The following is a 71,261-nucleotide window of genomic DNA, read 5'->3' as shown; positions in this document are numbered from 1 at the left end:
CACCTCACTGCAATTGACTCAAATCCATTACTTTTTTATGGCTGAGTAATATTCCATTGTATAAATGTACCACGTATTCTTTATCCATTCATCTGTTGATGGACCTAGATAGGGTGCTTCCATGTCCTGGCTATTGTAAATATTGCTGCAGTGAACACTGGGATACAAGTGACTTTTACAATTGTGATCTTCTCAGGGTATTTGCCCAGTAGTGGGTTTGGTGGGTCATGTGGTAGATTTATTCCTTGTTTTCTAAGGAATATCCGTATTGTTTTCCATAGTGGCTGTATCAGTTTACATTCCCACCAAAGTACAGGAGGGTTCTATTTAATGGGAACAAAAAAATAAACACTAGGGACCTAAGAAGACATAAAAGCTTTTGCACAGCAAAGGAAACTATAAACAAGATGAGAAGATAACCCTCAGAATGGGATAAAATAATTGCCAATGAAGCACAGAAAAATGATTAATCTCCAAAATATATAAGCAGTTCATACATCTCAGTATCAGAAAAAACAAACAACCCCAATCAAAAATGGGCAGAATACCTACAGAGACATTTTTCCAAAGAAGACATACAGTTGGTCAATAAACACATGAAAAGATGCTTCGTATCACTCGTTATTAGAAAAATGCAAATAAAAACTACAATGAAATACCACCTCACACCAGTCAGAATGGCCATCATCAAAAAATCTACAAACAATAAATGCTGCAGAGAATGTGCACTGTCTAATTTGACCAGTGGTTGCCTAAAACACCTGAAAGGAGCTCACCTGGGCAAAAAAAAAAGGCATCTTCAAGTGTAGCGTTGTTTCAGGCAGCCTTCCTGTTGCTTAGGTTTTCTCTAGGGTGGACACTCAAGCAGTTATATCCCCCGCAGTTCTATCCCCCACCTTTCTTCAAAGCTAAACCACAGCACTTTTCTAGTAAATATTAAAAGCCATCTTTTCTCAAGTGTCCTACCAACGCCCCTTCCACTTCTTTTCCTGATAATAGAGTAATTTATAAATTTTTTTGTCTACAGGCTTTGGTCCTAGTGTCCATCTAAATTAATAATATGACAACCCTCTACCCTGTTTTACATTTTCTGGATGGCCTTTGTGGGGATCTCACTACTGGTTCTATGGGACAAATGTAATTGGATACAAGACTCAGAATGGGGAACAATGATTATGGGCTCTCCTCTTCTTGAATGATTCAGTTCAGTTCAGTTCAGTTCAGTCGCTCAGTCGTGTCCGACTCTCCGCGACCCCATGAATTACAGCACGCCAGGCCTCCCTGTCCATCACCAACTCCCGGAGTACACTCAAACTCATGTCCACAGAGTCGGTGATGCCATCCAGCCATCTCATTCTCCGTCGTCCCCTTCTCCTCCCGCCCCCAACCTTTCCCAGCATCAGAGTCTTTTCCAGTGAGTCAACTCTTCGCATGAGGTGGCCAAAGTATTGCAGTTTCAGCTTTAGCATCAGTCCTTCCAATGAACATCCAGGATTGATCTCCTTTAGAATGGACTGGTTGGATCTCCTTGCAGTATAAGGGACTCTCAAGAGTCTTCTCCAACACCACAGTTCAAAAGCATCGATTCTTCGGCGATCAGCTTTCTTCACAGTCCAACTCTCACATCCATACATGAGGTTGGCAAATTAACTCTACTGCTATTTTTGTGGGAGTATTTTCCAAAAATGGACTCCCCTTGTAGCTCAGTCGGTGAAGAATCCACCTGCAATGCAGGAGACCCCAGTTCGATTCCGGGGCCCAGAAGATCCCCTGGAGAAGGAAATGGCAACCCACTCCATTATTCTTGCCTGGTAAATCCCATGGACAGAGGAGTCTGGCGGGCTACAGTCCATGGGGCCGCAAGAGTTGGACATGACTTAGAGTCTAAATCACAATCATTTTCCAAAAGAGCTTACTACTTCCATCCTTTTATTCTTATATGTTTTTAATATAATTCTCTTATCGTAGAAAATTTATAATACTAAAGATTTTTTGTTTTTATGCTTTTATGAGTCAATATGTTTTGTACGTTGTTACTAGCTCATAGAAATAAGTTGTTCTTATATTGGTCTGGTATCCAGCAATATTAATTATAATAATCACTTCTCTGTGGATTTGCTTGCTTGACTGATAAAGATAACATCTCCAAATAATGAGAGTATTGTATCTTTTTCTTTTACTAAGCCTTTTACATCGAATTTTTCCTTAATCTTTTTTATTGGTTATTGAAGTAATAACCATTACTTCAAATCGAGGGTAACCAATATGGTTATCGGTCTATGGTGACTGCTAGGGTTATTCCTTTCTCTTCTTTTGAAATACAGTTAAATATAATTTTATATGATTTTATATTAGTTTCAGGTATACAAAAATAATTCAATACATTTATGGATTATATTCAGTTTAAAGTTATTACTAAATAATGAGCATGTTTTCTTATGTAATATGTCCTTGTTACTTATCTATATAGTGTAGTTTTATTTTATTTTTTTGTAATTAATTTATTTTTTATTGGAGGCAAATTATTTTACAATATTATATTGGTTGGTTTTGCCATACATTGACATGAATTCGCCCCGGGTTTACATAAGTTCCCCTTCCTGAACCCCCCTCCCACCTCCCTCCTCCCTTTATCCTCCCTCTGGGTCATCCCCACATGCCAGCCCCGAGCATCCTATAACATGCATTGACCCTGAACTAGTGATTCATTTCACATATGACAACATACGTGTTTCAATGACTTTCTCCCAAATCATCCCACCCTCACCCTCTCCCACAGAGTCCCAAAGACTGATCTATACATCTGTGTCTCTTTTGCTGTCTCGTATACAGGGTTATCATTTGCATCTTTCTAAATTCCATATATATGCGTTAGTATGCTGTATTGGTGTTTTTCTTTCTGGCTTACTTCACTCTGTATAATAGGCTCCAGTTTCATCCACCTCATTAGAACTGATTCAAATGTATTCTTTTTAATGGCTGAATAATACTCCATTGTGTATATGTACCAAAGCTTTCTTATCCATTCGTCTGCAGATGGACATCTAGGTTGCTTCCATGTCTTGGCTATTATAAACAGTGCTGCAATGAACATTGGAGTACATGTGTCTGTTTCAATTCTGGTTTCCTCGGTGTGTATGCCCAGGAGTGCGATTGCTGGATCATATGGCAGTTCTATTTCCAGTTTTTTGAGGAATCTCCACACTGTTCTCCATAGTGGCTCTACTAGTTTGCATTCCCACCAACAGTGTAAGAGGGTTCCTTTCTCTCCACATCCTCTCCAGCATTTATTGCATGTAGACTTTTGGATAGGAGCCATTCTGACAGGTGTGAAATGGTATCTCATTGTGGTTTTGATTTGCATCTCTCTGATTATGAGGGATGTTGAGCATTTTTTCGTGTGTTTGTTAGCCATCTGTATGTCTTCTTTGGAGAAATGTCTGTTTAGTTCTTTGGCCCATTTTTTGATTGGGTCATTTATTTTTCTGGAATTGAGCTGCAGGAGCTGCTTGTATATTTACCAGAAACTATAAAACTCCTAGAGGAGAACGTAGGCAAAACACTCTCCGACATAAATCACAGCAGGATCCTCCATGACCCACCTCCCAGAATATTGGAAATAAAAGCAAAAATAAACAAATGGGACCTAATTAAAATCAAAAGCTTCTGCACAGCAAAGGAAACTATAAGCAAGGTGAAAAGACAGCCTTCAGAATGGGAGAAAATAATAGCAAATGAAGCAACTGATAAAGGATTAATCTCCAAAATATATAGTGTAGTTTTAAATCTCTTAACCTTATACCCTGTCTTATCCCTTCCTTCTCCTCCCCACTGTTAGCCACTTCTTTGTTCTCATTATTTGTGAGTCTCTTTCTGTTTTATTATATGCATTTGTTTTATTTTTTAGTTTCCACATATGAATGATAACATAGAGAGTATATATTTTCTCTGACTAATTTCATTAAGGAGAATACCCTGTAGGTCCACGCACATTGTTGAAAATGGCAGAACTTCACTCTCTTTATGACTAATATTCCTCACACCTTTTTTTTTTCTTTTAAACCTGTACATTTATTGGTTTGTTTGCGTTGGGTCTTAGTTGCAGCATGTGAAACCTTCATTGTGTCGTGTGGGATCTTTCCCTGCAGCACATGCACTCTTCAGCTGTGGCGCCCAGGCTCAGTAATTGTGGTGGGCCGTCTCTGGAGCACATGGACTCAGTAGTTGTGGCTCAGGGGCTTAATTGCGCCACAACATGTGGGATCTTAGTTCCCTAATCAGAGAGCAAACCCATATCCCTTGTATTGCAAGGCAGATTCTTAACCACTAGACCACCAGGTAAGTCCCCTGTACTGTGTGTGTTTAGTCGCTCAGTCATGTCCAACTCTTTGTGATCCCATGGACTATAGCCCACCAGGTTGTCCCCTCATCTTCTGTATTCATTCATCTGTAATAGTGAAATCACAGATTTATTGAGCCCTGAAATATTAGATGGAGACAACTGGATAGATAGATATGGATAACTTGAACCCCCAGATCTTTTTTAATCCTCTTGGCCCACAGAAGTAGCCCACCACTCTATGAAAACCTGCACATCTATCTTGCTCCAAGATGGTGCAGAAAACTCTGCCTGGCAAGGCAAAGTGCACCAACTTCAAAGATTGACCCCCATCTTCTCTCTTTGCCACTAGACAATAAATGAAGTTAAGTATAATATAAAACAACAGAGGATCAAAAGGTTCAGAGTAATGGGGATGATACACTGGATATCGTACCTAAAGTTAAATAATGTGTCAGCTAGTTGGAGTGTGGAAGGGCCTAAAGGGACACTGTGTAACTAAGCAAAAGAAATGCATTGGGGAGGCATCAGCATCATTGAGTTCAGTGGGCCATGGTTGGCCAACAGGAGATGTTATTAAGCAGCTAGAGTCCTTAGTAGCCCTGGGGATCATAGGATCTGAGAGACTGAATATACAAGCTAACAATGACCAGACCACTCATGACAGCAGAATTCTGACCCACAAATTTTGCAGCAAGCAGCCCAGAAACAAAACTCTATGGTAACTGGCCCCAGTGATCAGAACTTGGCCAATAACTGACAGCTTCCCTAATTTTCATTCATCCTTCCAACTCAGGACCATTCTAAGAAAGTTAGATGTACTATGCTTAAGGCTACAGAGTTCACAAAATCAAATCAATTGCATAGATTCCCTCCTTCTAGTTAGCCTGCCTCTGGCTTTCCCCTGCCAACAACCTCTGTTCAGACATACCTGAAATTCTCCTTTTTTCCACCATAAACATTTCTCACTCCATTACCTGCCTGCTGCTGCTGCTGCTAAGTCACTTCAGTCGTGTCCGACTCTGTGTGACCCCGTAGACGGAAGCCCACCAGGTTCCCCTGTCCCTGAGATTCTCCAGGCAAGAACACTGGAGTGGGTTGCCATTTCCTTCTCCAATGCATGAAAGTGAAAAGTGAAAGTGAAGTCGCTCAGTCGTGTCCGACTCTCAGCGACCCCACAGACTGCAGCCTACCAGGCTCCTCCATCCATGGGATTTTCTAGGCAAGAGTACTGGAGTGGCTTGCCCTTGCCTTCTCTGCCTTACCTGCCTATCAGCTCTCAAATGCAAGTGATGGGGCTGACTCTTTTGCTATATAACAACCTCTGATTAAATAGCTTTTGCTTGTTTTCCTGAACTCTCTCATTGGTAAATACCCAGATAAATTCCTTGACACCATATCTGATCCTTTATGGGCTAGAAGTTTCACTGACATGGAAAAAATGGGAAAAAGGAAAAACAGGTAAAATAATGGAAGCAGAACACAGTAAAGAAGTTGCCTGCAATGCAGGAGACTCAGGTTTGATCCCTCAGTGAGGAAGATCCCCTGGAGAAGGGAATGGTGACCCACTCTGGTATACTTGCCTGGAGATTTCCTTAGATAGAAGAGCCTGGCTGGCTACAGTCCATGGGGTCACCAAGAGTCAGACAGGACTGAGAAACTAACACTTTCAACCTATTAAAATTTAGATACACTCTACCAAGTCATTACCAAATTTCCCTCAATATCCCTTGACACCAAAAGGAAGAGCTCAAACATAGAGTTGAATGCCTTATATAAAAGGTCTTCCCATACACTGCCTTTGTAACATTCTCATCCACCAAGAAGTGAAGGCAAACAGAAAAGGATTTTGATTTGTTCAATATCTTAAGGCCATCAGCAAAATATGTATACCTCATTAGCAGACAAAAATTAACCCAAATACTATCCTATTATCAATTCTACCTGAAGCCAGTTGCTTCAATTCTATTGAATCTTTGCTGTGCCTTTTTCCCAGTGTGCCTCTAGACCAAGACAGTCAATATGATTTTGCTTTTGCTTGGAGAGGATAATAACATACCTGGACAGTCATGCCCCTGGAGTACACTGGAGCCCACTCCTATTTTTCCCTGGTCTCATTCATGACTTAAAAGATCTAACTTTCCCATGTGATTTAGTCCTATACACTGTGTAGATAATCTACTTTGTTCAAAGAACAAGGAAACCTGTTCAAAGATTTTCATTGACTTGCCCCAGAATATAGTAATAGGGAAACTATGTTTGGGAGAGGTGGGATATATGGAACTGTGTGCCATTTGCTCAATTTTCAGTAACATAAAATTGTCCTAAAAATAAATATATTACTTTTAGAAGGTAAGGAAGAAAATCCATTTGAGAAGTTAAATTCAAGAGTAAGATTTTAAAAGAATATACATTTTTAAAAAGTTTGCTATCCTCAATATCTAAAGGAAAGAGGAACCTGCTTGATGTAAAAAATGAAGATTTTGTTAGAAGTCTGTTGGAGACAAGTGGCATACGTCACTAAAATGGTTAGCTTAGTGTTTAACTGCTTCCCTAATCTCTGAAAACAATCAACCTTAAAGTCACTAACTATATTCTCACTCTTAACCCTGTTGGAAAGGTTTATCCCACTTGTCATAGAGTAATAGCTATTACCACCCAAAACCACTGCTCTGTGAAAATCTGGAGGGATGGGGGTGGGGAGGGAGGTAAGAGGGGGGTTCAGGAGGGAGGGGACATATGTGTGCCTATGGCTGATTCATGTTAATGTATGGCAAAAACCATCACAATATTGTAAAGTAATTATCTTCCAATTAAAAAACCCCAAAACAAACAGATAAATTTGTTGATATTTCTGCTGAATAAGTTCTAGCCTCCTCTTTTGATTTCATGGCTCCTCACTCAATACAGACATTACTAATGAAAGAGAAGACACTTTCAACCAGCCAATTAATATCTTCTGAGATACTATCACTCTCATCCTGTCTCATTACTGTTCTTTACTGCAATACTCTTAATCCAGCCACTCTCCCTGCACTATCAAAAGAAGGGAGAAACTCACGGTTGTCTTACTTTAGTTAGGAAAATCTCTGTACCTCACTCAGATTTATTAGAGATTCCTCCTGAGACTAAAGAGCCTCCTGATGAAAGTGAAAGAGAAGAGTGAAAAAACTGGCTTAAAAATTCAACATTCAAAAAGTGAAGATCGTGACATCCAGTCCCATCACTTCATGGCAAATAGATGGGAAAACAATGGAAACAATGACAAACTTTATTTTCTTGGGCTGCAAAATCACTGCAGATGGGGACTGCAGCCATGAAATTAAAAGACGCTTGCTCCTTGGAAGAAAAGATATGACCAACCTAGACAGTGTATTAAAAAGCAGAGATGTTACTTTACCAACAAAGGTCCATCTAGTCAAAGCTATGATTTTTCCAGTAGTCATGTGTGGATGTGAGAGCTGGACCATATAGAAGTCTGAGCACGGAAGAACTGATGCTTTTGAGCTATGGTGTTGGAGAAGACTCTTGGGAGTCCCTTGACTGCAAAGAGATAAAAAGAGTCAATCCTAAAGGAAATCAGTCCTGAATATTCATTGGAAGGACTGATAATGAAGCTGAAGCTCCAATACTTTGGCCACCTGATGTGAAGAGCTGATTCACTGAAAAAGACCTTGATGCTGGGAAAGACTGAAGGCAGGAGGAGAAGGGGACGACAGGAGATGAGATGGTTGGATGGCATCACCAATTCAATGGACATAATTTGAGCAAGGTCTGGGAGATGGTGAAGGACAGGGAAGTTTGGCATGCTGTGTTGTCCATGGAGTCACAAAGAGTAGGACATGACTGAGTGACTGAACAACAACAACCTCCTGAGACCCAGACCTAATACTGTTTGTTGATGGATCATACCTGAAAACTGAAACTGGAGGTTATCAAGCAAGATATTCTATCCGCACTCTATACAGTCTTCTACATGAGGTAAAATCAGTCCGGACAGCAGAAGTTATTGTACTTACTAAGGAGCAGCGGCCGCTCTTTGCTGGAGCAACTGTGAAGAGATACCCCACAATCCAAGGTAAAAGAAACCCAAGTAAGATGGTAGGTGTTGTGAGAGGGCATCAGAGGGCAGACACACTGAAACCATAATCACAGAAAACCAGCCAGTCTGATCACATGGACCACAGCCTGTCTAACCAGTGAAACTAAACCATGCCCTGTGGGGCCACCCAAGATGGATGAGTCATGGTGCAGAGGTCTGACAGAATGTGGTCCACAGGAGAAGGGAATGCCAAACCACTTTAGTATTCTTGACATGAGAACCCCATGAACAGTAAGAAAATGCAAAATGATAGGACACTGAAAGATGAACTCCCCAGGTCAGTAGGTGCCCAATATGCTACTGGAGATCAGTGGAGAAATAACTCCAGGAAGAATGAAGGGATGGAGCCAAAGCAAAGACAATACCCAGTTGGGGATGTGACTGAAGATGATAGAAGCAAGGTCCGATGCTATAAAGAGCAATATAGCATAGGAACCTGGAATGTTAGGTCCATGAATCAAGGCAAATTGGAAGCGGTCAAACAGGAGATGGCAAGAGTGAACGTAGACATTCTAGGAATCAGTGAACTAAGATGGACTGGAATGGGTGGATTTAACTCAGATGACCATTATATCTACCACTGTGGGCAGGAATCCCTTAGAAGAAATGGTCCGAAATGCAGTACTTGGATGCAATCTCAAAAACGACAGTGATCTCTGTTCATTTCCAAGGCAAACCATTCAATATCACGGTAATCCAAGCCTATGCTCCAACCAGTAACGCTGAAGAAGCTGAAGTTGAACAGTTCTATGAAGACCTACAAGACCTTTAAGAACTAACACCCAAAAAAGATGTCCTTTTCATTATAGGGGACTGGAATGCCAAAGTAGGAAGTCAAGAAACACCTGGAGTAACAGGAAAATTTGGCCTTGGAGCATGGAATGAAGCAGGGCAAAGGCTAATAGAGTTTTGCCAAGAGAAAGCACTAGTCATAGCAAACACCCTCTTCCAACAACACAAGAGGAGACTCTACACATGGACATCACCAGATGGTCAACACCAAAATCAGATTGATTATATCCTTTGCAGCCAAAGATGGAGAAGCTCTATACAAGACCAGGAGCTGACTGTGGCTCAGATCATGAACTCCTTATTGCCAAATTCAGACTGAAATTGAAGAAAGGAGGGAAAACCACTAGACCATTCAGGTATGACCTAAATCAAATCCCTTATGATTATACAGTGGAAGTGAGAAATAGATTTAAGGGACTAGATCTGATAGAGTGCCTGATGAACTCTGGACGGAGGTTCATGACATTGTACAGAAGACAGGGATCAAGACCATCCCCATGGAAAAGAAGTGCAAAAAAGCAAAATGGCTGTCTGAGGAGGCCTTGCAAATAGCTGTGAAAAGAAGAGAAGCGAAAAGCAAAGGAGAAAAGGAAAGATATAAGCATCTGAATGCAGAGTTCCAAAGAATAGCAAGGAGAGATAAGAAAGCCTTCCTCAGTGATCAATGCAATGAAATAGAGGAAAACAACAGAATAGGAAAAAACAAGAGATCTCTTCAAGAAAATTAGAGTTACCAAGGGAATATTTCATGCAAAGATGGGCTCGATAAAGGACAGAAATGGTATGCACCTAACAGAAGCAGAAGATATTAAGAAGAGGTGGCAAGAATACACAGAAGAACTACACAAAAAACATCTTCATGACCAAGATAATCACGATGGTGTGATCACTCACCTAGAGCCAGACATCCTGGAATGTGAAGTCAAGTGGGCCTTAGAAAGCATCACTACGAACAAAGCTAGTGGAGGTGATGGAATTCCAGTTGAGCTATTTCAAATCCTGAAAGATGATGCTGTGAAAGTGCTGCACTCAATATGCCAGCAAATTTGGAAAACTCAACAGTGGCCACAGGACTGGAAAATGTCAGTTTTCATTCTAATCCCAAAGAAAGGCAATGTCAAATAATGCTCAAAATACCACGCAATTACACTCATCTCACACGCTAGTAAAGTCATGCTCAAAATTCTCCAAGCCAGGCTTCAGCAATACATGAACTATGAACTTCCAGATGTTCAAGCTGATTTTGGAAAAGGTAGACGAACCAGAGATCAAATTGCCAACATCCGCTGGATCATGGAAAAAGCAAGAGAGTTCCAGAAAAACATCTGTTTCTGCTTCATTGACTGTGCCAAAGCCTTTTACTGTGTGGATCACAATAAACTCTGGAAAATTCTGAAAGAGATGTAATACCAGACCACCTGACCTGCCTCTTGAGAAACCTATATGCAGGTCAGGAAGCAACCATTAGAACTGGACATGGAACAACAGACTGGTTCCAAATAGGAAAAGGAGTCCATCAAGGATGTATATTGTCACCCTGCTTATTTAACTTCTATGCAGAGTACATCATGAGGAACACTGGGCTGGAAGAAGCACAAGCTGGAATCAAGATTGCTGGGAGAAATATCAATAACCTCAGATATGCAGATGACACCACCCTTATGGCAGAAAGTGAAGAGGAACTCAAAAGCCTCTTGATGAAAGTGAAAGAGGAGAGTGAAAAGGTTGGCTTGAAGCTCAACATTCAGAAAACAAAGATCATGGCATCTGGTCCCATCACTTCATGGGAAATAGATGTGGAAACCATGGAAACAGTATCAGATTTTATTTTTTTGGGCTCCAAAATCACTGCAGATTGTGATTGCAGCCATGAAATTAAAAGATGCTTACTCCTTGGAAGGAAAGTTATGACCAACCTAGATAGCATATTTAAAAGCAGAGACATTACTTTGCCAACCAAGGTCCATCTAGTCAAGGCTATGGTTTTTCCCGTGGTCATGTATGGATGTGAGAGTTGGACTGTGTAGAAAGCTGATCGCCGAAGAATTGATGCTTTTGAACTGTGGTACTGGAGAAGACTCTTGAGAGTCCCTTGGACTGCAAGGAGGTCCAACCAGTCCATCCTAAAGGAGATCAATCCTGGGTGTTCATTGGAAGGACTGATGCTAAAGCTGAAACTCCAATACTCTGGCCACCTCATGTGACGAGTTGACTCACTGGAAAAGACTCTGATGCTGGGAGGGATTGAGGGCAGGAGGAGAAGGGGACGACAGAGAATGAGATGGCTGGATGGCATCACCGACTTGATGGACATGAGTTTGTTTGGGAGTTGGTGATGGACAAGGAGGCCTGGAGTGCTGTGATTCATGGGGTTGCAAAGTGTCAGACACGACTGAGCGACTGAACTGAACTGATAGCTTGTCAACCAATCAGACCAGAAATTTATTATATAGCAGGAATGTTTTTGGTGTAGTATGTGACTATGGGGTTCTTTGGAAATAAAGGGAGTTTCTTGCCTCTGCCAGTATTCTCTCAAAAGTGGACAAGTTAAGGTCCTTTTAGATGCAGTTCCAGTTCCTTGAGGTAGCTATAGGAAAGGCTGAACCCCATCTAGGGATAAACAATATGGAAACTAGGAGATGCTCTAGCAGATCAATATGCCAAACAAGTTCCTTACCCAAAATTTAGTTTCTATGAAATCTCTGGAGGAATTCAAGGCAGCCATTATATCATATTAACTATTGGTCTCTGAAAAGGAAAAATGAAAAAAAAATCTGGTACCTTTTATTTGAATAATCTGTGGTGCTCTCAAGAGAGATGGAATGAAGTGATTTCAAATATGTGTAACTAATTTTATCAAGAAAGTAGTCATAATGATATAGACAAATGGGTTACTATAATAAATCAGCATTAGTGGGGAAATATTTTTAAAATCCAAACTCATTACATTAACATCAAAAAGAATAAAATACTTAGGACTAAAACTTTATCAGTGGGGCAAAACTATCAGGCAAGGCTGCAAAGAATACCTGATAGTTTTGCCCCATTGATAAAGTTTTAGTCCTAAGTATTTTATTCTTTTTGATGTTAATGTAATGAGTTTGGATTTTAAAAATATTTCCCCACTAATGCTGATTTAATATAGTAACCCATTTCAGTTCACTATAAATGTGTGGGTTTATTGCTGAAATATCTATTCTCTTTCTTTTGTCTATATGCTTGTTTTTATGTCAGTAACGTACTCTTTTGATTACTGTAGGATGGGTTAAATAATTTCCAGGTTGAAAATCTACAGTCTTTTCAGTTGCTAAAAAGCTACTTGATATTGTGTTTCCAACCTGGAACATACCAGTGACCAAGGCACATATTTTACAGTAACTATCATAAAAGAGTTCTGTAAGGCATTGTCTCTTCCTCAAAAACGATACTTACCAGGCTTAACCTCATAAAGAGGTTAACCAATGGCATCCTTAAATAAACATTTTATATATATATTATATATATATATTGAAGTCACTCAGTCGTGTCCGACTCTCTGTGACCCTATGGACTATATATATAGCCCACCAGACTCCTCCGTCCATGGGATTCTCCAGGCAGGAATACTGGAGTGGGGTTGCCATGTCCTTCTCCAGGGGATCTTCCTGATCCAGGGATCAAACCCGGGTCTCCCGCATTGCGGGAGATGCTTTACCCTCTGAGCCACCATAGAAGACCCCCTTTAAGAAAGGGTCCCTTGGCCAGTTGTACTCCTGCTGGAACTTTTGAAGCCATACTTGCCACTTCCTTGGGGACACATTACTTATCCTCCTGTGAACTGGTAACTGGAAAGCCCATGAATTTAGGAGTCTCATCTCCAATTCTCCATTTTTATAGTTTTTACAGGTCCATGTTTTTGACAGATTACATATGACTTGGAAATAACCTCAGATGTGTTTTAAATAAAATTGTGGTAACATAAACACAACATAAAAGAATCACAAAATAAATTGCTTGACCTCATTATATGTTCTTGCTTCCTTCACTGTAGGTTAATTGACCATGTGTGCAGAAGGCAATGGCAAGCCACTCCAGTACTCTTGCCTAGAAAATCCCATGGATGGAGGAGTCTGGTAGGCTGCAGTCCGTGGGGTGGCTAAGGGTCGGACACGACTGAGCAACTTCACTTTCACTTTTCACTTTCACACATTGGAGAAGGAAATGGCAACCCACTCCAGTGTTCTTGCCTGGAGAATCCCAGGGAAGGGGGGAGCCTGGTGGGCTTCCGTCTATGGGGTCACACAGAGTCGGACACGACTGAAGTGACTTAGCAGCAGCAGCAGCAGCAGCAAAGGTTTATTTCTCAGCCTTCTATTCTGCTCCATTGGTCAACTTATCTGTTTTTCTGCCAGTACCATACTGTTTTGATAACTCTGGCTTTGTAGTGTAGTCTGAAGTCAGTGAGCATGATACCTCCAGTTTGTGTGTGTGTGATTTCATATAAGTATTAAATTATTTTTCTAGTTATGTGAAAAATTATGCATATTGATAGAATTGCAATAAATTTGTAGGTTGTTTTGAGTTGTTGGGATGTTTTAACAATATTAATTCTTCCAATCCATGAACATATGATAGCTTTCCATTTATTTATATTGACTTCAATTGCCTTCATCATTGTTTTATAATTTTCAGAGTATAGGTCTTTCACCTCTTTGGCTAAAATTATTCCTAGGTATTTTATTTATTTATTTTTTGATGCAATTTTAAATGGGATTGTTTTCATGATTTATATTCCTGATAGTTTATTGTCAGTGTATAGAAAGGCAACTTCTAAATATTATTCTTGTATCCTGCAACTTTACTGAATTTATGTATTAAAAGTTTTTTGATGTCTTTAGGGTTTTTATATATAGTATCATGTAGTCTGTAAATAATGACAACTTTACTTTTTCCCTTTCAATTTGGATATCTTTTCTTTTTCTTGTCTGATTGCTGTTGCTGGACTTCCAATACTATGTTAAATAGGAATGGTGGCAGTGGGCATCCTCATCCTGTTTCTGATCTTGGAGGATAAGTTTTAAGCTTTTTTGGCCAATGATTATGATGTGAGCTGTGGCTTAGTCTTGTATGGCCTTTATTATGGTGAGGTATTGTCCCTTATGGAGAAGGCAATGGCAACCCACACCAGTACTCTTGCCTGGAAAATCCAATGGATGGAGGAGCCTGGTGGGTTGTAGTCTGTGGGGTCACGAAGAGTCGGAAACCACTGAGCAACTTCACTTTCACTTTTCACTCTCATGCATTGGAGAAGGAAATGGCAACCCACTCCAGTGTTCTTGCCTGGAGAATCCCAGGGACAGAGGAGCCTGGTAGGCTGCCGTCTCTGGGGTCGCACAGAGTCGGACATGACTGAAGTGACTTAGCAGCAGCAGCATTGTCCCTTAGAGCCTCCTTGGTGGCTCAGCAGTAAAGAATCAGCCAAAAATATTCCTGGATTGGGAAGATCCCCTGGAGGAGCACATGGTAACCCACTCCAGTATTCCTGCCTGGAGAATCCCTTGGACAGAGGAGCCTGGTGGGCCATAGTCCATAGGGTCGCAAAGAATTGGACACAACTAAAACAACTTAGCATGCATGAATAATCCCTCTATATTCATTTTGTTGAGAGTTTTTCTTTTTAAATCATGAATGGATGTTGACTTTTGTCAAATGCTATTTATACATATATGAGATGACCATGTAGTTTTTACCCTTTGTTTTGTTAATGTGTTGTATCATATCACTTGATTTTTGAATATGAATTCGTCCTTGAATCCCTGGAATACATCTCACTAGATTGTGGTATTAGACCCTTTTTATGTATTGGTGAATTCAGTTTGCTAAATTTGTGTGGGTGTTAGTTCTAAAAGGTCTTGTAGGTCTTCATTGAACCGTTCAACTTCGGCTTCTTCAGCGTTACTGGTTGGGGCATAGGCTTGGATTACTGTAATATTGAACGGTTTAGCTTGGAAACGAACAGAAATCATTCATTCTGTCATTTTTAAGATTGCATCCAAGTACTGCATTTCGGAAAGTTCCAGAAAAACATCTGTTTCTGCTTCATTGACTATGCCAAAGCCTTTGACTGTGTGGATCACAATAAACTGTGGAACATTCTGAAAGAGATGGGAATACCAGACCACCTGACCTGCCTCTTGAGAAACCTGTATGCAGGTCAGGAAGCAACAGTCAGAACTGGACATGGAACAACAGACTGGTTCCAAATAGGAAAAGGTGTACGTCAAGGTTGTATATTGTCACCCTGCTTATTTAACTTATATGCAGAGTACATCATGAGGAACGCTGGGCTGGAAGAAGCACAAGCTGGAATCAAGATTGCTGGGAGAAATATCAATAACCTCAGATGTGCAGATGACACCACCGTTATGGCAGAAAGTGAAGAGGAACTCAAAAGCCTCTTGATGAAAGTGAAAGAGGAGAGTGAAAAGGTTGGCTTGAAGCTCAACATTCAGAAAACAAAGATCATGGCATCTGGTCCCATCACTTCATGGGAAATAGATGGGGAAACAGTGGAAACAGTGTCAGACTTTATTTTTCTGGGCTCCAAAATCACTGCAGATGCTGAATGCAGCCATGAAATTAAAAGATGCTTACTCCTTGGAAGGAAAGTTATGACCAACCTAGATAGTATATTAAAAAGCAGAGACATCACTTTGCCAACAAACGTCCGTCTAGTCAAGGCTATGTTTTCTCCAGTGGTCATGTATGGATGTGAGAGTTGGACTGTATAGAAAGCTGATCGCCGAAGAATTGATGCTTTTGAACTGTGGTGCTGGAGAAGACTCTTGAGAGTCCCTTATACTGCAAGGAGATCCAACCAGTCCATCCTAAAGGAGATCAATCCTGGGTGTTCATTGGAAGGACTGATGCTAAAGCTGAAACTCCAATACTTTGGCCACCTCATGCGACGAGTTGACTCACTGGGAAAGACTCTGATGCTGGGAGGGATTGAGGGCAGGAGGAGAAGGGGACGACAGAGAATGAGATGGCTGGATGGCATCACAGACTCGATGGACATGTGTTTGAGTGAATTCCGGGAGTTGGTGATGGACAGGGAAGCCTGGAGTGCTGTGATTCATGGGGTCGCAAAGAGTTGGACACGACTGAGTGACTGATCTGACTGAATATCATGTGGAGGATTTTTGTGTATAGTTCATCAGTGATATTGACCTATAATTTTCTCTTTTTTAGTGTCTACCAGTCTCCTTTTGGTATCAGGGTAATGCTGACCTTGTCAAATGCATTTCAAAGTATTTTCCCCACTTCAACTTTTTCAGTAGTTTGTGGACTGCTTTTCCTTAAATATTTTGTAGAATTCCCTTATGAACATTTATAGATAATGTCATAGAGAGTAGATACCCACCCTACAAAACACTTGTACTCCACCTATTTACCCAACTCCTTCTGAAGCCCTGACAACCACTGATTTTTCACTCTCTCTTTAGTTTTGCTTTTTTTCAGAATGTATTTAATTAGATTCACACAGTATGTGGTCTTTCCAGATTGGCTTGGGTAACTTAGCAATATGCATTTAAAATTATTTATTACCTGGCTTTATAACTCATTTACCTTTTTTTCTTAATGTGAATAATATTCCATATGTTATATCTATATAGGTATATAATATATATGGATTACATGTATATATTATATGTAATCACAAATTTTTCTCCATCTGCCTATGAAAGACATTTTAGTTGTTTTTGGAGCAATGGTTTTTTGCTAGTTCTCATCAAGTTAAGTTAAAACCTAAAGACTGTCAGATAGCTTATTCATAAATAGACAGAAGAACTTTTAGCACTTAGAGATGACTAGAGAAAGAGGCCATTGAAAAGTCTTCTGATTACAAAATCCCTCTTCACATTTGAGTACCCCAGGAAAGGGTCTCTTATAGGACTTGGTCAATTCATAAAGATGTGTTTCAATATAGTAAAACTTGGACCCATTGTCTGTAATATCCAGTTATTAATAAAAGCACAAATACTCTCAACTGTCTTTGGTGAGGTGTTTAGGATATGTTTGAACTGTCTTTTTGCTATCAGGAGAGAAAGTTTTCCCCTTGTGAAATGTCACAATATAAATAATAGACTGTATTTTGGCAAAATTATAACATTTGAAATTGTATGCCTCCTCTTTGATAAGGTTGGGGCAAGCCAATGAAATCTTTGTAGAGGATTCCTTGTTCTTTGAACAAAGACAATTAACTTACACATTATATTAAGAACTGAATCACAAGGGAAATTTAAATCTTTTAAGTCATGTTCAAGAACCAGGGAAAAATAGGAGGGGACTCCATTGTACTCTAGGGGCATGACTGTTCAGGTATGTTGCAGTCCTCTTCAGGTGAAAAGTATTGACTGTCTTGGTCTAGAGGCACGCTGAAAAAAGGCAGAACAAAGATTCATTAGAGTGAAGCAAGTGGTTTCAGGTGGAATTGGTGAAAGGATGGTATTTATATTAATTTCTATCAGGAAGTTTGTCAATGGGCTTACAGTCTTGAACAAACTGATATCCTTGCCTGTTTGGGTTCTTATCTTGCAGAAAGAGAGTGTTACAAGGGCAATGTATGGGAAGACCTTCGTATATAAGGCTCTCAGCTATACGTTTGAGCTCTTCCTTTGGCTTCAGGGGATATTGGGGAAGTTTGGGTAATGGTTTGGTAATGTATCTGAACTTTAATAGGTTCTACACCCGTTGTATTTTCTATGTCACTGATATTCCTAGTCCATATGGTGTCAAGATATCTATCTAGTGGTGTGTGCTAAGTTGCTTCAGGAGTGTCCGACTTTGCAACGCTATGGTCTATAGGCCTGCCAGGCTACCCTGTCCATGGGATTCTTCAGGCAAGAATTCTTCCCAACCCAGGGACTGAACCTGCATCTCATGTCGGCTGCATTGGCAGGCAGCTTCTTTACTGCTAGTGCCACTTGGGAAGGCTATTTATCTGGGATATGTATCAAATATAATGGAGAATGTAAAGATATATTCAGAACAGATACAACTGTTTATGAATGGAAGTTCTCAGCAACTTAAGAAGTAATTCATCTGGTGTGCTTTTGATATAAAAATTCTATGTGTAATATGAAAATTCCACCTTCTCTGAGTTTTTCAGGTGTGTTGTCACAGACCAAGAAGAAATGAATTCACTCAAAGGGCCCAAGAGTTACATACAAAAGTTGGGAGACTGGAAAAATTTGTGAGTTACTTGAAATACTAACCACCTGTGTGGTATGTTTATGCCAAGGAAGTGGCTAAGCAAAGGTGGCAGGGTTTAATACAGAAACATTTTCGTTGGAAATGTTTCAAGTATGGTTTTTAGGAGACTCTGCCCAACTTTTCAGACTTGTTATCAAACCCTGAGGTTATTGTGTTGAGAGATACTGTAGGTCCTTTCCTGGGTTGGTCCTGTGTGCTTTACCATCTAGAAATGAGTATTGGTAGTTCTGACCAATATGTGCATGAGTGATATGTGTCAGATAATTTTGGGGCTTATGCATCCAAAAGAGTGATAAATTCTTCTATGAATGTTTGTTGGTTTTGTCTGAATTTAGAAAATTTTTTTACAAATAACTTCTAATTCAGCTCAAGTCCAAGGTTTAAAATCTGAAGTTGTCTGAATATGGGGTGCTTGGGGGTGGATTTTCAGAGGGAGCTAACATTTTTGGTTCTTGGGAGGTTTGTTAGGAAAAGATAGGGGACCTGGACAAGGGGAATTGGGAAGAGGAGTCAGTAGAAGTTCAGAAAGAGAGAGAATGGTAGGAGAAGAGGTAGACTGAGACCTAGCAAAGGCAACTAACTGGAGGACTTAATAGAGAAGTCTAGTTGTTGTTTTTCAAATGGTCATTAGCTTTGGCTAGACAATGCTTCAGTGAAGCAGCTTTTTAAAAAATTTATTTATTGAAGGATAATTGCTTTACAGAATTTTGTTGTTTTCTGTCAAACCTCAGCATGAATCAGCCATAGGTATACACATATCCCCTCCCTTTTGAACCTCCCTCCCATCTCCACCCCATCCCACCCCTCTAGGTTGATACATGGCTCCTGTTTGAGTTTCCTGAGCCATACAGCAAATTCCCGTTGACTATATATTTTACATATGGTAATGTAAGTTTCCATGTTACTCTTCCATACATCTCACCTCTCCTCCCCTCTCCCCATGTCCATAAGTCTATTCTCTATGTCTGTTTCTCCATTGCTGCCCTGTAAATCAATTATTCAGAACCATTTTTCCAGATTTTGTATATATGCATTAGAATATGATATTTATCTTTCTTTTCCTGACTTACTTCACTTTGTATAATAGGTTCTAGGCTCATCCACCTCATTAGAACGGACTCAAATGTACTCCTTTTTATGGCTGAGTAATATTCCATTGTGTATATATACCACAACTTCTTTATCCATTCATCTGTCGATGGACATCTAAGTTGCTTCCATGTTCTGGTTATTGTAAACAGTGCTGCAATGAACAATGGGATACATGTGTCTTTTTCAATTTTGGTTTCCTCAAGGTATATGCCTAGGAGTGGGATTTCTGGGTCATATGGTGGTTTTATTCCCAGTTTTTTAAGGAATTTCCATAGTGGCTGTATCAATTTATATTCCCACCGACAGTGCAAGAGGATTCCTTTTTCTCCACACCCTCTCCAGCTTTTATTGTTTGTAGACTTTTTGATAATGGCCATTCTGACTGGTGTGAGGTGATATCTCATTGTAGTTTTGATTTGTATTTCTCTAATAATGAGCGATGTTGAGCATCTTTTCATGTGTTTGTTAGCCATCTGTACGTCTTCTTTGGAGAAATGTCTGTTTAGGTTTTTTTTTCCCACTTTTTGATTGGGTTTTTTGTTTTTCTGGTTTTGAGTTGTATGAGCTGCTTGTATATTTTGGAAATTAATCCTTTGTCAGTTGTTTCATTTGCTATTATTTTCTCCCATTCTGAGGGCTGTCTTTTCACCTTGCTTAGAGTTTCCTTTGCTGTGCAAAAGCTTTTAAGTTTAATCAGGTCCCATTTACTTACTTTTGTTTTTATTTCTCTTACTCTGGGAGGTGGGTCATAGAGGATCTTGTTTTGATTTATGTCATCGAGTGTTCTGCCTATGTTTTCCTCTAAGAGTTTTATAGTTTCTGGTCTCACATTTAGGTCTTTAATCCATTTTGAGTTTATTTATGTGTATGGTGGTAGGAAGTGTTCTAATTTCATTCTTTTACATGTAGCTGTCCAGTTTTCCCAGCACCATTTATTGAAGAGGATGTCTTTGCCCCATTGTATATTCTTGGCTCCTTTGTAAAAAAAATAAGGTACCCATAGGTGCATGGGTTTATTTCTGGGCTTTCCATCTTGTTCCATTGGTTTATATTTCTGTTTTTGTGCCAGTACCATACTGTCTTGATGACTGTAACTTTGTAGTGTAATCTGAAGTCAGGAAGGTTGATTCCTCCAGCTCCATTCGTCTTTCTCAAGAGTGCTTTGGCTATTTGGGGTCTTTTGTGTTTCCATATGAATTGTGTAATTTTTTGTTCTAGTTCTGTGAAAAATGCCATTGGTAATTTGATAGGGATTGCATTGAGTCTGTAGATTGCATTTGGTAGTATAGTCATTTTCACAATATTGATTCTTCCTACCCAGGAACGTGGAATATCTCTCCATCTTTTTATGTCATCCTTGATTTCTTTCATTAGTGTCTTATAATAATGAAGCAGCTTTTGATTCAGTTTTTTGTGGAAGCCTCCTTATACCAAATCAAAACACACTGCCCATTGAAACTGAGAAATCTTTCCCCCTTCTTATCGAAGGAGGCTCTCCAGTGAACGGTTTTGTTCCAGTCAAATCCTTAGTAGTTATGCCATTTAAAGAGACAGGCACAAGAATGAGGAGTCGAATGAGGTGACATGGAAGAAGCAGGCATCTTTCCTGGAAGAGTAGAAGCTCTACACTTCAACTACCCCATAAGAGCTGGCAATCATGGGTAAATGTGGTGTTTGTGCATCTCATAACTTAGGCCTCAACATGACTTCTCTGAGTGCAGACTCCACTGCCTCCACCACCTGACACCAAAGAGAACCCTCTTTCTGGATTAAAGCCAAACTCTCAGGGCAAAAGAAAATCCAGAGAACCTCATCTGGTTTTATTGAAGACCCACTGTAAAGTATGTCCAAATAGATGCTAGTTTGATGAGAATGAATATCTACTCTTTGCAACAACATGGATGGTCCTAGAGTGTATTCTGGTTTATAAAATTACTCAGAGAAAGACATATACTCTTATGTTATCACTCATGCATAGAATCTAAAAAGTAAAACAAATTAGTGCATATAATAAAACAGAAAAGATTCTTATATGATGAGAACAAAGCTGTGGTTGTCACTCACAAGAGGGAAGGAGGGAGGAACAAGATAGGGTAGGGGATTATGAGATTACAACTACTATGTGTAAAGAAATAAGAAACAAGGACATATTGTACAGCAGAAGAAAATATACCCACTTTTTGTAGTTACTTTACCTTGAATATAATCCAAAAATATTGAATTATTTTATTGTGTACCCAAAACTTAATAAAATATTGTTATGGCAGAAAGTGAAGAGGAACTCAGAAGCCTCTTGATTAAAGTGAAAGAGGAGAGTGAAAACGTTGGCTTGAAGCTCAACATTCAGAAAACGAAGATCATGGCATCTGGTCCCATCACTTCATGGGAAATAGATGGAAAAACAGTGGAAACAGTGTCAGACTTTATTTTTTTGGGCTCCAAAATCACTGCAGATGCTGATGGAAGCTATGAAATTAAAAGATGCTTACTTCTTGGAAGGAAAGTTATGACCAACCTAGATAGTATATTAAAAAGCAGAGACATTACTTTGCCAACAAAGGTCCATCTAGTCAAGGCTATGGTTTTCCCCGTGGTCATGTATGGATGTGAGAGTTGGACTGTGAAGAAAGCTGATCGCCGAAGAATTGATGCTTTTGAACTGTGGTGCTGGAGAAGACTCTTGAGAGTCCCTTGGACTGCAAGGAAATCAGACAAGTCCATTCTAAAGGAGATCAATCCTGGGTGTTCATTGGAGGGACTGATGCTAAAGCTGAAACTCCAATACTTTGGCCACCTCATGTGACAAGTTGACTCACTGGAAAGGACTCTGATGCTGGGAGGGATTGGGGGCGGGAGGAGAAGGGGACGACAGAGGATGAGATGGCTGGATGGCATCACCGACTCGATGGACATGAGTTTGAGTGAATTCCGGGAGTTGGTGATGGACAGGGAGGCCTGGTGTGCTGTGATTCATGGGGTCGCAAAGAGTCGGACACCACTGAGCAACTGAACTGAACTGAACTATACTTCAAAAGGCAGGTTATTGCTCAGTTGGTAAAGAATCTGCCTGCAATGCAGGAGACCAAGTTCAATTCCTGGGTCAGGAAGATCCACTGGAGAAGGGATAGGCTACCCACTCCAGTATTCTTGGGCTTCCCTTGTGGCTCAGCTGGTACAGAATCCCCTGCAGTCCAGAGGATCTGGGTTTGATTCCTGGGTTAGGAAGACCCCCTGAAGAAGGGAAAGGCTACCCACTCCAGTATTCTGGCCTGGAGAATTCCATGGACAGTATAGTCCACGGGGTTGCAAAGAGTTGGACAGACTGAACCACTTTCACTAACTATACTTCAAAAAAAGGGGTGACACTATTAACTACACCAGACAACCTGGATTTGAGGTAATATCCAATAAAAGGATTATGGAAAAATAAGATGTAAGAGGCTTGTTAAAAAAAAAGACATACTCATTATTTGGAAATAATTTTCTTTATTAGTCAAGCAAGAGAATCTATAGATAAGTGATTACAGATATTAAGTAATTTGCTGGTTGTCAGACAATACAAGAAAAACTATTTCTATATGTTAGTAGCAATGTAAAAAGCATATTTTGGAGCTTAGAAGTATAAAAACACAAAATCTTTAGAATTACAAACTTTCCCGGGGCAAGAAAATTATATAACATTAAAAGCATATAAGAACAGAAAACTGTTGGTTCTTTTGGGAAAACCCAGCTATAGAATTAAACCATCTGTCAACCTAGTCATTCAAAAGAGGAGGGGCCATAATCATTGTTCCCCATTCTATATTTTGTAATCAACAAATATTTGTCCACATGAAACTACTGGTTAGATTCCCCCAACGGGGCTAGAGCTTCCATCCAAAAAAGTCCCAGCTGGTTAGAGGTTGTTGTAAACTAGCATGGATACTAGGACCAAAACCGTGTAAAGAATAGAAATTAGCAATTCTTCTGTTGAGTGGGGTGGGGCACAATAGGGGAAGGGGCCAGTGGTAGGGTATCTAGGAAAGGACGGCTTTTTAGAGAAAAGTGCTTTTGCTTATGTTTGAAGCAAATGGGAGGCGGGTAGAGCTGCTTAGGCTTCCCCAGTGGCTCACTGGAAAAGTATCTGCCTGTAATGCAGGAGAGGCAGGTTCCATCCCTGGGTCAGGAAGATCCCCTGGAGAAGGAAATGGCAACCTATTCCAGTATTCTTGCCTGGGAAATCACATGGACAGAGGAGCTTGGTGGGCTACAGTCCACGGAGTTGCAAGGAGTCCCACATAACAGCGACTAAACAAGAACAAATCTGCTTAAGGGTAACCTCTTTAGAGAAAACCTACCAGCAGTTTGGCTGTCTGAAAGCATGCAGCATTTCAAGTGGATTTTCTTTGCCCAGGTGAGCTTCCTTTCAGGTGTTCAGGCAGCCACTGATCAAAATTCTGCAATACAGCCTGCATCCAAAAAGGATCTATTCGTGTGATTCTTACAGTGTGTGCAATATATACAAAACCAACATCGGAAGACTCTGTCCTGGTGCCCCTTCAGGTGCCCAGGAATTGTGGGAGGCAGTGGATTCAGGGAACAGGCATCTCCGGGCCTTGCAAGGAGGACCAGGAGGGCAACAAGGGCGCTCCTGGGGACCTGGACTCGGAGAAGGAGGTAGAGGTTGGAGTGGTGAGTCAGGAAAGGGCTCCAGAAGGTGCAAGTCCAGGTTGTCCTCGTGCTGAGGAGAGCCTCTCTCTGGACTAGGATTGGAGGCCCGAGGGGAGGGCTCTGAGACTAGGTCTAACAGGTCAAAGTGAGTCACACTTCCAGCAGAAGAGTGGAGCCCAGCGACTGGGACTGAGGCAGGATCCATCCCGCCCAGCAGGAAGTCAGCGTCAGCATTCGCTTCCTCCTTGCTGGCCTCTCCCTGGCAGGCGATCTCTGGGACAGCGGCACAGGAGAGTCCCGGCTCCAGGGCCACATACTCCCCGGGAGGGCTCAGGACAGCGTCCGGCTCTAGGCCCTGCCCCCACGGCTCTTCCACACCCGAGCCCAGGAGGGCCTCGGGGACCAGCATGAGGATGCGACCTCTGAGACACACTTGCCTCACAGACGTTGGCTCGGGCTCCAGCAGCAGTTCGACGTCGTCCAGGAGCACGTGCAGAGCACATCCCGCCGGCAGGACAGCTACGAAGATGAGGGTGCCCGCTGTCGGGGACCAGGTCAGGTTATCCAGGCTGGGCGCCGCCTCAGACTCGGACTTGGGGCGCGCGGGCTCCTCGGTTCGGCGGCGCTTGGCAGGGCCGGCTCCTCCGTCCTGCGGTCCCCACGTGTCCTCAGGGTAGGCGGTGGGGCTGCGCGGTCGGCTGCCCATCACGTGAGTGTCGCCGCGGGCCTGGGACCTGGCAGAAGGCGACAGAGGGCTGGGTCCTGCAGTCAGTGACAGGTCGGCTGGACAGGTGAGGCCGACGCGGGGCGGTGGGGCGCAGGAACGCAGGACGAGTCTTCGGAACTCTGGGGTTGCCTCTGGGGAAGCCACTCAGTCGTGGCTTCTAGGGGAGCTGCTGCATTCAGTCTTGCGAGTTTGAAGCTTCAGCTCCTCACGTGGGCGGGTTTGCACAGGAGTGGGCCAAGGATGCCGTGAGTGAAGCCGGCGGAACCTGAGTCGCAAAGCGGCCTCACGCTAAGCCCCGCCCCTTCCTAGGCTCCGCCTACAGAAATGGAGTCTGTGAGGCCCAAGAGCCCTGGCCCTGGTGGGTAGTTCAGTGTAGATTATTTTATAGGCCTGAAGGGGGCGGAGCGATCGTGCCACTCCTGGGTGAAGTCCTTGGCTTTCCTCGTGTTGACCTCAGATGCGGAAAACCTTAACCGGAAAACCGATTACATTTCCAGTCTCACCATTGGAACGCTGCACCGGGACACTGAAATGTAGTTCCTTCATCCCCTGAGACCTCGCCCTGGCAGTGACCTCTTATCTTCTTTTGGTCCGATAGTGAGGTGAGTTTTTGGATGACGTCCTTAAGCCTTTGTCTGTTGTTAATGATTGGCATATCCTTGCTGCTGTTATGGAAGGGAAAGCATTGTTAGAATTGATTGTCTTAATAGCAACTGCTGCACGATCAACTTATGTACGTATCAGTTTAGCAAGATGGTCATTGTTATACTCCCATCACTAAACCAAGAGTTCAGTGTATCGAATTTGACCTACACTACACTCAGAGGTGTATGTGTTGCAGCTCAATTGTCGTGCCAAAGGAAGAACCAATTGGTCAAGAGCCCGGAAGTAGCAGAGGATCCTCCAACCCATCAGGCTCCCCTCCAGGTGATGCAGGCGGCAGCGCCTTTAATCTGGGTGTCACTTTAAAGGCACGTCTAGGGCTTCCCTGGTGGCTCAGAGGTTGAAGCATCTGCCTGCAATGCGGGATCCCCTGGAGAAGGAAACGGCAACCCACTCCAGTATTCTTGCTGGAGAATCCCTTGGAGAGAGGAGCCTGGTAGGCTACAGTCCACGGGGTCGCAAAGAGTTGGACATGACTGAGCGACTGCACTTTCACTACGTGTTTGCTCACTTTGTCCCTTTTTACAAAATAGCTTTTATGGCCTCATTTTAGGGCCGCATAATATTCCCTCATACAGAATTCCATTAAAATCAAGCTTCCTTTGATGGATATTCAAGCTAGTGATTTGTGAATTGGCAGACACTGACCCTGCCACTAGTTGACTCACTGGAAAACACTCTGATGCTGGGAAAGGTTGGGGGCGGGAGGAGAAGGGGACGACAGAGAATGAGATGGCTGGATGGCATCGCCAACTCTGTGGACATGAGTTTGAGTGAACTCCGGGAGTTGGTGATGGACAGGGAGGCCTGGTGTGCTGTGATTCATGGGTCGCGGAGAGTCGGACACGACTGAGAGACTGAACTGAACTGACCTTCTCTGGCCAGTTAGTGTAAAATGCAGATTCTGTGCCACATCCCAGAACCACTGATCAGACTTCCGGGGGCCATGGGCATAGGAATTCTCCTTAAGCAGCTCCACAAAGATTCTGTTTGGGGCCCGAGTTAAGATGACGGAACTTATTTTCACTCAGCATATGAGGGGTTCAGGAACAGGGCAGTGTATGGTCGAGGTCATGTCCCAGTCTATTGGTGACAAAGTCAAGAAGGAAATTCAACCTTCCTGGGCCTGCCTTCAGTGGTTTCCCCTATACTCCTACCTGCATCCACTCTCATGGTTGCATTCCAGTGTCTTGCCTGTGGGCTAAGAATTTCCCTGTATAGATCAGGAATGTTGCTGAGGGAACATGCAGGGGCTGAACACTGCTTTTGGGGCACTCCTGACCAAACCCTGTTGGAGTTCTGTTGGTGATGCTTGGACATCCCATGGTCAAGGATAGTTCAATGGGAGTTCCATTTTCAGGACAGTGAGTGTGGACATGCTGTGTTTTAAGGGATGGAAGGAAGAGCCAAAACCTGGCCAGGACACCAGGTGTGGCTCACAACTATTGGCATAACTGGTATTGGAGCCCTGAATGAGGTGGCTCCTGTCTGCCTTGTGCCACCTCTTGTCCACTACTCTCCTGACCTCAGTAGTTTCACATTTGGGCTCATCATTGTTCTGGGCCCTATTAATTGTCACTGTGAGCTCCCCTTCCAAGGGAATGTGGTCCTGTCCTGAGATAAAGGCAGTTACTGGGGGCCTGGCATAGAGGCAACTGATTTTCTCTTCTGATCAACCTCTTTCTTTCAAGTGGCTCTGTAACTCAGCTTGTCAGAATTCTAGTTCCTGGACTAGGGATCAATCCCAAGACCCCTGCACTGGAAGCACATAGTTCTAACAACTGGACTGCCAAGGAATTTCCATGGTCAGCCCCTTTCTAAGTGGGTGATCATGGGCCAGTCATTTCACCTTCTCTGACCTCAGTTTCCGTACACATGAAGTGGACAGAATGCCATCTACTGTACAGGAGGGTTGTGAGATAATGTATATAAAATTTTCTCGGAATAGGGTAAGTGCCAAGTGAAAGTGAAAGTGTTAGTCACTCAGTCATGTCTGACTTTTTGCAACCCCATGGACTGTAGCCCGCTAGGCTCCTCTGTCCATGGGATTTTCCAGGTAAGAATACTGGAGTGGGTTGCCATTTCCTGCTCCAGAGGATCTTCTGGACCCAGGGATTGACCCCGGGTCTCTTACATTGCAGGTAGATTCTTTACTGTCTGAGCCACCAGAGAATAGTAACTATTCACTCTTTATCATGATTATAATCTGTCTATTCCGACGTGACACTATAGCTGTGTTCTCAGCATCTTAAACAGTGCCTGGCAAGTAGCCAACATTCAATGAATGGTAAAAAATATCGTTGTCATAATCATCATTCTAAAAAGGGGTCTGATCTGTTAGTAATTTTTCAGGTTTTTTTCGTGGCATAATATCTATATAATTCAAGAATGGCTCGCTGGGCACCAGATCACATATCTTTAATTTTGCCTTATTTTTCTTTACTCTTCCATTCACAGAGACTGTCGGAAATATTTATCAGGCCCACTCATTAGCTTTTCTTGGTGTCAGTCATTACTGTCTATCCAATCAACGTGAACCGATTGAACAACTGTGAGGGAGGAATTAGCAAATAAATTCTGGTTCCCTGCAAATCCTCCCTCTAATGAGGGCTTCCCTGGTGGCTCAGAAAATCCCATGAACAGAGGAGCCTGGGTGGATTACGGTTCATGGGGTCGCAAAGAGTCAGACATGATTGAGCAACTAACACTTTCACTTTCCTCCCTCTAATGAGGGCCATCCTGTTGTCCCCCTAGAATACATAAGTAGTGTTTAAGAATTCTTATTTATTTTATTTACTTTAGGAATAATACCTGAATACATATTTTAGAAAATCCCCACCACCTCCCAATCCAGTGTTTATTATGTCAAGATCCTTTTCTGTGTATGTACAAACATAACATGGGATGTTTTCTTCCTGGAATGGCAAAGTATTGTGGGTCTTTTTCTGCAAAATGTTAGAGCTAACTGCTATTTGGTATTGTCATCCACAACATACATTATTTCTTCTATCTTTTATTGGAGAGCCCTTTTCCAACATGCAATACAGGCTTTTATATGAAAAGGTTGTGTAAGAAATGGCAGCTTCAAACATTTCTTGTGCAGCAACACTTTTGTCTTTGCCTGTAGCAGAATAAGGTAGCAGCCCAGTCACTCTGTGCTTAACTCACAGTAATCCTGGCATATTATGCTGTGCTTCCTGAGTGTGTCACAGTGGTGAGTTGTGCTGGATTAGTGATGCTTGGACAGCAAGGAGATAAAACCAGTCAATCCTAAAGGAAATCAACCCTGAATATTCATTGAAAGGACTGATGCTGAAGCTGAAACTCCAATACTTCAGCCACCTGATGTGAAGAGCCAACTCATTGGAAAAGACCCTGATGCTGGGACAGATTGAGGGCAGGAGGAGAAGGAGATGACGGTGGATGAGATGGTTGGATGGCATCACTGACTCAATGGACATGGGTTTGAGCAAGCTCTGGGAGATGGTGAAGGACCGGGAAACCTTTTGTGCTGCAGTCTATGGGTTGCAGAGACAGACATGATTGAGCGACTGAACAACAATTGATGCTGTCCCAGTGATTTAATGTTTTATGATGGCCTGTGTTGTCACAGTATTATTAATCTTTTACTTTTTAAGGAGTTTTTAAGACAAAACAATTATTGCAGTAGTTATTTGACATTTTAAAGGGTGAGGCTAAAGCTGAAGCTAAATACAGTTTTTTTTTAACCAAATACATTTTTTTTCCAGCTTCTCTGTGATGTGAAAGACAATGATTTCTGTATCTCAATTTTGAATTTAGATTTCTTATAGAATTCTCATTTTTTCTAGTTATTATTTTGGTTTACAATCATATGGTCTGCAAATGGTCTTATTTACCCTTCCTTTAAGATTTTAAACGTGTTATTTTTTTTTCTCGTGTCTAATTTTGTTGACTAGTATCTCCAGTCAAATGTTGGAAAAGTGTCATCTTTTTCTTGTTCTAGACTTTGGTGGAGTATGTTGTATATTGTCACCCTGCTTATTTAACTTCTATGAAGAGTACATCATGAGGAATGCTGGGCTGGATGAAGCACAAGCTGGAATCAAGATTGCTGGGAGAAATATCAATAACCTCAGATATGCAGATGACACCACCCTTATGGCAGAAAGTGAAGAGGAACTCAAAAGCCTCTTGATGAAAGTGAAAGAGGAGAGTGAAAAGGTTGGCTTGAAGCTCAACATTCAGAAAACAAAGATCATGGCATCTGGTCCCATCACTTCATGGGAAATAGATGGGGAAACAGTGGAAACAGTGTCAGACTTTATTTTTCTGGGCTCCAAAATCACTGTGGATGCTGATTGCAGCCATGAAATTAAAAGATGCTTGCTCCTTGGAAGGAAAGTTATGACCAACCTAGATAGCATATTAAAAAGCAGAGACATTACTTTGCCAATCAAGGTCCATCTAGTCAAGGCAATGGTTTTTCCCATGGTCATGTATGGATGTGAGAGTTTGACTGTGAAGAAAGCTGATGGCCTAAGAATTGATGCTTTTAACTGTGGTGCTGGAGAAGACTCTTGAGAGTCCCTTGGACTGCAAGGAGATCAATCCTGAGTGTTCATTGGAAGGACTGATGCTAAAGCTGAAACTCCAATACTTTGGCCACCTCATGCGACGAGTTGACTCACTGGAAAAGACTGATGCTGGGAAGGATTGGGGGCAGGAGGAGAAGGGGACGACAGAGAATAAGATGGCTGGATGGCATCACCGACTCGATGAACATAAGTTTGAGTGAACTCTGGGAGTTGGTGATGGATAGGGAGGCCTGGTGTGCTGTGATTCATGGGGTCGCAAAGAGTTGGACACGACTGAGCGACTGAACTGAACTGAACTGAGACTTTAGTGGGACTCCTGCTAATGGCAAGCCACTCCAGTACTCTTGCCTAGAAAATCCCATGGATGAGGTGCCTGGTGGGCTGCAGTTCGTGGGGTCGCTAAGGGTCACACACGACTGAGCGACTTCACTTTCACTTTTCACTTTCACACATTGGAGAAGGAAATGGCAACCCACTCCAGTGTTCTTGCCTGGAGAATCCCAGGGACGGGGGAGCCTGGTGGGCTTCCGTCTTTGGGGTCACACAGAGTCGGACATGACTGAAGTGACTTAGCAGTAGCAAACATGGTGCTGCAAAGTAAGTGTCATGTCCAAGAATTATCAGGCTCTTGCTATTTTATTGAATATTTAATGCTTTATCTTGTAATATTTCCAAACTTACAGAAACATTGCAAAAACCGTATGAAGAATTCTCATCTATCCTTTATTAATTTTTAACACTTTGCCTTATCATTCTTTAGTTCTGTCTTTCAGAAAGACCACAGGATATATCGATATTTATATTTATATTCTTTGAATCATTAAAGAGTAAGTTGTATATATTCAGACCTTTTTTCCTCAGAATTGTTCAGTGTACATTTCCTAACAAGAATATTCTCTCATATATTTTAGAATAATTATCAAATTAAAAAAATTAAAATTGCTGTCATGCTTTAATCCATGGTTTATTTTCCAATTTTTTCAATTGTAGTAACAATGTTCTTTATTATATATCACTATCTCTTTATTGATTTAAAAATTTTAATTTACCATTCTTTTTTCCCATTTTTATTGAGATATAATTGTCATACAGCACTGTTTAAGATCTGCAGCATAATGATTTATCTTACATACATCATTTGATGATTACCACAATAAGTTTAGTGAAAATCCCTCATCTCCTATAGATAGAAAATTAAAAAAATAGAAAAAAGTTTGTTTTTCTTGCGTCGAGAATTGTTTGGATTTATTCTCTTATTTCTCATGTATGACGTACAGTAGTATTAATTATATGTAGTATGCTATACATTACATTCCTAGTATTTGTTTATTTTATAACTGGAAGTTTGTACTTTTGTCTACTTTATCTAATTCTGTCCGTTTTTATTTTTGTCTAGAAGATGGGGTCAGGTCAGGATCATGCATTTCATTCAAGTGTCATGTCTCCTTAGTTAGCTTTTATCTGGGATAGTTCCTTAACCTTCTGTTGTTTTTCAAGCTATTAATATTTTTGAAAATTATGGGTAGTTATTTGCTGGTGTTCCTCAATTTGGGATTCTCTGATGTTTCCTCGTAAAAAGATTAAAATTATATTTTTTTGCCTTGAATATTAATAGGCGATCCTGTGTCTTCTGCTGCTGCTAAGTCACTTCAGTCGTGTCCGACTCTGTGTGACCCCATAGACGGCAGCCAACCAGGCTCCCCCGTCCCTGGGATTCTCCAGGCAAGAACACTGGAGTGGGTTGCCATTTCCTTCTCCAATGTGTGAAAGTGAAAAGCCAAAGTGAAGTCGCTCAGTCATGTCCGACTAGTAGCGACCCCATGGACTGCAGCCCACCAGGCTCCCCCGTCCATGCGATTTTCTAGGCAAGAGTACTGGAGTGGCTTGCCATTGCCTTCTCCTAGAGACACATTATATATCCATTTGCTCCTTACAGTGCTTTTAATATTTCTTTTTTCAATGGACAGGGAGGCCTGGCGTGCTGTGATTCATGGGATTGCAAAGAGTCGGACACGACTGAGCGACTGAACTGAACTGAACTGAATAAACTTATGGAGTTGGGCTACCATCACCATAGCAGTTTTAGAATATCTTTTTCACCTCAAAAATTTCCTTTATGCCTATTTTCATTAAGGTCTCATCTCTTGAAACCCCAGACCAAGATAATAAGTGATTGCCTCTTTTTCTTGAAATTTGCCTTTTTACTAGTTATTTCATAGAATGAACCATTCAGTGTGTAGTCTTTTGCATCTGACTTGTTTCAGTTAGTGTACTATTTTGGAAGTTTATTCCTGTTGCAGCAATTGTTATCCGTGTTGTAGAATGTTATATTGTTAATTGTTCCATTTTTCTTGAGGAATAGTATCTATTGTATGAAATATCACCTGTTTGTACATTCACCAGTATTTGGACATTTGGATTATTTCCATTTTGGGGCTGTTAGGAGTAATGCTGCTATGAACACTCATATACATGTCTTTGTGAGGTCATATGTTTTCAAGTCTGTTGCAAAGATTCCAAGGAGTGGAATTCTTGGGTCAAATGGCAAGTTTATGTTCTACTTAAAAATAAACCTGTGGAATGGTTTTCCAAAGTGGCTGTGCCATTTTATATTCCCACAAGCAATGCATGGGGATTTTAATCTTTCCTCAGTCTCACCAGCATTTAATATTGTCTGTCTTTTTGAATATAGCCATTCTAGTGAGTGTGTTTTGGTATGTCATTGTGGTTTTAACTTGCATTTCTCTAATGACTAATAATGGTGCACATCTTCTCATGAATGTATTAGCTAAGCCTGTGTTGTGTATCTTTTATGGTTAAGATGTATTAAAATCTTTTGTCCATTTAAAAATTCTATCATTTGCCTTATCTTTGAGTTGTTACATTTTTTTTTTTTTGTATATTCTGGATACAGTCCTTTATCTGATACCTGATTGCACATATTTTCTCCTATTTTATGGACTTTCTTCCACTGTTTCATTGAAATATAATTGGCATATAACATTATATTAGTTTTGGGTGTACTTAAAATTCTTATTAGTGATTTTTGATTTGCATGTGTTTAAAATTTTGATGACTTTCAAAATGCCAAGTTGAAGAGATGAATTGTAACTTTGATTTTATATCTAAGAACCTTCAGCCCAACCAAGGTCAGAGATTCCTTCTCTTTTTTTTGAAGAAATTAATAGTTTTAGTTTTTACATCTAGGTCTATGATCCAGTTTGTGTTTTTTTTTTTGTGTGTGTGTGTAATGTGAAATAATAGTTTAAGATTTTTAATGTGAATATTCAATTTTTAAAAAGACTATGCCTTTTACATTTAATTATCTTCTAACTTTTGTCAGAAGTAAATTGATCATAAATGTAAAGATTTGTTTCTGATTCATAATTTAGTTCCTTTGACCTGTTGTATGACTATTCTTCTGCCAGTACCACAGTGTCTTGATTATTGTATCTTTTGAATAAGATTTGAAACTTAAGTTAGTTTAAGTCCTTCAACTTTGTTCTTTTTAAATGTTGTCATTACAATTCTAGGTGCTTTGCATTTCCATATGAATTTTAGATTCAGTTTGTCAATTTCTGATTAATTCATGTACATTAATTTCTGCTGGATTCATGTACAGCTCAATTTGGAAAGAATTGCTATTTTGACAATATTTAGTCTTTCAATCAGGGACATGACTTCTGTCATGAATCATATGTGTCTCCCTATTTACTTAGATCACTTTAGTCTCCTCAGTGTTTTATTATTATAGTTTTTATTGAAGTATAGTTTATTTACAATGTTGTGTCAATTTCTGCTGTACCACAAAGTGATTCATATATGTATATTCTTTTCCACTGTGGTTCATTTCAGGATATTGAATATTGTTCCCTGTGCTATACAGCAGGGCTTGTTGTTTATCCATTCTATATGGACTAGTTTGCATCTACTAACCCCAAACTCCCGGTCCATTCCTCTCTCGCTACCCCTCCATCTTGGCAACCACATGTCTGTTCTCTATGTGAGTCTCTTTCTGTTTCATAGAGAGGTTTATTTGTGTCTTTTTGTGTGTGTCTTATTCAACATATAAGTGATATCATATGGTATATTTCTTTCTCTTTCTGATATACTTCATTTAGTCTCTAGTTGCATTCATGTTTTTGCAAATGGCATTATTTTGTTCTTCTCTATGGCTGAGTGGTATTCCATTGTATATATGTATCACATCTTTATCCATTACCTGTTGATGGACATTTAAGTTGTTTCCATGTCTTGCCTATTGTGAATAGTGCTGCTGTGAACATAGGAATATATATATCTTTTTGAATTACAGTTTTGTCTGGATATATGTCCAGAAATGAGATTGCTGGATCGTTAGGTAATTCTGTTTTTAAAGTTCTGAGGAACCTCCATACTGTTTTCCATAGTAAGTGCACCAACTTGAATTCCCACCAACAGTGTAGGGGGGTTTCCTTTTGTCTTCACCCTCTCCAGTGTTTGTTATTTGTACTTTTTGATGATGGCCATTCTGACCAGTTTGAGGTGGTACCTTATTATAGTTTTGATTTGCATTTCTCTATTAATTAGGAATGTTGCACATCTTTTCATATACCTATTGACCATCTGAATTTCTAGCTTAGTCTTTTCAATATCCATACTCTATCAATCCTTCTGTCCATTTGGAAAAATTCATCAATCCAACCTTTTCACTGAAACCTAGCAAAGGTCACTCCCTCCATGTTTGCAAGTGATCTCATCTCATTTTACCTTTTCAATAGTATTATTCCAGCAGTTTTCACATGTCTGTCCAGCACTATCATATTTTAGCTACCTCCACTAAATCAATATCTTCAATATATAATTGAGACGTAAACTTTTCCATCTTAAACAAGTACTTTCTTGACATGGCTTTTTCCTCCAGTTTCTACATCAATTTTCTCCATTCTTATGCACCAAAACTTTTGTATTAGTCAACTATACCTGTGTTATCTAATTTCCCTTTTCCCACTATTTCTTGAAAGCTGATCAGACTCTGATCAGACTTCTGTCTATACCAGTCATCTATAAGCACTCTCATTAGGTCACTGATGATTCCCACCTTATTAAATCCAGAGGTTAATTCTGTCTTCATCAACAACAGTCGATCTTTGTTTCCTTTAAACATTTCCCCCCTTGGCATCCAAGATCTCACACTTTCCCTGTCTCTCTTCTCAGTTTTCTTAGTTGTTTGCTCCTCATTATGAAGGCTGGAATATCTCAGGACCCTGTTGTTGACCTTATTTATTTTTTTTCTGTCCACCTTCTGTACCTTTCTCATGAGTATCCAGCTGCATTGCCAGCATTTTCTCCTGGATATCTGCTAAGTTGAACTATATACAATTTTCATTTTTGTAGGTCAGAATGGTTGAATATTACCAATTTTATATAAGTCAATCTAATATTAGGTAGTCCAAACTTCAGGTCTGAGTTCAAACTCCTCATATTTTCCCAGCCCCAATCCTTTCTAAGTGTTCCCCATCACAGTAATTGCAGTTCTTTTTCCTGTTCAAGACAAAAATTTGGATTTGTCTTTAAAAGTCTTTCCCATTTCACATCAATACTGTCTAGATATCCTGGACCATAGCACTTCTTACCATGCCTCCTGCTACCACCCTGCTGCCATTTTTATCCCTTTAATGAATTACCATAGAAACCTCCTAAGTGATCTCCTTCCCTCTATTCTTTGTCTCTTTTCAGGGCAGTCCAGTGCAATAGCTAGAGTGGTTCTGTTAAACCATAAGTTAGATCATGTCACTCCTCTGCTAAACACATAGAGTTTTGCTCAGGGTCAAAGCATATTTTAGGGTTCTATATGATCTGGACTTCTCACCTCCATTACATCAGACCACACTTCCTATCACTCTCCCCCTTGCTCCTTCTGTTATGACTGTCCAGTCTCTGTGCTTTTCCTGGAAATTTACAGGCATGCTCACAGGTTTTCCAGTTGTTCTTCTTCTACCCATCTATCTGCAAAGTTCCTCACTTCTTTCAGACCACGACTCAAAAGATACTTTCTATGGGGTTTTCTTTGAGCTTACCATCTAAAATGGTAATCTCTGACCCTCTGCTTCTCTTTAATCTTTAGCACTTTTGAGTGTTTAACATGGTGTATGTTTTCTTTATCTTGTTTACCCTCTGTGTTCTCTTCACCAGAGTATAAGCTCATGATGGCAATGACTTTTAACTGTTTTGCCCTTTAATATATTCTCAGTTTTGGAACACTCTCAGCTATGTAGTGGACACTCAAAAATATAATTGAATAAATGAATATTTTTTCTTTTATCAATTATGTGTTTCATTTATTATGAATAGTATTACCCTCTTCAAATATTGCCCTCCATTTCATCTATTTTTCACTGAAGTAACTTCACTAGTCATATGTTAGAATTTCCTTTCCTCTCTTATTCTCTTTTTATCATTTTTGTGTCTGTGCCCATCTATGATAAATTATAGGTACTTTCTCTAGATCTTCAACTGTTTCTAATTTGTTTAAATTAATGTTATATTTCTTTAAAATGTTTGTATAGCATGGCACAGGGTGTTCATTTTAACCTATTTTTAAAAAGCAAGTTATGCCATTTATGATAATTTCTTGTTCTTTACTCTCATTTTGTCCATCTTTTATTTTGTTGAATAATTTATATACCTTTAAAATATTATTAACCTGGAAAATATTTTCATTGAGGAGTTCAGTTCAGTTCAGTTCAGTTCAGTCGCTCAGTCGTGTCCCACTCTCCGCGACCCCATGAATCACAGCATGCCAGTTTACAATTTTTTCTTTCATTTACATTGGATTGGTACTTAAATCCCTGTTTTGGGTTGTGAGGTTATGCTCACTGGAAATTTTATTTGTGATAGGACTTTGTGGCTTAGGAATAAGGGTATTCTCTCAGAGAGGATTTGGGTTGCTTTGGGAAGTTCCCAGAAGCATCAAGTAGGGAAGCCTTTCCACTCAATTCGTAGTTTCTCTCTCTCTTTTGTTCCTCCTGGCTGTTGCCTTCCTTTACCTCTCCTTTCCTTCCTGTCACTTTTCCTTCTTCCCTTTCTCCTTTCTCTCTTACTTCCTTCTTTCTTTTTTATATAGACAGAGTGAATTCTAGACAAAGGTCCCATGAGGGCCACCCTTGGTTTTCATCTCTGTTGATCTGAGTGATTTATCTGGTCAAGTGACCAAGATGCTCATTCTCGAGCGGAATGAGCTTCTGGTAAACAGTGGATTATCTGAGTGCCAAACATTTACTTCCCTTCCCTCACTGTGAAATTTGCAGAGGAGAATTAATTTCTCTTTTCTTTCAGAGACAAGTTTGAGATAGGCAAAATTTGGTACCATTTCCCTTTGAAGACTGCTGCTGCTGCTGCTAAGTCGCTTCAGTCGTGTCTGACTTGGTGCGACCCCGTAGACGGCAGCCCACCAGGCTCTCCCGTCCCTGGGATTCTCCAGGCAAGAACACTGGAGTGGGTTGCCATTTCCTTCTCCAATGCAGGAAAGTGAAAAATGAAGGTGAAGTCGCTCAGTCATGTCCGACTCTTAGCGACCACGTGGACTGCAGCCTACCAGGCTCCTCCATCCACGGGATTTCCCAGGCAAGAGTACTGGAGTGGGGTGCCATTGCCTTCTCCGGCTTGAAGACTAGATGGAGTCATATTTGGGGGTCTGAGGTCTATTCAGGAGTTCTGATACAAGAGTGTTTCTGTTTGATGTGTACCTTTAGGTTTGCCTCCCGATCCTCATGTTTGGTTTTATGAAACTAAATCTGTAAGCACCAAAGACTTCTAATAATTTTTGGCCTCACAGTATTTCCTCTATTTCGGAGAAGGCAATGGCAGGCCACTCCAGTACTCTTGCTTAGAAAATCGCATGGACGGGGGAGCCTGGTAGGCTGCAGTCCGTGGGGTCGCTACGAGTCAGACATGACTGAGCGACTTCACTTTCACTTTTCACTTTCACACATTGGAGAAGGAAATGGCAACCCACTCCAGTGTTCTTGCCTGGAGAATCCCAGGGACGGGGGAGCCTGGTGGGCTTCCGTCTATGGGGTCACACAGAGTCCGACATGACTGAAGTGACTTAGCAGCAGCAGCCAGATAGTTGGTGATTTTGAAGGACTGTATCCAGCACTTTTACATGTTTTATTCATGAGGATTTTTTTTTTTTTTGGCCATGCTAGTTCAAAATGGAAGTCTTCTATGATCTCTTTATGAATGAAGTGTGATACTCTGGAGAAATGGAAGTCATTATTTAGTAATACAAATAGAATCATCATCCTAGGCTTGGACCTGAGGCTGATTAACTGCCAGTTCTTTATTTGGAGCCATATGGGAGGGAACATGGTATACTGTGTGTGTGAGTGTGAGAATATGTGAGAGTATTAATTTTGATCAAGCTAGTGGTCATTGTGGAGAAGGCAATGGCAACCCACTCCAGTACTCTTGCCTGGAAAATCCCATGGACTGCGGAGCCTGGTAGGCTGCAGTCCATGGAGTCGCTAAGAGTCAGACACGACTGAGTGACTTCACGTTCATTTTTCACTTTCCTGCATTGGAGAAGGAAATGGCAACCCACTCCAGTGTTCTTGCCTGGAGAATCCCAGGGACGGGGGAGCCTGGTGACCTGCCGTCTCTGGGGTCGCACAGAGTCGGACACGACTGAAGCGACTTAGCATCAGCAGCAGCAGTGGTCAGTGTGGGAAGGGAGTATTCTCTGTCTCCTGCAGACATTATATACTGCATATATACTGTCTCCTGCAGATATTAATACTAACAGGGATAATATTAAACATAAATATCAGCTCTCAAAATAGCTAAACAACTTTACAGTGTACAACATGTAGTGGAGGTTTAAATCTTAAGTGCACAGGTGACACTGGGGTTCACTCAAGGAACTGAATCTCAAAGCATGTGGTGGCAGCTGGGATTTCAGCTCCTCTGAGAGGGCTAAACTTCTGCCCGCTTTGTCTGTCATGACTAAGTACTGACCATTTAGGGCTGGCTGCTATAGAGGTTGTGGTTTGACTTTTAGGGTTAGTTGCTACAGAGGCTATGAGTTTGTGTTTTATTGTCATATATGATCTGGTCATTGTTCATTTGTATATTCAGGTTATCAGACTCTCCTCCTCCCCAACTTTTGATTGTTTTCATTCTTGCAGTAGGTGGATCAATTCAGGGAAGGGTAGAGATCCTGATCTTCACTACTTAGGGATTGTCCCTTCATTTCCATAGTCAATAGTATTGCAAGATCTTCTTGATCTTTCTGTACTATCCTGGGTAACATCTGATGAGAGAATGACTGTGCAGAAGCATTTAAGACTGTGGATAGAACTCAACAGACCTGTGTCATGACCACTGTAACAGAAACAAGAACAACTAATAGTCTCTATTAGTTGTTTCAAAACCGGGGACTCCAATTGCCCAACTCAAGTCTAGAAAACAAATCCCATAGGCCAGGCCATAGGGATCAGCCTTAGATAGCCAGATAGCTTTATCTTTAAGATAATGCATAGCCTGTTCCAACTTGTCTCTTGCATTAATCCAAGTGTAGCAAAAATATTAACAATGATATAAAAATGCCTTAATGACCAACTAATAAGAAATCTAGAATAATTTGTCTTTTTCATCACTATTTATGCCAATAAGTTGAGACTGATCTGTATTCCTTCTAGGATAGAAGAGATATCATTAATAATTTTGCCATAATTAGTGATAAATTTCTTAGGATTGTCTATTTGTTTGATTCTCACCAGTAGGAATTGTTTATGTAAACTACGAGTCAGTAATTCTTCCAAGTTGAACGCCTGATAATCAAGGGTAGCCTCATTTTGGAGCTTAAACGTGAGTCAGAATTTCCAGCCATGGTGGTTTATAGAATTAGGTTCTCAGTGTACAGACAAGTGTCAGAATATGTTCCCAAAGTGTGTGATGATTAGTTTGAGACAAACAGGATCAGGCTTCCTCACAGAGGAGTAGTATCTAGTATGGTCTCGTGGTGAGCTAAGAAAAAAGGAGTTCACAGCACAAGGTCAGAACCAAGGTCTTATATAAGCCTTGGTTGCAAATTTGGACCTCAGTTAGTCTCTTCCAGTTAGCAAGTGTTCAGGTCATAACCCGAGGTTGTCAAATTCAAATTTAGTATTACCTGGGATCTGATCCATAAATTATAATAATTGGCTATTTTTCTGGAGACACAGGCACTAGCAAAGTCATAGGCTGATTTGTTCTAGGTAATTTGTCCACATGGGTGAAAGTGGAAATCCCATCATCTGTAGTTTCCTGTGGCCTCACTTGATAAGATTGAAATTTCTCAGAGATTTTTTATAATGGAGGTCTGGTGATGGATGGCATGGTGGTGGTGGTTTGGTTGCCAAGTTGTGTCTGACTCTTACAGTCCCATGGACTGTAGCCTGTCAGGCTCCTCTGTCCATGGGATTCTCCAGGCAAGAACACTGAAGTGGGTTGCCATTTCCTTCTCCAGGGGATCTTCCCAACCCAGGAAATGAACCCGGGTCTCCTGCATTGCAGGCAGATGATTTACGAACTGAGCTATGAGGGAAGCCCGATGGATGGCATAGAGAGCAATCAGTAAGATTAAGGACAGTGTCTATTGTTTGGGATAATCTAAGAATGGTGTTCGAATGGGTGTGTTTTGACCTAACAATTGTAACAGGAGGCAAGCAAAAAGAAAAAGGGCCAGGATGAGTGGATAACACTCGGGGTTATATAAAATGAGAAAAGGATTGATTACAAGTAAGCAAAACACAAAAGAAAACAGGAATCAGGAGTCTTGGTCTGATGTCTTGGGCAGAAACTGTGGACAGTCTGAGATTACCTGTTTGTTCTGAAAGTCTTAAGTCAGCTGTTTGCTTCTAATTTTTAACATCCAGCTATAATTTAAAAATGAATATTTTATAAATTTAAGGTATACAACTTAATGTTTTGATATGTATACGGGTGAAATGATCACCATAATTAAAATAATCAAAATATACATTGTCTTGCATAGTTTTTTAAAAATGTTTTTATTTTTTAAATTTTAATTGTAGGCTAACACTTTATAATATTGTATTAGTTTTGCCATACATTGACATGAATCCACCCTGGGTGTACATATGTTCCCCATCTTGAACCCCCCTCTCACCTCCCTCCCCATATCATCCCTCTGGGTCATCCCAGTGCACCAGTCCCGAGCATCCTGTATCATGCATCGAACCTGGACTGGCGATTCATTTCACATATGATAATATACATGTTTCAATGCCATTCTCCCAAACCATCCCACCCTCGCCCTCTCCCATAGAGTCCAAAAGACTGTTCTATACATCTGTGTCTCTTTTGCTGTCTCGCATACAGGGTTATCATTACCATCTTTCTAAATTCCATATATATGCGTTAGTATACTGTATTGGTGTTTTTCTTTCTGGCTTACTTCACTCTGTATAATAGGCTCCAGTTTCATCCACTTCATTAGAACTGATTCAAATGCATTCTTTTTAATGGCTGAATAATACACCATTGTGTATATGTACCACAGCTTCCTTATCCATTCGTCTGCAGATGGACATCTAGGTTGCTTCCATGTCCTGGCTATTGTGAACAGTGCTGCGATAAACATTGGGGTATACGTGTCTAGTGGTATTGCTGGGTCATATGGCAGTTCTATTTCCAGATTTTTAAGGAATCTCCACACTGTTCTCCATAGTGGCTGTACTAGTTTGCATTCCCACTAATAATGTAAGAGGGCTCCTTTTTTTCCATACCCTCTCCAGCATTCATTGTTTGTAGACTTTTGAATAGCAGCCATTCTGACCAGTGTAAGATGGTATCTCGTGATTTTGATTTGCATTTCTCTGATAATGAGTGATGTTGAGCACCTTTTCATGTGTTTGTTAGCCATATGTATGTCTTCTTTGGAGAAATGTCTGTTTAGTTCTTTGGCCCATTTTTTGACTGGGTCATTTATTTTTCTGAAATTGAGCTGCAGGAGTTGCTTGTATATTTTTGAGATTAATTCTTTGTCCGTTGCTTCATTTGCTATTATTTTCTCCCATTCTGAAGGCTGTCTTTTCACCTTGCTTATAGTTTCCTTTGTTGTGCAGAAGCTTTTAAGTTTAATTAGGTCCCATTTGTTTATTTTTGCTTTTATTTCCATTGCTCTGGGAGGTGGGTCATAGAGGATCCTGCTATGATTTATGTCAGAGAGTGTTTTGTCTATGTTTTCCCCTAGGAGTTTTATAGTTTCTGGTCTTACATTTAGATCTTTAATCCATTTTGGGTTTATTTTTGTGTATGGCATTAGCAAGTGTTCTACTTTTATTCTTTTACAAGTCGTTGACCAGTTTTCTCAGCACCATTTGTTAAAGAGATTGTCTTTTCTCCATTGCATATTCTTGCCTCCTTTGTCAAAGATAAGGTGTCCATAGGTGTGTGGATTTATCTCTGGGCTTTCTATTTTGTTCAATTGATCTATGTTTCTGTCTTTGTGTCAGTACCATACTGTCTTGATGAGTGTTGCTTCGTAGTAGACACTGAAGTCAGGCAGGTTGATTCCTTCAGTTCCATTCTTCTTTCTCAAGATTGCTTTGGCTATTCGAGGTTTTTTGTGTTTCCATACAAATTGTGAAATTATTTGTTCTAGCAGCAGTCTTCTGAAAGATACTGTTGGTAGCTTGATGAGGATTGCATTCAATCTATAGATTGCTTTGGGTAGTATACTCATTTTCACTGTATTTATTCTTCTGATCCATAAACATGGTATATTTCTCCGTCTATTTGTGCATCTTTGATTTCTTTCATTGGTGTTTTATAGTTTTCTATATATAGGTCTTTTGTTTCTTTAGGTAGATTTATTACTAAGTATTTTATTCTTTTCATTGCAATGGTGAATGGAATTGTTTCCTTAATTTCTCTTTCTGCTTTCTCATTATTAGTGTATAGGAATGCAAGGGATTTCTGTGTGTTGATTTTATATCCTGCAACTTTACTATATTCATTGATTAGCTCTAGTAATTTTCTGGTGGAGTCTTTAGGCTTTTCTATGTAGAGGATCATGTCATCTGCAAACATTGAGAGTTTTACTTCTTCTTTTCCAATCTGGATTCCTTTTATTTCTTTTTCTTCTCTGATTGCTATGCTAAAACTTCCAAAACTATGTTGACTAGTAGTGGTGAGAGTGGGCATCCTTGTCTTGTTCCTGACTTTAGGGGAAGTGCTTTCAATTCTTCACCATTGAGGCTAGTGTTTGCTGTGGGTTTATCATATATGGCTTTTATTATGTTGAGGTATGTTCCTTCTGTGCCTGCTTTCTGGAAGGTTTTTATTGTAAATGGATGTTGAATTTTGTCAAAGGCTTTCTCTGCATCTATTGAGATAATCATATGGTTTTTATCTTTTAATTTGTTAATGTGGTGTATCACACTGGTTGATTTGTGAATACTGAAGAATCTTTGTATCCCTGGGATAAAGCCCAGTTGGTCATGATATTTTTAATATGTTGTTGGATTCTGTTTGCTAGAATTTTGTTAAGATTTTTGCATCTATGTTCATCAGTGATATTGGCCTATAGTTTTCTTTTTTTGTGGCATCTTTGTCTGGTTTTGGTATTAGGGTGATGGTGGCCTCATAGAATGAATTTGGAAGTTTACCTTCTTCTGCAATTTTCTGAAAGAGTTTGAACAGGATAGGTTTTAGCTCTTCTCTAAATTTTTGGTAGAATTCAGCTGTGAAGCCGTCTGGTCTTGGACTTTTGTTTGTTGGAAGATTTCTGATTACAGTTTCGATTTCTGTGCTTGTGATGGGTCTGTTGAGATCTTCTGTTTCTTCCTGGTTCAGTTTTGGAAAGTTATACTTTTCTAAGAATTTGTTCATTTCTTCCAAGTTGTCCATTTTATTGGCATATAGTTGCTAATTGTAGTCTCTTATTATGCTTTGTATTTCTGTGTTGTCTGTTGTGATCTCTCCATTTTCATTTCTAATTTTGTTGATTTGATTCTTATCCCTTTTTTTCTTGATGAGTCTGGTTAATGGTTTGCCTATTTGATTTATCTTCTCAAAGAACCAACTTTTAGCTTTGTTGATTTTTTGCTGTGGTCTCCTTTGTTTCTTTTTCATTTATTTCTGCCCTAATTTTTATGATTTCTTTCCTTCTACTAACCCTGGGGTGCTTCATTTATTCTTTTTCTAGTTGCTTTAGGTGTAGAGTTAGGTTATTTATTTGATTTCCAGTAGGCTTGTATTGCTATGAACCTTCCGTTTAGCACTGCTTTTACTGAATCCCATAGGTTTTGGGTTGTTGTGTTTTCATTTTTTGATTTCTTCTGTGATTTGTTGGTTATTCAGAAGTGTGTTGTTTAGCCTCCATATGGTAAATTCAAAAAAATTGAAATCATCTCAAGCATCTTTTCTGATCACAGTGCGGTAAGATTAGATGTCAACTACAGGATAAAAGAAAACTATTAAAAATACAAACATATAAAGGAGAGTTTTGCCAGGTAAAATATTCTTGTTTGGCAATTTTTTTTCCTTTGCATATATCATCATAGTCTTTCATGACCTATAACATTTCTGTTGAAAAAACCCTGATGGAGTTCTATGTTCATGACAAGTTGCTTTCGAAATTCTTTGTTTTGGTAATTTAATTATAATGTGTTTTGGTAATTTAATTATAATGTGTGTCATCGTAGACCAATCAGGACTTTTCAGCTTTGAATGAAGATACTTCTTTCCTTCTCTAGATTTGGTAAGTTCTCAGCCATTATTTCTTTAAGTAAGCTTTCTGCTCCTTTCTTATCCTTCTGGAACTCCCATTAAGTGTATCTTATTTCATGTGATGATTTCACCTAAGTCTCATATGCTTTCTTTGCTCTTTTTATATACTTTTTTCTTTTTGTTTCTCTAACTAGATAATTTCTTTTTGATTATTCCTTCTACATGGTTGAATCTTCTGTGAAGGTCTGTGTTGAATTTTTCAGTTTAGTTGTCATATTCTTTAGCTTTAAGATGTCAGTTTAAATCTTTTTTAATGGTTTCTAGTTTTTATCAAAGCTTTTATTGTATTTTTTCCAGATTTCATTTAGTTGTCTACCTATGTTCTCTTGTATCTTAATGAATTTCTTTAAGATGATTATTTTGAATTTTTTTGGTTAATCAGTTCATGGATTACCATTTCTTTAAGGTCAGTTACTGAAACTGTATTAGTTCCCTTTTAGTCTTGTCATGTTTCCCTAATTCTTCCTTATCCTTATACCTTTGCATTGAATTCTCTGCATTTGGAGAGGTGGAAAACTCTTCTAGTCTTTGTAGATTGGTTTTGAAGGTAAAGACCTTCTTTTACTGTTTTCCTCTAATGATGGGAAATGACAAGACTGTGGTGAAGCAGAGTTGAAGCTGGATTACAGGACTGCTTTTAGGGTCTGCATTTGCGTCTATGGTCAGTGGCCTCTTAGTGGGGGCACTGATGGAGTGACTTCTCCTGTGTCACTTGGTGGATGGGGTTGGTGGGAGGACTATAGACAAATGGGGCTGGAACAAAGTTCAGTAAGGGATGGGACGCCTTTGAATATGCAGCTGGTATTAGGTTGGTGCAAATATAATTGTGGTTTCAGACCGTGAATTTTAAATCAATATATCTAGGCTGAAACACATCTTTATTAATCAAAACAGGAACCATTATAATCAACACATTTTTGCCAAAGATAAATGAGTTTGTTTATCCTTATAGCCTAAAAATCCATGCTTTAGGATTTGATGAACTCTTGGAAAGCATTTTCTGCATCCTGCTGGTTGTGGAAGTGTTTTATCTGTAAAAAGTTGTCAAGATGCTTGAAGAAGTGATAATCAGTTGGTGAGAGGTCAGTTGAACATGGCAGAGGAGGCAAAACTTCATAGCCCAATTCATTCAACTTTTGAAGCGTTGGTTGTGTGACATGCAGCTAGGCATTGTCATGGAGAAGAATTGGGTCCATTCTGTTGGCCAATGGCAGGCTGCAGGCATTGCAGTTTTGGATACATCTCATTGATGTGTTGAGTATACTTCTCAGATATAATGGTTTTGCCAGGATTCAGAAAGCTGTATTGGAGCAGACTGGCAGCAGACCACCAAACAGTGACCATGACCTTTTTTTGGTGCAAGTGTGGCTTTGGGAACTGCTTTGGAGCTTCTTCTCAGTCCAACCACTGAGTTGGTCATCACTGGTGGTTGTATAAAATCCACTTTTCATCACATGTCAGAATTGGATTGAGAAATGGTTCATTGTTGCACAGAAAAAGAGAAGGTGACACTTCAAAATGATGATATTTTTGATTTGAGGTCAGCTCATGAGGCACCCATTCATTGAGCTTTTTCACCTTTCCAATTTGCCTCAAATGCTGAATGGCCATAGAATGGTTGACACTGAGTTCTTTGCAATTTCTCATGCAGTTGTAAGAGGATCAGCTTTGATGATCCTCTCAATTGGTCATTGTCAGCTTCTGATGGTTGGCCACTGTACTCTTCATCTTCAAGGCGCTTGTCTCCTTTGCAAAACTTCTTGAACCACCACTGCACTGTACATTTGTTAGGAGTTCCTGGGCCAAATGCATTGTTGATGTTGTGAGTTATCCCTGCTGCTTTATGACCCATTTTGAACTCAAATAAGAAAATTGCTCAAATTTGCTTTTTGTCTAACATCATTTCCATATTCTAAAATTAATATAAAATAAACAGCAATAAGCCAAAAATATAAAGCAAGAAATGCGTATTAAAATGACATATAACATAACCACATTTATTTAAGAATGTATTCCAGTATTAAAAAATTTCAACATTGCGAAAACCGCAATTACTTTTGCACCAACCTAATAGCGCACCATCAGAGAAGTCAATGGCACCCCACTCCAGTACTGTTGCCTGGAAAATCCCATGGACGGAGGAGCCTGGTGGGCTACAGTCCATATGGTCGCTAAGAGTCAGACATGACTGAGCGACTTCACTTTCACTTTTCACTTTCATACATTGGAGAAGGAAATGGCAACCCACTCCAGTGTTCTTGCCTGGAGAATCCCAGGGATGGGGGAGCCTGGTGGGCTGCCGTCTATGGGGTCACACAGAGTAGGACATGACTGAAGCGACTTAGCAGCAGCAATACCACACCATAGTCAGTGCGTCTGCCACTGGGGCCTTCTTTGTAAAAGTACCCTCCCTGATCTCTGGCTCTGCTGGGGTTTCTCAGTGTTCTACCTAGTTATAAGTCTTCTGGAAAGAAACTTTTCCCCATGGGTGGCAATCACATAATCGTTTCAATGTGGGAAGAGTGCTGGCACTTCTTGTTCTGTTTTCTTGCTGATGTCACTCCTGAGGTTTCTGGTTCTAAGGTTTGAATGCTTCTAGAACTCTTAGAATCATCAATTTGACACCCCATTTTGGGTAGACTTTTCATTTTATGGAATTCTAATTGCTGATTCAATTGTGAAATGTGAACATAAGGATTAACTTCCTGGAGTTTCAGAGCTATGTTTATTGTTAACAGTGTCTGGTAAGTTCCCTTCCAATTAGGTTCAAGGACAGTCTTTTTCTGATATCTCTTCTAATAAATAAAATCTTTTGGCTAAAGATCATAAAGAGGCTTTTTAGGAAGATGTAGGTAGAAGGTAGATTTAACCTCTTGGTGTTAGAATTGGGTATGCTGCTGCCGCCGTTCAGTTGCTGAGTTGTGTCTGATTCTTTGCAACCCCATGGACTATAGCCCTCCAGGCTCCTCTGTCCTTGGGATTTCCCAGGCAAGAATACTGGAGGGGGTTGTCATTTCCTTCTCCAAGGAATATTCCAGACCAAGGCACCAAACCTACATCTCCTGTGTTAGGAAACATTAACCAGAGGATTCTTTACTGCTGAGCCACCAGGGAAGCCCCAGAAGTGGGTATAGTATGAGTCTTTTGCAATGTTTTTCTGAGTCTGTATACAAATGGGTATAATCTAGAATTGGAGGAGAAACTCCTAAATTCATGGATTTTTCATTTACCAATTCATAGGGTATAAGCAATGTGTTCCCAAGGAAGTGGGAAAGTATGTCCTCATAAGATCCAACAGGAGTACAACTGGTCAAGGGATCTCAGGATTTCTTAAAGATTTGCTAATTTTAATTTAAAGATGTTATTGGTGCTAAGAGGAAATTGAGGGTGGTACGGACAGTGTAGTATTTGAGTAAGAGGGAATGCCTTACAGTATCCTTTTACATTGGTTTTCATAAAGTGTGTACCTTGGTCACTGGTATTCTCTGGGTTAGAATCACAATATCTGGCAACTTTTCAGCAACTGTAAGGGAATGTTCAGTCAGGGAATGATTTAACCCATCCTGAAAACAGACATATAAAACCCAAACTTGTTCAAATCTCATGGAGAGTGAAAACTGAAAAAAAAATCTATCTGAAGGTCTTCAAAGGGCCCTTGCAACTTTCATTCCTGGCTATGTCCCATTTTATACTTTTTCTAGGATAACGTAATCCTAGACAGGTGACACCTGACCTGAAAATAACCTCACATGTCTTAAACAAAATTATGTCTCTCATAGGAGACACGTAACATAAAATTTACTACCCTAAACATTTTAAGTGTGTAGTTTAATAGTATTAAATATATTTGCTCTGTTGTGTAACCAGTGTCCATAACTTTTTCATCTTGTAAAACTAACAAAAACAACCCCACCCCCATTTCCTTCTCTCTCCGGTTCCTGGAAACTACCATTCTACTTTCTATTTCTAGGAGTTTGACTCTTCTTGATATCTCATGTAAGTGAAATCATACAGTATTTATCTTTTTGTGACTGTTATTTCACTTAGCATAGTGTCCTCAGTATTATTACCTGTTGTAAGGTGTGTAAGAATTTTCTTCCTTTTTAAAGATTGAATAATATTCCATTCCAATAGGGTCAAGGGTAAGAATATAGTAAGTAATGTTTTTGGATGTTTGTTAGTTGTTAGAGGTTGGGGAAGTAGATAAACATTGAATTGGCCTTTTTAGTGATGTATAAAACTTGCCTTTGACAGACTTACACTAATAAAATCCTTTTTTGTGCATTAAGCAGTTTCCCCTTTCCTTTATATTGTGAGGATATCAACTTGTTTTTAATGTATGTCCATTAAAAATTATATCCCTGGAGTTAACTTATCAAATGGTTTATTCTTATTACGTATCCTTAAAAAGTAATATATTTATATCTAGGACAAATTTATGTTTACACAAAATTGAGTAGATTCCACAGAGTTTCCATATACCACTCATTCCTCTCTCACACATTCCCCCCTATTATTATTATTTTTTTTTTTAATTTTTTTTATTTCTAAAAAAGAATTTTATTAAAAAAGCACAAATGCAAAGAAATGAACAGAGGAAAATTTATGCGTCGAACCTGGACTGGTCACTTATGATAATATACATGCTACAATTCCATTCTCTCCAATCATTACACCTTCACCCTCTCCCACAGAGTCCCAAAGACTGTTCTAAATGCCTATGTCTCTTTTGCAGTCTCTTATACAGGGTTCAGGTTACCATTTTTCTAAATTCCATATATATGCGTTAATATACGGTATTGATGTTCTTCTTTCTGGCTTACTTCACTCTGTATAATTGGCTCCAATTTCATCCACCTCATTAAAACTGATTCAAATGCATTCTTTTTAATGGCTGAGAAATACTCCATTGTGTATATGTACCAAAGCTTTCTTATCCATTCATCTGCAGATGGACATCTAGGTTGCTTCCATGTCCTGGCTATTATAAACAGTGCTGCAATGAACATTGGAGTACATGTGTCTCTTTCAATTCTGGTTTCCTCGGTGTGTATGCCCAGGAGTGCGATCGCTGGATCATATGGCAGTTCTATTTCCAGTTTTCTGAGGAATCTCCACACTGTTCTCCATAGCGGCTCTACTAGTTTGCATTCCCACCAACAGTGTAAGAGGGTTCCCTTCTCTCCACACCCTCTCCAGCACTTATTGCATGTAGACTTTTGGATAGCAGCCATTCTGACTGGTGTGAAATGGTATCTCATTGTGGTTTTGATTTGCATTTCTCTGATGATGAGGGATGTTGAGCATTTTTTCATGTGTTTATTAGCCATCTTTATGTCTTCTTTGGAGAAATGTCTGTTTAGTTCTTTGGCCCATTTTTTGATTGGGTCACTTAGTTTTCTGGAATTAAGCTGCAGGAGCTGCTTGTATAATTTGGAGATTAATCCTTTATCAGTTGCTTCATTTGCTATTATTGTCTCCCATTCTGAAGGCTGTCTTCTCACCTTGCTTAGAGTTTCCTTTGCTGTGCAGAAGCTTTTGATTTTAATTAGGTCCCATTTGTTTATTTTTGCTTTTATTTCCAATATTCTGGGAGGTGGGTCTTGGAGGATCCTGCTGTGATTTATGTCGGAGAGTGTTTTGCCTACGTTCTCCTCTAGGAGTTTTATAGTTTCTGGTCTTACATTTAGATCTTTAATCCATTTTGAGTTTATTTTGGTGTATGGTGTTAGGAAGTGTTCTAGTTTCATTCTTTTACAAGTGGCTGACCAGTTTTCCCAGCACCACTTGTTAAAGAGACTGTCTTTTCTTCATTTTATATTCTTGCCTCCTTTGTCGAAGATAAGGTGTCCATAGGAGCGTGGGTTTATCTCTGGGCTTTCTATTTTGTTCCATTGATCTATATTTCTGTCTTTATGCCAGTACCATACTGTCTTGATGACTGTGGCTTTGTAGTAGAGCCTGAAGTCCGGCAGGTTAATTCCCCCAGTTCCATTCTTCTTCCTCAAGATTGCTTTGGCTATTCGAGGTTTTTTGTATTTCCATACAAATTGTGAGATTATTTGTTCTAGTTCTGTGAAAAATATTGTTGGTAGCTTGATAGGGATTGCATTGAATGTATAAATTACTTTGGGTAGTATACTCATTTTTACAATATTTATTCTTCCAATCCACAAACACGGTATATTTCTCCATCTATTCATGTCCTCTTTGATTACTTTCACTAGTGTTTTATAGTTTTCTATGTACAAGTCTTTTGTTTCCTTAGGTAGATATATTCCTAAGTATTTAATTGTTTTCATTGCAACAGTGAATGGAATAGTTTCCTTAATTTCTCTTTCTATTTTCTCATTATTAGTGTATAGGAATGCAAGGGATTTCTGTGTGTTGATTTTATATCCTGCAACTTTGCTGTAATCATTGATTAGCTCTAGTAGTTTTCTGGTAGAGTCTTTAGGGTTTTCTGTGTAGAGGATCATGTCATCAGCGAACAGTGAAAGCTTTACTTCTTCTTTTCCAATTTGTATTCCTTTTATGTCTTTTTCTGCTCTGATTGCTGTGGCCAAAACTTCCAGAACTATGTTGAATAGTAGTGGTGAGAGTGGGCACCCTTGTCTTGTTCCTGACTTTAGGGGAAATGCTTTCAGTTTTTCACCATTGAGGATAATGTTTGCTGTGGGTTTGTCATATATAGCTTTTATTATGTTGAGGTATGTCCCTTCAATTCCCACTTTCTGGAGAGTTTTTATCAAAAATGGATGTTGAATTTTGTCGAAGGCTTTCTCTGCATCTATTGAGATAATCATATGATTTTTATTTTTCAGTTTGTTAATGTGGTGTATTACGTTGATTGATTTGCGTATATTGAAGAATCCTTGCATTCCTGGGATAAAGCCCACTTGGTCATGATGTATGATCTTCTTAATGTGTAGATCTCAATTACAGGAGAATAACTGTTAAAAGTGCCAACATATGGAGACTGAACAACACGCTGCTGAATAATGAACTAATCATAGAAGAAATCAAAAGAGACATCAAAATATGCATAGAAATGAATGAAAATGAAAACACAACAACCCAAAACCTCTGGGACACTGTAAAAGCAGTGCTAAGGGGGAAGTTCATAACAATACAGGCATACCTCAAGAAACAAGAAAAAAGTCAACTAAATAACCTAACTCTACATCTAAAGCAACTAGAAAAGGAAGAAATGAAGAACCCCAGGGTCAGTAGAAGGAAAGAAATCATAAAAATTAGGGCAGAGATAAATGCAAAAGAAACAAAAGAGACCATAGCAAAAATCAACAAAGCCAAAAGCTGGTTCTTTGAGAAGGTGAATAAAATTGACAAACCACTAGCCAGACTCATCAAGAAACAAAGGGAGAAGAACCAAATCAATAAAATTAGAAATGAAAATGGAGAGATCACAACTGACAACACAGAAATACAAAGGATTATTAGAGAATACTATCAGCAATTATATGGCAATAAAATGAATAACCTGGAAGAAATGGACAAATTCCTAGAAAAGTACAACTTTCCAAAACTGAACCAGGAAGAAATAGAAAATCTGAACAAACCCATCACAAGCACGGAAATTGAAACTGTAATCAAAAATCTCCCAGCAAACAAAACCCCAGGTCCAGACAGCTTCACAGCTGAATTCTACCAAAAATTTAGAGAAGAGCTAACACCTATTCTACTCAAACTCTTCCAGAAAATAGCTGAGGAAGGGAAACTTCCAAACTCATTCTATGAGGCCACCATCACCCTAATCCCAAAACCTGGTAAAGACCCCACAAAAAAAGAAAACTATAGGCCAATATCACTGATGAACATAGATGCAAAAATCCTTAACAAAATTCTAGCAATCAGAATCCCCCTATTATTAATATGTTGTATTACAGTGGTATACATGTTACAGCTGATAAATCATCAGGTACATTATAATTAACTGAAGTCCATAGTTTACATTAAGGTTCACTGTGTTGTATAGTCCTATGGAAGGAAAGTTATGACCAACCTTGATAGTATATTAAAAAGCAGAGACATTACTTTGCCAACCAAGGTCCGTCTAGTCAAGGCAATGGTTTTTCCCGTGGTCATGTATGGTTGTGAGAGTTGGACTGTGAAGAAGGCTGATCGCCGAAGAATCGATGCTTTTGAACTGTGGTGTTGGAGAAGACTCTTGAGAGTCCCTTATACTGCAAGGAGATCCAACCAGTCCATTCTAAAGGAGATCAATCCTGGATGTTCATTGGAGGGACTGATGCTAAAGCTGAAACTGCAATACTTTGGCCACCTCATGCGACGAGTTGACTCACTGGAAAAGACTCTGATGCTGGGAAAGGTTGGGGGCGGGAGGAGAAGGGGACGACGGAGAATGAGATGGCTGGATGGCATCACCGACTCTGTGGACATGAGTTTGAGTGTACTCCGGGAGTTGGTGATGGACAGGGAGGCCTGGCGTGCTGTGATTCATGGGGTCGCGGAGAGTCGGACACGACTGAGCGACTGAACTGAACTGATAGTCCTATGAGTTTTAACAAATGCATAATGTCATCCATCCAGATAGAAACATGCAGAGTAGCTTCCTTACCCTACAAATCCCTTGTACCCCACCTACTCACCACTCTCCCTCTAAACCCCAGGCATCACCGATCCTTTTAGCATTTTCAGATAGTTTTATAATTGGATTCACATAGACTTTCCAGATTGGCTTCATTCACTTGAGCTTCCTCCACATCTTTTCATGTCTTGGTAGTTTCTTTATTTTTCTTTTTTTGTCTCTGAGTAATAGTTCATCACATGCATATACCCCAGTTTAACTGTTCATCTGCTTGTTGAGGGAAATCTTAGGTGCTTCTAGTTTTTGGAGCAATGGGTTTTTGATAGTTGTCATCAAGTTGAGGTAAAATCTCAATGGCATGTCTGGTTGCTTATGCACAGATAGACACAAGCTTTTAGTAGTTAGACCTGACTAGAGAAAGAGGCTGTTAAATAGCTTTATTTAGGTTTCAGATTCCCTCTTCATTTTGGAGTCCACAGGAAAGGGTCTCTTAATGCTTAGCGAACTCATAAAGAGGTCATTCTGTCTCAGTGAAACTTGGCACGTAGTGTCTGCAATACTCAGTTAAAAGCAGAAATACACTCAGTTGTCTCTTGTTAAGGGGTCTAGGATATGTTTGGATAGTCTTTAGTCTATCAGGAGAGAATGTTTTTCTCTCCTGAGATGCACCATACTCTAAACAATGGGCTGTAGTTTGGCAAAAATAACTTATATTTGGAACATTATGTCCCTTTTTTGCTAAGGGTGGGACAAGTCAGTGGAATCCTTTTAGAGCCTTTCTTGTTCTTGAACAAAGCTGATTATCTACACATTGTGTTAGTACTAAATCACAAGGGAAATTTATATATTTTAAGTTTGATCAAGGGCCAGGGAAAAATAGAAGGGGGCTGCTGTGTACCCCAGGGGTATGACTGTCCAGGTATATTTTTGTCCTCTCCAGGTAAAGGCAAAAAGGTGTTGACTGTTTTGGTCCAGAGGGACACTGAAAAAAGACAGGACACAGGTTCATTAGAGTGAAGCAAGTGGCCTCAGGTGGAATTGGTGAAAGGCTTGTATTTGGGTTAATTTCTGTCAGAAAGTGAGGTATATCTATTTTGTGGATGGTCTTAAGGTCTTGAATAAATTGTTTGGATTCTTTTCAGAGAGTGTTACAGGGCAGTGTATGGAAAGGCCTTTGTATGTAAAGCATTCAACTGTATGTTTGAGCTCTTTCTTTGGATTCAGGGGATATTAGGAGGAGGCTGGATAATGGTTTGGTAGAATGTATCTGAACTTTAATAGGTTCTGCCCCAATTATTTTTCATATGTCAGTGAAATTTCTAGCTGGATTTGCAAGCTCAGGTGTGATGTCCAGATCTTTATCAGGGCTATGTGTCACGTAGTGAGAAAAGAAAAGATATATTCAGAACAAATACAATTGGTTATGAATAGAGAGCCTTCTGAAATTTCAAGAAATAGTCCCTTTGGTGTGTTTTTTAATATAATAATTGTATAAGTAATGAAAATTTTACCTTCTTAAATTTGCAAGAGTATTATCACAGAGCAGGAAGGAAAGGTTACATATAAAGGCTGGGAGATAGGGAAATCTGTGATTTATTTAAAATACCAACCACCTGTGTGGTACATTTATGTCAAGGAAGTGGCTGAGTGAAGGTAGCAGGGTTTAATGTAGAAAGAGTAGCAGTTGTATTGATTTTTATTGGGAATGGTTCAGGTTTGTTTTTTTTAGGAGACTCTACCCAACTTTTCAAGCTTGTTATTGAATCCTTAAATTTACTGTAGTAAGAGCGATCCTGAATGGCCTTTCCTGGATCAATTCAGTCTTCTCTGCAATCCAGAAATGAGCACTGGCAGCTCTGACCAATACATGCATAAGTAATATGTGTCAGATAATCCTGGGGCTTATGCATCCAAAAGAATGCTAAATTCTCCCATGAATATTTGTTGGTTTTGTCATGATTTAGAGGAACTCTTACAAATAACTCCTAATTAAGCGCAGGTCCAAGGTTTAAACTCTGAAGTTGTCTGAATACCTGGTGCATGGATCTTCAGAGGCAGATTACATTTTGGACACCTGGACAAGGGGAATTGGAAAGAAGAGTCAGTGGAAGTTCAGAAAGAGAGAGAATGGCAGGAGAAGAGGTAGATTGATATCTAGGAAAGGCAACTGGAGGACTTAATAGAGAAGTAAGTTTAGTGTTTTTATTTTTCAAATTGGTCATTAGCTTTGGCTGCTGCTGCTGCTGCTAAGTCACTTCAGTCGTGTCCGACTCTGTGCGACCCCATGGATGGCAGCCGACCAGGCTCCGCTGTCCCTGGGATTCTCCAGGCAAGAACACTGGAGTGGGTTGCCATTTCCTTCTCCAAGCTTTGGCTAGAAAATGTTTTAATGAAGCAACTTTTGATTTAGAGTTTTGTGTGAAAACCTCCTTATACCAAATCAAGATATGCTGCCCATTGAAACTGAGAAATCGTCCATCTTATTGAAGGAGCCTCTCAAACGAACAACTTTGTTCGTGTCAGGTCATCTGTAGTGAAGTTATGTCACTTAGAGATAGGCATAGGAATGAGGGATTGAATGAGATGACGTGGAAGAAGCACACGTCTTTCCTGGAAGAGTAGAAGTTCTACGCTTCAACTACCCTGTAAGAGTTGGTAATGGTGGGTAAATGTGTTTGTGCACCTTGTGACTTAGGTCCCAACATGACTTCTCTGAATGCAGACTCCACCACCTGACACCAAACAGAAAATTCTTTTTGGATTAAAGACAAACTTTCAAGGCAAAAGAAAATGAGAAGAGAACCTCATCTGGTTTTATTGAAGACTCACTGCCAAGTATGTGCAAATGGATGCCAGTCTGAGGAGAACTTCAAACTCACAAGACTGTGAGGTTGACTTGAACTAAGCAGGCTTATAGGACACAATTTTGTGTTCTGCCCAGTGATTCCCTTTCTGGTGACAAACAAGATTTTTATTCAGCATAGCAGAAAATGGAATCATGAAAGAGAACTAAGGTCATTAAAATGAATGTCTGGATGTCACCAATGGGCCAAATAAACAGAACCAGTAACAAAACCTGGTACCAAACTGAGAATAAATAGCTAAGGAACTCAATGCAATGAGAGACTTCAGACATGGCATGGACTTTACACGTTGTTGTGGACACTATAAACTGAGAGTAGCTTACAGCACAAGGTGTTCTATGAGTACCACACTTAGTCCAAGGCTGAGATTTATGGTAATGGGGAATGGAGACTGCCTCACTGGGACACCCAAGAAAACTGAATATGAACTAAGGCTGCTCAAAGTAGGACAAGTAGGGGCTACTTATCCAGAGCTTGATATATAGCAAGAGAGTCAGCCCTGTCACTTGCATTTGAGAGCTGATAGGCAGGTAAGGGAGTGAGAAAGGTTTATAGTGCAAAAAGGGAGGGCCTCTGTTGTGTTTAAATAGAGGTTGTTGGCAGGGGAAAGCTAGAGGCAGGCTAACTAGACACATACCATTCAATTTGTATTTGAAGTAATAGCCAATAAAAAATATTAAGGAAAAACAAGATGTAAGAAGCTTGTCAAAAAATAAAAATGAGACAGTACTATCATTATTTGGAAATACTATTATCCATAAAGATAGATACAGAGATATGTCTACATATATATGATAGATATAGATATATCTATAAAGATAAGCCCTCTGGTGGCTCAGACAGTAAAGAATCTGCCTACAATGCAGGAAACCCAGGTTTGATCCTTGGGTTTGGAAGATCCCCTGGAGGAGGACATGGCAACCCACTCCAGTATTCTTGCCTGGAGAATTCCATGGACAGAGGAGCCTGCAGTCCATGGGGTTGCAAAGAGTCGGACACGACTGATTAACTCTTTCTTGGGCTTCCAGGGTGGTGCTAGTGGTAAAGAACCCTCCTGTCAATGCAGGAGACATAAGAGATGTAGGTTCGATCCCTGGCTTGGGAAGATCCCTTGGAGGAGGGCATGGCAATCCACTCCAGTATTCTTGCCTGGAGAATCCCAAGGACAGAGGAGCCTGCAGGGCTACAGTCCATAGGGTTGCAAAGAATTGGACACGACTGAAGCGACTTAGCACAAAAAATATCTATAAAGATAGATATATCTTTATTATTATCTGATAAAGATATTATCTTTATCAGTCAAGCATAAGAATTTACAGATAAATGATTGCAGAAATTAAATAATTTTTCTGGATACCAGACCAACATAAGAGCAAATCTTTTTCTATATGCCAGTAGCAATGTACAAACATTTTTTGGATCTTACAAGTACAAAAACACAGAATCTTTAGAATTAGAAACTTTTCCATGAAAACAGAATTGTATTAAAAGTATTTAAGAAAAATGAAAAACAGTTCTTTTTGGAAACTACCCTTACAAGGCTAGCAACAGAATTAAACCACTTGCCAACCTAGTCATTCAAAAAGAAGGGCCATAATCATTGTTCCCCATTCCATGTTTTGTATCCGACAAACATTTGTGCACATACAACAATTGGCTAGATCCCCAAACGGGCTAGAGTCATCATCTAGAAAAGTTGGGACACTAGGGCCAAAAACTACATTGAACAAAATACAGCTAGTAATTACTCTATTGGGGGGAAACATGGGGGAGGGGCAGTCGTAGGGTGCCTGGGAAAGGATGGCATTTTAAAGAAAAGTGCTGGCACTTGACTTTGAAGAGAAATGGGGGTGGGGTGGGGGTGGGCGTAGAGCTGCTTAGGGGTGACCTCCCTAGAGAAAATCCTAAGTAGCTGTCTTAAAGCACGCTGTGTTTCAAGAGGCTTTTCTTTGCCCAGGTGAGCTTCCTTCCCAGGGATCTAGCCAGCTAGATGTAAAATTTGCAACTGCTGCAAAATTCTGCAAGACAGCGTGCATCCAAAACACATCACGGCCTTGTGATTCTGGCTGGTGGGCAACACACACACAGCAGTCAACAGAACAGTCCATCCTGGTCCCAGCCGGTGGCCAAGAATTGTGGGAGGAAGTTCATTCTTGAAACAGGCGTCTCTGGGCCTTTCGAGCAGGAACAGGAGGGTGTTGGGGGCGCTCGTGAGAACCTGGACAAGGAGAGGGAGGTAGAGGTTGGAGTGGTGAGTCGGGGAAGAACTCCGGAACGTGCAAGTCCAGGTTGTCCTGGTGGTGAGGAGAGCCTCTCTCTGGAGTAGGGTTGGGCGCCCGAGGCCAGGGCTCTGGGGCTAGGCCCAAGAGGTCTGGGTAGGATGCCCTTCTAGGGGAAAGGAGGAGCCCAGCAACTGAGCTGGCGGCTGCATTCATCCCAGCTGGCGGGAACACAGCGTCTGCGTCCTCCTCATAGACCTCTTCTTGGCCAGCGATCTCTGGGACAGGTCCATAGAATTCCTGCTCGAGGGCGATGCATTCCCCAGGAGCGTTCAGAAAAGAGCCCTGTTCCAGAACAAAGGCTGAGTGGCTCTCCTCTTCTAGGAATTCGATGCTAGAGCCCAGGAGGGCTCCGGGGATCAGTATGAGGGTGTGGTCCCCGAGAGAAACTTGCAGCACGGATGTGGGCTCGGGCTCCAGCACCAGGTCGACCTCGTCCAGGGGCAGATGCAGGGCATAGCCGTCGGCCAGAACCACCAGGGAGGTAAGCGCTCCCACGTCTGGGGTCCCCATCACGTTGTCCAGTCTGGGCGCTACCTCGAAGTCGTGGTCCGTGGGCTCCTCCGTTCGACAGCGCTTGGCAGGGCCGGGTCCTTCGGCCTGCTGTTCCCACTGGTCTGCAGAGGAGGCGCTGGGGCTGCGGGGCCGGCTGCCCATCATCTCAATGTCGCCGCGGGCCTAGGGAGCGGAAGGGTTCTGTCTTACAGGTAATGACAGTCCGCTTGACAGGCGAGGCCGACGCGGGGCGGTGGGGCGCAGGACCGCGGGACGAGGACCGAGTCTTCGGAACTCTGGGGTTGCCTCTGGGGAGTCACTCAGTCCTGGCGTCTAGGGGAGCTGCTGGATTTGGCCTTGCGTGTTTGAGCCTTCCGTACCGCACATGGACGGGTTTGCACAGGACTGGGCCAAGGCTGTCGTGAGTGACGCCGGCGGAACTTGAGTCGGAAAGCAGCCTCACGTTGATCCCTGCCGCTTCCTAGGCTCCGCCCACAGAAATGGAGGCGTCTGCGTTGCGCAAGAGCTGTAGCTGGGGTGGGAAGTTCAAGGTAGACGAATGCTTCCATAGGCCTGAAGGGGGCGGAGCAATCATGCAGCTCCAGGACTAAGCTTCCTGGGTCAAGACTTTGGCTTTCCTCGTGTTGACCTCAGAAGCGGAAAGCCTTAACCGGAAAACTGATTAAATTTCATGTCCCACCAGAGGAATGCTGCGCCAGGGCACTGAGATGTAGTTCCCTCATCCTCTGCGACCTCGCCCTGGCAGTGACCTTTTATCTTCTTTTGGTCCAATAGTGAGGTGAGGTTTTGGAAAGTGGAAAGTGAAAATTGAAAGTGAAAGCCACTCAGTCGTGTCCGACTTTTTGCGACCCCATGGACTATACAGTTCGTGGAATTCTCTAGGGCAGAATACTGGAGTGGGTGGCCTTTCCCTTATTCAGGGGATCTTCCCAACCCAGGGATCGAACCCAGGTCTCCCGCGTGGCAGGCGGATTCTTTACCTGCTGAGCCTGGAGGGAAGCAGGTTTTGGATGACATCATTAAGCCTCTGTTTGCCTGTGTTGTCAATGATCGTCAGATCCTTGCAGCGGAGTTGAAAGGAAAAGCGATATTAGAATTGAGTGTCTTAATAACAACCCCTGCAGGATCAGCTTATATATCTATCACGATATATAGCTAGCATGACGATGGTTATCTTTACATTTCCATTAACTGAACCAAGAGTTTGTGTGCATGCTAAGTCGCTTCAGTCGTGTCCGACTCTTGTGACCTTATGGACTAGCCCGCCAGGCTTTGCTGTCCATGGGATTCTCCACTGGAATAAGGTCCCCGTCCAGGGGATCTTCCCCACCCAGGGATCGAACCCATGTCTCTTGCAGCTATTGCGTTGCAGGTGGATTCTTTACCGCTGAGCCAGCTGGGAAGCCCGAACTGAGTTTACTGTCTCTAATTTTGACGTAAACTACATGGGAGAGGTATATCCGTTTTAGCGCAATTTTCTATTGATGAAACGTCTTGCCGAAGGACGAACCAGTTTACTTAGAAGCCAGAAACTAGCCTAGCTGTGTGTGAGACGTCAGGCTCCCCTCAAGATAATGAAAAGGACAGCGCCTTTGATCGGAAGATCAGTTCAAAGGTGAGTCTGCAGCGGATCTTGGTGACCAAGGGAAGGTATGACTCAGCTTCTCCAGTATTAATGGAAGAAAGCATACAATAATGATTTCAGGATAGGTGCATCACCGACTCTGTGGACATGAGTTTGAGTGAACTCCGGGAGTTGGTGATGGACAGGGAGGCCTGGCGTGCGGTGACTCATGGGGTCGCGGAGAGTCGGACACGACTGAGCGACTGAACTGAACTGAACACTGTCATATGGTCTCAAAAGATTTCCTTCCACCCGTGTCCATGTGATCGCTCACTCTTTTTTTTCTTTTTTAACAAAATAGCTTATGTGTTCTCATTTTGAGGGCCGCATAGCATTCCTTTATACAGAATTCCGTTTAAATCGGGCCTCTCTTGATGCTCATTTAAACTACTGATGTGTGAATTGGCTGACACGGGCCTTCTCTGGTCAATTACTGTGAAATGCATATTTTTTGCCCCATCCCAGAACCACTGAACAGAGTTCCTGAAGCCATGGATGGAGGAATTCTTTTTAAGCACCTCCACAAAGATTCTGTGTTATGCCAAAGTTTAAGATCAAGTTTAAACTTGTTTTCATTCAGCAGTTGAAGTGTTAGGTAGAGGGCAGTTTGTGCTTGAAGTCAGGCCCCTGCTTATTGGTGACAAAGTCATAAAGGAAACTGAAACTTCCTGGGCTTATATTCAGTGCTTTTCTCTACACTTCTGGCCTGCATCCGAGTTTATGGCTGGTTTTCTGGTATTCTTGGCTACTGGCTAAGAAATTCCCTTGTGGTGGTGACTTAGGCCTGTGCTGTGGCTGGTGGAACCTGGGCCAGCTCTACATCAGTGTTGAGGGACCCTCCTGAGTTCCTGTGAGGTGAAGATGGATGCCATTGTCACCAACCTCTATGTTCCCAAGTAATAGGAACATCTGCCCTGCTGTTTTTTATTTGCACAGAAGGTGGGGTGAGGAGGGAAAGAGTGGGAAGTTGCAGGAAACAACTACTTTGGTCCTGGAGAGTTCTTTTGGTGATCTTTGAATACTCCATGGTCTGGGAATCGTGGGGGCTCTGTTCAGGAGAGAGAGTGTGGATGTTCCATGTTCTAAGAGACAGAGGGAACAACTGAAAGTTGGCCAGGACATCTGGTGGGGCTCGGGGCTCCTGGCATAATGGGTATTGCAGTTTTGAACGCGGAGTACCAGTCCTTAGCTGGTGCCACCCTGTGTCTGCTGCTCTCCTGACCTCAGCACTTTCACATCTGGGTTCATTGTCCAGACCTCAGTGACTCCTCACTGTGAGCTTCCCTTCTAAGGGAATGAGGACCTGGACTGAGACAAAGACTGGAGACCTGGCATAGATGCACGCGATTTCCTCTTCTGCTCAGCCTCTTTCTAATTGAGTGATCATGGGCAAGTCGTTTCACCTTCACTAACCTGTTTCCTTACATGTGAAGTGAAAAGTGGGGAGAGTGCATCTGCTGTGCAGAGGGATTGTGGAATAATGTACCTAAGATGTTCTTGGAGCCTGGTTGAGGGTTTAATGAATAGTTTATAATGTTTATAGTATGTCTTTCCCACTTGACATTGTCAGTGCTGTTTTCAGTCTCTTGAACAATCCCTGACACATGGTAATGAATGGTAAATAATATCATCATTATCATCCTCTTCATCATCCTAAAAAGGGGTCTGATTTGTTAGAAAGTACTTTTCTAGGTGTTTTCATGGCATAAAATCTGTATAATTCAGGACTGGCTTGCACCAGATTAAATATCTTTCATTCTGCCTCATTTTTGTGTAAGAGACCCAAAGGGGTACATTATCAGGCCCACTCGTTGGGCTTTCTTGGTATCAATTAACATGGAGTATCCAGTCAGTATGAACTGCTTCAACCTCTGCGGTGCAGAATTAGCAAATAAATCCTGGTTCTGGGTAGGGTACAGGGTGACTGCAGTCCCATTTGGGGAAGAAGAATGAGGGAACTTGGGTATAGGAAGCCAGGCAAAAGATGGACATCACCAAGTAGAACTCAGGAGTTTTCTCAACATTGGCATCTGAGCACTGTGAATACTTTCTTCCTTCGTTTGAGACTCAGCCACACAGGTCCAGAGCTCCGGGTCTGACAGTTTTCTTGACATTGGCACTAATGAGGGCCATTGTGTTATTCTCTAAGAATGCATAACTAGCTTTTAAACATTTTTATTTATTTTTATTCACTTTAGGAATAATACCTGGTTACATATTTTAGAAAATCTAAATAGCATAGTTAAAGCTGTAGCTCCCTTCAACTCCCCACCAGTTCCCAATCCAGTGGTGATGTGACAAGATCTTTTTTATGTATTTACACACATAACACAGGGGATTTGTTTTCTTCCTGAAATGGCAAAGTATTGTGCTTTTTTTCCCTGAAAAATGTTAGAGCTTATTGGTATTTGGAATTGTTATCCACAAAGTACAGTAACTCTTCTTCTGTTATTGGAGAGACCTTTTCCAGTGTGCAATACTGGCTTTTATATGAAAACATTGTATAAGAAAAGGCAACTTCAAATATCTCTTATACACCTTTGTCTTTGCCTGAAGCAGAATGATGATAGTGGTCCACTCACTTTCTGCTTAGCTCAAAGTAATTCTGGGTAATTCTGATTAATTCTGATTTATTAGGCTGTGCTTTCTTTTACTTCCCAAACACATTACTGAGGAGTGAATAGCATGTTATTATTGAAGTATTCCACTGATTAGGTATGATGACGAACTGTGTGATCACAAGATCATTAATGTCTTACCATTTTAAGAATGGCAAAACTGTCCTTAAAGTAGTTATTTGGCCTTTTAAATGTTGAGGCTGAAACTGAAGCTGGAGCTAAATAGCGATTTGTTTGGCTTATTTTTAACCGAATACTTGGGCTTCTCTCTTGTAAGTGAAAGGCAGTAATTTCTGTATATTAATTTTGTATTCAGCTTTCTTATGGGATTCTTTTTTTCTCAGTTATTTCTTACATTTGTAATCATATGGTCTGCAAATCGTCTTATTTTCCCTCCTTTCAAAACTGTAAACATCTAATTCCTGTCTCTTGTATAATTTGTGGTCTAGTATCTCCAATACAATGTCAAATGCTAGTGGAAAATGGCATCTTTTTCTATTCTAGACTTTGGTGGGACTCTTCCAGTGTCTGCTTATTCAGCATGATACTGGCTGTTGCTCAGAAATAAATGTCATGTCAAATAAGTATTGGTCTCTTGCTGTTTTATTGAACTTTTAATGCTTTATTTTGAAATATTCCCAAACTTATGGAAACATTCCAAAAATAATATAAAGAACTTCCATTTATCTTTTATTAACTTTTAACATTTTGCCTCACTTGCTTGCTTTATTTATGTTTCTTAGAAAGATCACAGGAGGTATGTGATGATATATATATATATTTTTTTTTTCCCTTGAATCATTAGTAAGTTTTATGTATTAGGACTCTTTACCTCAGGTTAATTCAGTTTATATTTGCTAACAAGAATATTCTTATATATCTTTAGAACATTTATAAAATTAAAGATATTTGACATTGATGCCATACTTTAATCTGCAGTCCATTTTCCAGTTTTGTCTGCTGTACCAATAATGTCCTTTTTAAATATATCTCAATCTATGTATCTACTTTAAAATTTTTTAATTTTATTATTATTTCCCCCTAAGCTTTATTGAGATATTAATTGACACACAACACTGTTTAAGGTATACAGCGTAATGATTTAACTTATATACATCATGAAATGATTACCACAGTGAGTTTAGAGAAAAATCTCTCACATCCTATAGATGCAAAACTAAGGAAATAGAAAAATTTTTTTTTTCTGTGATGAGAACTCTTTGAATTTTCTCTCCTAACAACTTTCATGTATAACATAAGCAGTGTTAGTTATATTTATCATGTTTTACATTACATCCGTAGTACTTATTTATCTTATAACTGTAAGTTTGTACCACTTGACAGCTTTCATCCAATCTGCTCTCTGCAGGTTTGCCTATAAGATGCAGGTCAGGATCATGTATTGCTTTCAGGTGTCATATCTCCTTCATTAACTTTTATGTGGGACAGTTGCTAGCCTTTTGATGTTTTTCAAGCTATTAATATTTTTGAAAATTATAGGTAGTTGTTTGGGATTCTCTGACGTTTCCTCAAGATAAGGAATCAGTTCAGTTCAGTTCAGTTCAGTCGCTCAGTCGTGTCCGACTCTTTGCGACCCCATGAACCACAGCACGCCAGGCCTCCCTGTCCATCACCAACTCCCGGAGTTCACTCAAACTCATGTCCATCGAGTCGGTGATGCCATCCAGCCATCTCATTCTCTGCCATCCCCGTCTCCTCCTACCCCCAATCCCTCCCAGCATCAGACTCTTTTCCAGTGAGTCAACTGGTCGCATGAGGTGGCCAAAGTTTTGGAGTTTCAGCTTTAGCATCAGTTCTTCCAATGAACACCCAGGATTGATCTCTAGTTAAAGTCAATTATTTAAAATTAAATGTTTTGAACACTACTAAGTGATCCTATGTCTTTCTCTGGAGACATATCGTAGCCATTTGTTCCTTATAGGTGATGTTAATTTTGGAGTTGGTGATGGACAGGGAGGCCTGGCGTGCTGTGATTCATGGGGTCGCAGAGATTCGGACATGACTGAGTGACTAAACTGAACTGAACTGAACTGAATAAACTTATGGAGTTGGGCAGCCATCAACAAAGCCAGTTTTAGAACATCTTCACCTAAGTTCCTTCATGCCTGTTTGCATTAAATCCTCTCTCAAAATCCCAGGCCAAGGTAATCACTGATTGCCCCTGTCTCTATAAATTTTCCTTTTACTACATATTTCATAAAAAAGAATCATACTGTTTGTAGTCTTTTTATATGGCTTGTTTCCGTCAGTATACTGTTTTAGAAGTTTATTTTTTATTGTAGCTGTTGTTATCCACGTTGTAGCATGTCTCATCAGTAGTTCTTTCATTTTACTTGAGGAATAGTATCTATGGTATGGAAATACCACATTTGTTTGTTCACTCACCAGTATTTGGACATTTGGGTTATTTCTAATTTGGGGCTTTTATGAATAATACTGTTATGCGAAATCATATATGTGTCTTTGTGGGGACATATATTTTCAGATATTGCACATAGATTCCAAGGAATGTGACTTTTGGGTTGAAGGACAGGTTTATGTTTCACTTAAAAAAAACAAACTATGGAATGTTTTACTTAAAAAAAAAAACCCCAAACTGTGGGCTTCCCTGGTGGCTCAGACGGTAAAGAATCTGCCTGCAATGCAGGAGACCTGGGTTCGATCTCTGGGTTGGGAAGATCCACTGGAGAGGGGATAGGCTACCCTCTTCAATTTTCTTGGACTTTCCTGTGACTCTTGGTAAAAAGAATCCACCTGCAATGCAGGATACCTGGGTTTGATCCTTGAGTTGGGAAGATCCCCTGGAGAAGGGAATGGCTACCCACTCTAGTACTCTGGCCTGGAGAATTCCATGGACAGATGACCCTGGCAGGCTGTAGTCCATGGGGTCACCAAGAGTCGGACAAAACTGAGCAGCTTTCACAAGGAAAGGTTTTCCAAATCGGTTGTACCATTTTACATTGCCACGAGCAGTGTTTGGAGGGTCTTGTCTTTCCTCATTCTCACCAGCACTTGATACTGTCTTTTTTGATTACAGTCACTCTAGTTGAGTGTGTTGTGTTATGTTATTGTGGTTTAACTTGCATTTCTCTAATGACTAATGATGTTGAACATCTTTTCATGAGCTTATTAAGCTGAGCTTATATCGTATATCTTCTGTGGTTAAATATCTGCTCAAATATTTTGTCTATTTAAAAATTATCTTTTTGCCTTATTTTTGAATTGTAAAATTTCTTTTGAACTCCGGGAGTTGGTGATGGACAGGGAGGCCTGGCGTGCTGTGATTCATGGGGTCGCGGAGAGTCGGACACGACTGAGCGACTGAACTGAACTGAACTGAACTGAAAATTTCTTTATATATTCTGGATGCAAATCCTTTATCTTATATGTAATTTCACATATTTTTATCTCATTTTATGGACTTTCCTCCCTTGTTTTATTGAGGTATAATTGACATATTAGTGTTAAGTGTATTTCACAAAATTCTTATTGGTAACTTATTGGTGATGTGCATGCATTTTACATTTTGATGACTCTCAAAATACTAACTAAAAATATATATTGTAAGTTTGGTATTGTATCTGTTGCTGCTGCTGCTAAGTCGCTCCAGTTGTGTCCGACTCTGTGCGACCCCATAGACAGCAGCCCACCAGGCTCCCCTGTCCCTGGGATTCTCCAGGCAAGAACACTGGAGTGGGTTGCCGTTTCCTTCTCTAGTGCATGAAAGTGAAAAGTGAAAGTGAAGTCGCTCAGTCATATCCGACCCTCAGCGATCCTATGGACTGTAGCCTACCAGGCTCCTCTGTCCATGGGATTTTCCAGGCAAGAGTACAAGAGTGGGGTGCCATTGCCTTCTCCGGGTATTGTATCTAAGAACCTTTTATTCAACCAAAGTCATAAAGATTCTTGCCATTGCTTTTTTTAAGAAATTAAAAATTTTAGTTGCTACATCTAGGTCTCTGATCCAGTTTGAGTTAGTTTTTTGTCTATGGTGTGAACTAATAGTTTAAGTTTAGTTTTTTAATGTATAAATTCAGTTGTTAGAAAGCCTATACCTTTTACATTTAATTGTCTTGGAACTTTTATCAGAAATAAATTGACCATGAATTTAAAGATTTGCTTTTGTCTCTTAATTCAGTTTAATTTACCTGTTGTATGACTCTGCTGCTGCTGCTGCTAAGTCGCTTCAGTCGTGTCTGACTCTGTGCGACCCCATAGATGGCAGCCCATCAGGCTCCCCCGTCCCTGGAATTCTCCAGGCAAGAACACTGGAGTGGGTTGCCATTTCCTTCTCCACTTGTGCTAATACCACACTGTTTTGATTATTGTATCTTTTGTGTAAGGTTTGAAGCTAGTGTAAGTCCGTCAACTTTGTTTTTTTAAAAACATTTTCGTTGCAATTCTAGGTCCTTTGCATTTTCATGTGAATTTTCTTTTTTTAATTAGATTTATTTATTTTAATTGGAGGCTAATTACTTTACATTATTGTATTGGTTTTGCCATACATTGACATGAATCTGCCCTGGGTGTACATGTGTTCTCCATCTTGAACCCCCCTCCCACTTTCCTCCCCATCCCATTCCTCTGGTTCATCCCAGTACACCAGCCCTGAGCATCATGTATCATGCATCGAACCTGGACTGGTGATTTGTTTATTTTTGAATCAGTTTGTTATTTTCTGATTAATGCCTGCTAGATTCATGTATAGCTCATTTTGGGAAGAATTGCTATTTTGACAATGTTTAGTCTTTCCATCATGAACATGACTTCAGTCATAAATGTCTCCCCATTTAATCTTTACTTAATCTCCTCAATGTTTTATTATTGTCAGTTTATAAGCCTTACGTCTATTTGGTTAAATTTTTCCTAAGTGCTTTATTTGTTTTGGTGGTATTGTGAATGGAATTTAAAAATATTGAAGTATAGTTTTTTTATTGATGTATAGTTGATTTACAGTGTTATGTTAACTTCTGCTGTACCACAAAGTGATTCAGTTATACACATATATACTTTTAAAATATTCTTTTCTGTTATGGTTTATCTCAGGATATTGAATATAGTTCTGTCTGCTATATATATATATATTGAATATAGTTCTGTCAGCAGGACCTTGTTGTTTATCTATTCTATATGTAATTGTTTGTATCTACCCCAAACTCCCAGTCCATCCCTCCCCTAATCTTCATCCCCCTTGGCAACTGCAAGTTTGTTCTTGCTTTATAGAGAGGTTCATTTGTATCTTATTGATTCTACATGTAAGTGATATCATGTGATATTTGTCTTTCACTTTCTGACTTAGATCACATAGTATGATAATCTGTAGTTGTATCTATGTTGCTGCAACTGACATTATTTCACTCTTTTTTATGGCTGAGTAGTATTCCATTGTGTGTGTAGTAATTCCATTCCACATCTGCATCCATTATTTGTTGATGGACATTTACATTGTTTCAATGTCTTGCCTATTGTGAATTGTGATGCTATGAACATAAGAGTGTGAGTAGCTTTAAAAAATTTTTTTGGCCACACCCCACAGCATGTGGGAACTTAGTTCCTTGACCAGGGATTGAACCTCACCCCCTGTACTGAAAGGCAGAATCTTAACCACTGGACCTATCAGGGAAGTCCTGCATGAATCTTTTTGAATTACAGTTTTGTCTGGATATATATATAGCCAGAAGTGGAATACCTGGATCATATGGTAATTCTACTTTTAGTTTTCTGAGAAACCTCCATACTGTTTTCTATAGTGATTGCACGAACTTATATTCCCACCAAAGTGTAGGAGTGTTCTTCACACCCTCACCAGCATTTGTTATTTGTAGACTTTTTGATGATGACCAGTTTGACTGTATGAGCTGCTACCTCACTGTAGTTTTGATTTGCATTTCTCTAATAATTAGCAATGATGAGCATCTTTTTATGTGCCTGTTGGCCATCAGAATGTCTTCTTTGGTCTTCTGCCCATTTTTCAACTGGGTTGTTTGCTTTTTGTTGTTGTTGAGTTGTATATTTTCCCAGTCATATTGTTTGCAAGTATTTTTCTCCCATCCTGTAAGTTGTCTTGTAATTTAATTTGTGGTTTCCTTTGCTGTGCAAAAGCTTATAAGTTTGATTAGATCCCATTTGTTTGTTTAGTTTTTCTATTCCCTTAGAAGGCTGACCTAAGAAAAATGTTCATACAGTATATATCAGAGAATGTTTTGCCTGTGAACTCTTCCAGGAGGTATATGGTGTTATGTCTTACGTTTAAGTCTTTAAGCCATTTTGACTGTATTCTTGTGCATGGTATAAGGGTGTGTTTTAACTTCACTGATTTACATGCAACTGTCTAAGTTTCCCAGTACCACGTGCTGATGAGACTGTCTTTTTCCCATTCTTGCCTCCTTTGACAAAGGAGGTTGTTGTTGTGTTGCTAAGTTGTGTCTGACTCTTGGTATTTGGGTTTATTTCTGGGCTCTCTATTCTGTTCCATTGATCTGTATGTCTAATTTTGTGCCAACTCCACCCTGTTTTGATTATTTTAGCTTTATAGTATTAGTCCTGGACAATTTGATAGGGGCTGCATTAAATATGTAGATTGCTTTTCATAGTATGACAGTTTAACAGTATTGCTTCTTCCAGTCTGAGATCATGGGGTATATTTCCATTTCTTTGAATTGTCTTTAATTTTCTTTATTAATATTTTATATTTTTCAGCATATAAGTTTTCTACCTCCTTGACTCAGGTTTATTCCTAGGTATTTTATTTTATTTTTTGGTGCAATTTTTAAAGGTATTTTATTTTTTTACATTCCCTTTCTGATATTTCATTGTTAGTGTAAAGAAATGGAACTGATTTCTGTATGTTAATCTTGTATCCTGCTACCTTGCTGAATTTATAAGTTTTTGGGTGGAGTCTATAGACCTTTTATTGTTGTATGACTGTTCTTATGCCAGTACTGTACTGTCTTGATTATTGTATCTTCTGAGTAAGATTTAAACTGAGTAGTATAAGTCCTTCAACTTTTTTCTTTTAAAATATTGTCATGGTAATTCCAGGTCCTTTGTATTTCCATATAATTTTAAGATCAGTTTGTCAATTTCTGATATATATCTGCTGTATTTTCATAGGGATTATGCTGAATGTACAAATCAATTTTGGGAAGAATTTCTGTATTGACCGTATTGAGTCTTTTAAATATGAGCATGATTTCAACCATGAATCATAAATGTCTCCCTGTTTATTTAGATCTTCTTTAATTAATCTCCTCAATGTTTTATTGTTGGTAGTATATAAGCCTTACACTTGTTTGGTTAAATTTATTCCTATGCAGTTTATAATTTTGGGTGGTATTGTGATTGGATTTTTTAAAATTGAAGAATAGTTAATATTGTATTAGTTTCAGGTGTACAACATAGTGATCCAATTTTTAATAGATTACATTCTATTGAAAGTTATTATAAATATTGGCTATATTCCCTGTGCTGTAACTTTATTCTCATAGCTTATTTATTTTATACATAGTAGTTTTGCCTTCTAATTCCCTACCCCAATCTTGACCATCCCCTTTCTCTCTCTGCACTGTTACCGTGAGTTCATTCTCTATATAGTTGAGTCAGTTTCTGTTTTGTTATATTCACTTGTTTGTTTTATTTAGTGAAAACATACAGTATTTGTCTTTTTCTTTCTGACTTATTTCACTAGCATAATACTCTGTGTCCCTCCATCTTGTTATAGCTTGCAGAATTTTATTCTTTCTTATGGCTGAGTCATGTTCACTGTGTTTATATACCACATCCATCTGTCAATGGA

At 40.2% G+C, this 71,261-nt stretch overlaps 2 protein-coding genes across 2 annotated transcripts; both read right to left on the bottom strand.

Moving 5' to 3' along the window:
- Positions 1–24,060: 24,060 nt before the first annotated feature.
- LOC129552130 (proline-rich protein 23C-like) lies at positions 24,061–25,015 on the bottom strand. Its single transcript, XM_055420299.2, has one exon. It carries the CDS (start codon positions 24,934–24,936, stop codon positions 24,061–24,063), a length of 876 nt encoding a protein of 291 aa, XP_055276274.2. The 5' UTR covers positions 24,937–25,015.
- Positions 25,016–58,555: 33,540 nt separating this feature from the next.
- Positions 58,556–59,347, bottom strand: LOC148778875 (proline-rich protein 23B-like). The gene has a single exon (XM_088845424.1). The coding sequence runs from the start codon at positions 59,345–59,347 to the stop codon at positions 58,556–58,558; it is 792 nt and encodes a 263-aa protein (XP_088701550.1).
- Positions 59,348–71,261: the final 11,914 nt, after the last annotated feature.

This window comes from Moschus berezovskii, chromosome 1 (genome assembly GCF_049115385.1).
Source record: "Moschus berezovskii isolate FMDL1 chromosome 1, NW_MosBer_1.0, whole genome shotgun sequence".
NCBI classification, from domain to species: Eukaryota; Metazoa; Chordata; class Mammalia; order Artiodactyla; family Moschidae; genus Moschus; species Moschus berezovskii.
Note: the sequence above shows the minus strand (reverse complement) of the source record. Positions and strands in the feature narration are given on the sequence as shown.

What these genes read in the sequence shown, in the direction of transcription:
- LOC129552130 (XM_055420299.2), bottom strand. Translation starts at nt 24,936, where the DNA reads ATGGGCAGCCGACCGCGCAGCCCCACCGCCTACCCTGAGGACACGTGG.
- LOC148778875 (XM_088845424.1), bottom strand. Translation starts at nt 59,347, where the DNA reads ATGATGGGCAGCCGGCCCCGCAGCCCCAGCGCCTCCTCTGCAGACCAG.